Source organism: Seriola aureovittata, chromosome 15 (assembly GCF_021018895.1).
Source record: "Seriola aureovittata isolate HTS-2021-v1 ecotype China chromosome 15, ASM2101889v1, whole genome shotgun sequence".
Taxonomy (NCBI): Eukaryota; Metazoa; Chordata; class Actinopteri; order Carangiformes; family Carangidae; genus Seriola; species Seriola aureovittata.
Genome location: NC_079378.1, coordinates 24,644,404 through 24,697,377, shown reverse-complemented (window position 1 = coordinate 24,697,377; position 52,974 = coordinate 24,644,404). Strand labels below are relative to the sequence as shown.

Here is a 52,974-nt window from a genome sequence, read left to right as displayed (position 1 = left end):
TGTGAATTGTTCACAACTGTTTTATCCCCTGGGGGCTGGTGCGTGTTTCAGGGGCGTCGCCCATCTTCTCCTGTGTTTCCACTTGGAGAAGAGAGTAATTTTCCACTGAACTTTGGAATAATTTAATTCTATAGTTTACCTATAAACTCGCAGATTTGTCTTCCATCATGACCACAAAACATTAAGTTAAATAACATATAAAACTACTTGCACTAATTAGGAGTAATAGGGGTGTTGATTTCATATTACAGCCTTCAAACCTGGAATTAATCATGATACAAGTGGTTAACTGATCAAACAACAATATAAACATTTCCCAAAGATAATAGTTTATAAATGTGGATTACACATCAGTTCTTTGACTGTAATAATAATAATATGAACATTCTGGATGTCATGTAGTGTGTGTTACCTCGTGTGAAGGATGCCGACAGTATGGTCACATGAAGGACCTTGTCTTAAAATCTACATGTTACATTTCAAACATTCTATGGGATAGAAGTTTGAGATTAAACTATTGCATAGGAACATCTCATGAGTTACAGAACAGCTAGATATTTAATTTTACATTCTTCCTTAGATCCTTAGATGGAATGTAGGTCGTAGTTTATGATTCTTATCTAGAGAGGGACAGAGGAAGTGTGTGTGTGTGTGCGCGTGTGTGTGTGTGTGTGTGTGTGTGTGTTCATGCATTGCACAGAGAGGCCAGGATTCACACCTTAGTGTTAATCAGTCCTTTTGTTGTTACTTGTCCTATACAAGAAACAATCAAATATCTTTAGACAAAGTCTTATTGTTACAAACTGGAGATTTTTGCCTATATTCTCCAGTTGTCTGGTGTCCATTGGTTGATCCTCTGGAGCTGACCCTTTGACCTTTGGCCTAGTTCTGTGTCTTGCTAAAAGCACGGTCTGTTTTTGGAAGAGGGGTCCTTTGTCTCTGTTTCCTATTAATCTGATAGTTTGATGGTGGGAAGAGTCGCAAAGTGTCAATTGTGGGTCCGTAACTCTGCATGTCCTTATAATGAACTTCCTTAATGGCTTGTGACTGATGCCAGGCCAGGTATGTACGCTACAGCTACTACTACTACTACTACTGTTACTACTACTACTACTACTGCTACTACTGTTACTACTACTGCTACTACTATTACTACTACTACAACTACTACTGCTACTACTATTACTACTACTACTGTCATGACGTGTAGAAAGTGGCAGACTCGTAGTTTCTTAAATCTTGATGAATTTTGAACAGCAGGTTTTAGCAGCCTATGACATTTACAGTATAAAGGTTTATCAGTGCCTTTAATACTGGGTAGCCCTAATAAATAACTAATCAATGCTTTACAGATCAGAAGTCTAATAAGCCATTAACAACTTTTGGGTTGCCAGGTTGTGGAAAATCCTCTGCTAGCACCTAAATTCAACAGGAGCCCCCTCCATCAAGTCTGTGCCTCTCTCTTCCTACTAGTACATCTTGTATTCAGTCTGAAATGTTAGTTAATAAAAGATAATGAGTTCCTCTGTCATAAGCTAGCAGCCAATGTTCGTTAGTCACCTGCAGTTATAAATAGAGTCATGCTGGAGGAGGTTTTCCCACATTTAACAACCCAACAGTTGTTCTTATTAATGACTTATAACTGATCTGAAGCATTTGTGATTTATTAACCAGTAATAGAGGCAGTAAATACAGCTTATTAACCCTTTAGAGACTGTGCCTTATGCCCATTTAATTAACCCCCTACTGTCTAACGGTCCTGTCACTAGGTGTTTATCTTACACTTGGTGAGATGTTACACCACGATGATGCATTAGAGTCTGTGACCCAAATATTCTGAAAGCTGAAATTATAAATAATATAATCATTTATTTTATCAGTCTGTGCTACATTCTCCATTTAGATAGATGTTACTAAGAACAACGTCCCTGTAGTATTTTAATAAGAGTCATATTCTGATAGCTGTTAACCAAAAAAATGATACAGAGATGATCTCACCATCAAAATACAGTATGTGTGTAAATAATGTTTGCTGTGCAGATATTTCTAATCAGGTCAAAGGTGATGAGTCACAGACGATGGTGTACACATGGCCGCTGTGGCCGCTGTACCCACTGTATCGCTGCATGTAGCCTGAATGAGGTTTAATGCTTCTCTGTGGGATCTGAACTGTTTACACTGTGATGTATACATCCTGCATCCTTCGTATGTAGATGGCACACGCCATTTAAATTAATCTATAGATTTCACTGATGAAACTTTAAATGTCATTGATATCGTGACTTCCAATGCATTATGGTTCTTCATACTCTGAGAGGGGATTATAGTTTTAACAGCAGATGAATAGGATGAAATGCACATAACCCATTGTTTGTAAAAATGAGTAGACTGAAGTGGTGTGTGTGTGTGTGTGTGTGTGTGTGTGTGTGTGTGTGTGTGTGTGTGTGTGTGTGTGTGTGTGTGTTGTGTGTGTGTGTGTGTGTGTGTTACTGACTCTAAACATGACTGTGTGAGGTAACTCTAGACGAATGCATGTCTTGTATGTCTGCAGGTCTCATGCATTTCTGAAACACACTAACATGTAATCAGGATGAATTAAGGAAAGAGGTTTATCTTTGTATTGGTAATAAATTTATGCTTATTCATACAGGTCAGATAAGGTCCCAGAAATGCAGTCAAAATTGCATCTGCCCATTGTTGCACACCCACAAATCACATGAAGCACACACAAAAGTACAAGTTGTCATAGATACTGTTTTTCCAATATACATATATTTCATGATGTTCATCAATATAATAAGACATTGATAGATTTACACTACAATTATTTTATGTACTTTAGTTTGTCACTCAGTCTCCTCTCCTTTACGTTGAGTCAACCTTGTTTAGTTTCTAATCCCATACCAAATGACAGCACAATAAATCTATCAATAAATAAAAGCAAAAGAAAAGAAAGAAAGAAAATAAAACTGAGCACATTGCCCGTGATCCTCCGGCCCTGTCCCTCCAGTGAGGCCAGACGAAAAGGGGCAACATGGACCTCCATCCCAGAAATCCCAGTCCCAAAGAGAAATCAAAAATCTTTCCTCAAAAATAAACAGATTTAAACAAAAAATATATCTTGTAGATACAAACAGCAATCTGATGTAAACTGTAGAATCATTCTAAGCATTCTGGACAATTGAAGGTAAAAATACTTTTTTTCCCCATTAGCTCCCCATTTTCTTTACCTTTACCCTTCAGTGCTTACACACAAACAATTCAGTGACATCTGGAGTTATTACTAAATTGATGCAAAAGAAAAAAAAATACAATATTTGGTTCAAAATAAAACATGTTAACATACATTAAGTTGAATATTGTATGTTTATAGCCATCCAGTGAACATTCAGCGACTCATAAGGTTCCCTCCTGTTGCTGTGCTCATCCCATCTGGGGGCAACAGTAAGCTCTGAACATATCACACCTTGTTTTGTTGAAGGTTTGGATCTTCTGTTGGTCTCTGTCTTTCTGCTTGGCTCCTTCCAAGTTTGAATTACAAGTCCATCAGTTGGAATTCAAACCTGGAAGAGGGTCTGAACACTTTTCCTCCTCGGATCACCCCCAAATGACCTGAACACAGCGTTAAGTTGAGATCACTGAACAATTCCTGAGGTTGACATAAGACAATATTCTCCATCAAATCATGTTCCCATCCCTCCAAAAAAGAAAAAAAATCAAAGAATCACAACAGAAAAAGTGCCACGGTGTTAAAATATATTATACGCACTTCTTTTCATACAGACAATAAAGCAACAGAAAAAGAGAGCACTCACTTCATTTTCACCATTGTGACCAAATTGTTTGAGCACTCACAGGACAACAACTGGATTCATGGATAACACAGACGTCCTACCCCAATCAGTAGTGTTATTTCACTTCAGTCCACTGTGTGGTTAACTCCTGCAGGATGGCTGAAAGGACCACGTTTGAAAGCCTAAAGTGATTTTCTATTGCCAAAAACCCAATTTTTACAGTTTATTAATATAGTTTTTGTCCTCATATATATTTTGGTAAATCGCTAATACCTTAAACCTGAGGATATAGGACCCCCTACCCCCAAAACACCCCCATATTACGACACCGAACAATGCAGATTTTTTATAACATTTTTCTTTATGTCTAATAGCTATAGTTTGTTTCTGTCTTTTTCACTTTCAAACTTGGCAGCACTATGGAGACAGAGAAAAAAGAAGAGTTGTGCTATTATTAGTTACAGGATCATGTGTCTAAAAACTTGTTACAGATTAAAGAAGCTCTTCAGACCTGGATACACGTGGTGGGGAGACTGTATTGGAGATTTGAAGCATGCGGTCCTTATGTTTTGGTTTAATTTGCATATATTAGAAGGGCACACTCACAAGCCAAACTGGCACACCATATAAATAGTGTGTCGTCGTTAAGAGGTCCTGTAATCGTGGATAGATAGGGGAAGGGCATAAGCTATTTAAAACAGACTCGGACGGTTGGAATAACCTGTTTCTCTCTGCTTGTTTTTGATGGCAGTTGGCAGCGTAAGCGTGGGAATCTGGTCTTTGGTAATCTTCTGCAGGTTACTTTTGTTCTATTAAGAGTAAAACACATAAGGGAGCGGAGAGGAAGAGTGGGTTTGTTGAGGTTGGGGTCCTTCCTAATGGAACTGGCCGACAGATCTGTAACCTCTCTGCTTGTGTACTTCAGTGGTCAAGGAAACAACGTGCCCTCACTCTGAGATTTAAGCGGCCTAATCTGTCGGGATAAACTAGGGATATTCCCAAGACAGAGCTATTCTAACACACTCACACACTTACACTGCTGCACCTGCGCACACACACACACACACACACACACACACACACACACGCACACAAACACACACACACACACACACACATACATCCTGTAGGATTCTGAATCAGTGAGTTGAGCAAAAGGGGGGCTGGTTGTTTCTACTCAGCTCGTGGGGAAGATAAAAAGTCATGTTGAAAAGAGAGAAGGCTGCTAAGGCTTTAAACACACTTGATCTGAAATATTGCAGGTGGTTTTGTGGTCTCTATAGCCGTCCAGTGGCTGTAGCTTGCAGCTGAACTTGTTAACATGGCATCAGTGGCAGCAAAGCAGGAGCTGAGTTGCTCCCTGTCAAGCACTTATTAATGCAGGCCTGCACACTTAGAAATCCTCCAGTTCATGAAACACAGATTTGATTAAATAACTGAACTGCAACTATCTCCAAGCTTTGATTGACTACGACCACGAGCAAAACCCTGCAAATAAAAAATGGTTTCAAATCCCTAAAAGTACCTCTCCTGGTTTTAAGGAATTTTCGCTTTGCCTTCTTATAAAGGCCTTTTTTTGACAGAGCATTAAAAACCAAGTGCATCACATTGTCCTGTTCTCCTGCTCAAGTAGCCAAAAAGGTCATATACACAGGAGCAGATGCCAAAAACAGTAAAAGAATAAGTCAAGATCAAACCAGCGAGGGCACCAATGAAAGAAATAATTGCAGTAACAATAGAAGCCTCTCCCTTGTTGTTTGGCAGTGTATAACGCATGGAGCTGAATTACAAAAAACACACCAGACAGAGGTAAAGAGGAGCTTACTGCTGTTGGCAGCAAAGTGGTACTGATCGCACACTTCCTCTTTACCTGTCTGTTTCACACAAAAATATACTATAATAAAAAATATAATCTATTATATTTAGAAAAGAAAAAAGGCCTTAACTACAGGGAGAAACACTGAGACAGAACCACTGCACTAGCAAAACACTCTTCTTAGGAATGCTACCATTTTTTTTTTTTTTTTTTGAACCATTGCTTCTCATGTTTCTTGTCACTAACCTACCCCAAAGTTAGCAGACGGCTGAACTGAAACTCATCTGTGAATTTGACAATTTCCTCATTAGCCTCTGTCCCTGTTCCTGAATTTGCAAATAAGGCTAAATTGTTTTTTTTTTTTTGTTTGTTTTTTTTTGTATGTGCTCTTCATGTGGAGAGGTTTTGCTGCAGGAGAATCTTCTTTGGCCAGGCTATTGACCAGCCAGACAGCGCCATCAAAAACAAGGTCGTTTGTGCATTTTAAACAGATTTTCTGCAGCCAGGCACCCCCCCTACACAAACTACACGTGTGAGGGCGTGTGACTGAAAATATTCTACAGTAACTAACAGAAGTAACTGGAGACTAAGGCTTCTCAGTATCGACGTAGGTAACGGGCCAGTGAGAATTAACCTTTGCTTTATGAAACTTTTTTCCCGTTTATTCCCCTGGCATTTGAATTGTTTTTCAAGCCCATATCCACAGTTTGACATGAATGACATCTCCACAGTATACTGCAAGTGTAATGTTAAGATAACATCACTGATATTAGAGAAAAAAAGAAGTTGGACAGACTGAAAGTCTAATCCCGTCTATCCAAAACGAACCCTTACAGCTATTGACTATAACTTTTTTCTCCTATGGTTTTTATGACCAACGTTTCGACACAAGTTTCATCGCATGTACATTTTTTAAAGATACTTACACTTACATGTGCTACAGTAAGAGCCTTTGCACTAGACTGCAATGAAGGAATGTTTTCGAAATAAGACACTACGTAATCATTAAAAAAAAAAGAAACATCTACAGACATTGGTCCAACTTTACTATGGCAGTTTTTAAATTATTAGAAGAAATAGAGATGATGACGCATGCTGAGACAGAAGAGGAGTGTGGTGTCAAAGACACTCGAAATGAGGTGGACAGACAGATGAGGGTCAGGTGGAAATGAGTGGGATTGATGATTAATGGGGATTAGTTGAACAATTCATGCATTGTTTATGTGGTTGATGGATGTCAGCGAGCACTGACTCTCAGGAAGCCACGAAAGAAGTTAAGACTTGAGTTCTCGATGGCATCAAGTTATAGAAATTTGAAGCTGAAGTAGCAGAAACCTGGGGAAGTTTAAGGGCAGTTTGTCTGTGGAATAGCTCCAATTTCTCTAACTTCATGATTAGTTTTAGTACAAGTTTTAGTCCTCTGGCTTATTGTGAACGGTCACAGTGGACACGAGTGACAGGTGAATTTGAAAATGAATTGGTATTTCATTAGTTAAACGGAGACTAACTCCACTGTGCAAAAATACACCGAAAAGAGAGAGAAAGCCAGGGACAGACAGATGATGAGAACATGCAAGATACACACTTCGATTAATAGGCAGTAGTTAACGCTGAAGCATACGTAAAATTAATACAAAAATTAAAAAATACAAAATGCACACACACACACACGCACACACACCTACAAAACAGTATATATCAGAATAAAACTCTACAAAGAACTATATATATCAGTTATGTAACAATTATCGCCAATCGTTGTTTCCTTTTCTGTTGTTGCATCGTCACAAGTGTTTGGTTCTCAGTATGGCAGGTTAGAAAAGCCAAGAGTACCCAGAAAGGAGACAGGGCCACACACTCACAGGACAAATATTGACAGGGGTCCAGAGGGGAGGTGGTGGAAGTGGGGGAGCCATGGGGCCCTGAAGGGTTTAGGGGTGTTATATCAAGGCTAATCAGGGAGATATATATATATATATATAGATATATATATAATAAACTAATTATCTGTGGTTAATCTTGTCATCAATTTGAGGGTTTTGTTTTTTTGTAGCAAGGAAGTTGGGATCAGACTGGGGTAGGACCAACTCTTCTTAGGTGCTGAAGTACACTGTGGAAATAAACAAGACAAGAGACATATGAAGTCTAATTCATAATGATTTAAAATACAGGATCATCATTTCCTTCCAGAAAAATGTTTGGATTTGTTAAAATGGAAACTATTTTGTTTTCAAATAAAATGTATTGTTTCATTCTGGGACATTCCTCATACTGTATATATGTGTTCAATATGTGAAAGACAATTGATTAATAATAACAATGATTCATTTATGTGTACACAAAATATGAAAGTATTCTTACCAATAATGACGATGAGGACAATCACGCATATCACACCCAGGATAATCATCATCTGTAGTCAGTGGATTTTCAGAAGAAGTTGTTAGAGAAGCAGAAGGATGTAATTTTTGACATACTATTGTATAATCTTATGACATCTAACAAGAGCATATTAGATAGTAAATGTAGATGTGGATGTCTTGTATATCAGAAATCAACAGTTGTGACCGGCCTCATTTTCAGAGGCTTCCCTCTTTGTTCTTCTGTCAGTGGGACGGAGCAAAGCAGCTTTTACACACATGTGTTTGTTATTTGAGTGAGTTCGTCTGCATGTCCTCACCTTGGCGTTCTTCCACCAGTATTTATTCTTCAGTTTTGCAGCGCTGGTCTCAAACTGAGAGGCTCCAGCCTGCAGGGCGTCGGCCCTATCGTCCAGTTCTGACAGCTTCTGATCACGCTCCAGAACCTTATCCACGTTTACACGCATGATATCCACCACCTGGGGAGAGAGACACAAAGCAGTGCAGCGTAATCAGCTGATGACTCTGTGTGAGCGGCTGACAGGATGGAGCTGGACTGGTAACACGGTTTGAATCATTACATAAATGACTAGAGTCAATCACCTTCCCAACAATGAAAGGTTTGTGTTTCTTCTGTTAGAAATGTGTGTACTCTCTGAGCACGGAGCCAGGACTGGACCACCAGTAGGTCCAAACGTCCACGTCCGAGCCTGACAACATGACGTGAAGCGAGGTGTGGACTCACCTCATCCACTTGTGCCTGTGTCTGCTGCAGACGGCGGTTGCTGGTGAGGTTGGGAGGGGCCTGACTCCCTCCCTCTGGTGCAGGGGCTCCAGCGGCTGGGGCAGACCTGTTGATAACAATATACAAATATAAAGTGGTTAAAGGGCCAGATCAAAAAGAAAGAGAATAAGAATGGCTGGGTATTACAGTTAACAGATTTTAAATGAGTGACATTTTGCAATTGTAAGTCTAATTTTACTCAACTGTACATCAGTCAAATGTCTTTAACACAAGATAAACTGTTCAAAAGTGAAATACAGATCAAATATTTCCGACTCATTTCTCATGATCATTAATGACCTTCCTCCCTCTTCCTCTCTGTGGCACGTTTCATATCTGTTATCATACAGTGGGTACCTGAGGAAGAGGTTTGGCACATTAAATTTGGGGGGAGGTCACAAATATTATATTAATAATATTAATATTTATTTGGGTGATTATTTGTCATTTTCAATTCAATAGTTGTTAGTGTGGAGTTTTTGTGTGAATTGACCAGATCTGGCAGATACAGAATAATAACAACACGATGGAGACTGTGGGACAGTGTGTGAATCAAAAGGACGGAAAGGTTCACACATTTACACATGTGTATTGAGAAATAAAAATAAGATCAAATTGGTAGGATTTGTAAGATTCACTGTGGTCCACAGATGAAGAATTCCTTATGTTAGCACTGCAGAGTTGCGATAATTACCGTCTATCACAAAAGATCAGCTGGGCTTTGCAAAAGTCAAGTTGATTTGTCATGTCACGTTGTATTGTGCCCTACATAGTCCTATTCTTTCAGATGCACCAATAATGACCGTGAGCGGCCGAGAGTTTAAGTGAGAGTGTCATTTGACACTGAAAAGTGAAAGCACCACGAAAAGTGCCTCGTCTTCACGTTAACATGTTCTGCTACCTCTGCTCTCTGCAGCAAGGGAAGCAAATGCACCAGAAATATTAAGATGTATACAATTTAATATTTACAAAGTAATAATTGATTTTTATTTGATTTTTTTAAATCTATTTTTCTTTTCTTAAGTAAAATTCTAATCCTCTTCCATCCTGTTGTTGTTGATTGTGTGATCCCTAAATGAATGATGAAGAATGAAATATAAACAGAAACCTGTGTTGAGTGACAGTTTCTACAGTGAGACCTATAGACCAACTGTCATGCAGACAAATCCTAATGATCCAAGACTAATCACAAACACAGAGGCGACATCAAGTAACAGCTGAGCCACAACCAACCCAAAGCAGCAGACCTGACAGAACTGACAGATTCAGCAAATGAGTATCATTCACCAAATTCTCTGACAAGCTGTTTTTAACACTGTAGGAGAAAATGCACTTTTAACTCCCCCCTTTCTTCTGGTACACCATTTTCATTCCAAATAAAATACGTTGCTGAAAGATGAGTGAGATCATCACATGGGAATCAATAATGTTGTATTTATAGCCTTTCCTACACACGTGGGACTGTTTCCAGCACAAGAATCAAGCCTAGTTCTACACTGAGGACATGTTCATAATAATATTTCTCTCTTTTGTTTTAATGTAGAAATGGTTATTGTTGAGGGTGACTGTGTACTCCATTCATCTCATTTCTGACCTACAACCTATCATTGATTTTTTGTAGAAAACAAAGTTGTTTATTTGAAAAGATACAGGTTCCTGTAAAGTGAAAGTTTAACCCCTCCATGTTTTCACTGAAACACAGAATGGACAGCAGGCACAATGTGTTATTGACAGCGTTATTGATTATAACCATGAAAAAACAACACCAACAACCTACTAATATGAGTTAACCTGCAATACTAACATCTGCCCATATCGAAACCAAGTTTTTACATTAAATCTTAAATCCTCTGCTACATGATGCATCAGCAGGTAAATAGAAAGTCTTATGAAAAATGCTTGAAAGGCTTAAGATGAAGGAGGAGCAGCTAAATGTGCTTCATTTAGCATTCTTTATTGCTATCCACCAATCAATCAATGAAATGGAAAATGAAATTGTAACCTTGTACACTGTGATAAAAGGCTGTAGTATGTTGTGACAATAAATGTGAATAAGCTTCTCTAGCAGTGTGAGACAAAACTCTGTATAAAGGTCACCTTTACATGCTCACACATTACTAATCCTCTAACAACAACAAATCCTTGTGAATAGTTGGTGGTGCTGGTGGTCGCTGTCAGCTGCCAACCGGCCCAAACAGAAACTGACCATATAAAAACTCACAGCTTTATTATTATTATTATTATGTGTCATGTTTTATGTCTTCAAACAGCTGTAACAGTATTAAAATTGTACATTGTGGATATTCACATTCATATTCTTTCAACAAAGGTGTAGGAGGTTCACACTATCGTCGCCTCTGAACTGGCACCTCAACCAACCAAGAAGTCTTGTTAGTGCACTGTCAACATTTCTCACCAGCTTGCACACCCTGTGAATAACTGTCGACTTTGAGGGACGAACTGGAAGCGCCACAGAAAGGTGGAGTAACTACTTTTAATCCGCTACTTTGGTGGATAATCTCCACTTTTAATTGAAGGTGATAAATGGAATTGAGACTTTGCATGCTTCCCTAATTAGGGCACATACAACGGTAATATCCCCTCATGTTTATAGATTAATCTCTTGATTTGAGTGATGCAATAAACAGATATTGGTAGTGAATTAAGTCTCAAAATTGCAAGAAGAGAGACTGTTAGCCTTTTGAAAAACTGTACGTACCCTCTAGTGAATTCATGTCTGGCGTTAACTTGCTCCTATGAGCACATATTTCAGTTTCCTCCCATTTTACAGATCAAAATCAGTAAAAACCACAGAACAGAGAGAATAGAAATGAACCTATCAATCAAAAATACAAGTAAGACCCTTATCTGATGCAGGCAGCTAACCTAACATGCTGGGTATGTTAAGGTTTAACAGGTCTCTGTCTACATAAAGCGAGTCCACCAACAATGTCAGATTCTCTATGAAAGCTAAATATATTCAACTCTCTTTATAGACACGGTCTATAAAAACGGTCTCTAAAGAGTGCTGCTGAAACAACTGAGATCTCTGTGCAGTGTTTCCAGGGATCCTCAATATGATTAAGGATAGATAGATAGATAGATAGATAGATAGATAGATAGATAGATAGATAGATAGAAGCTATTTTACACTTGATTTAAAACCATAATAATAAATGAGGTCCCTGGTCTAATGGGTTTCTGTTTGGGTGGTCACTGTCATGGAAAAGCGGCTGCCTGACTTTCAGCACTGGAGAGCGACATTTCAGGACTGGACAGCGCCACAGAAGCTCAGACTTGAAACCGTGTGATCCCAGCCTCAGTGGTCCATTCTGTTTGATGTCACTGAACTGGAAACTAACCCACAACACTTTCATGTCTGACCGTACTCAGACCCAGCAGGCCTACATGATGTGCTGTAGGACATCACGTTTCACGACGAGCACGACGGGCCTGTAAATACACGGAGAGCCCACCCGACCACGTCGAGGGCGGGGAGGTTCCTTTTGGGGGGGGGGGGGGGGGGGGTGTTAAACACTTGGATTATAAGACAATGTCGGTGAAAGATATTACAACCAGTCAACAGGGTGAATGTAATCAGACATGTTTCCACTGTTCAATAACACAGGCTGTTTCTACGTTGTAACTGTCTGCTATGCAAAAACGGACAGACACGGCTGTCACGGCTCTTTCCCCCGCCTGCCTTTCATATATGTGCATCATGTGCAGTCTGAAAACACAAAGGAACAAATAATGGACCGAAACAGAGACATTTTACGGGATTCATTTGGCTACGAAGAAGCAAACAGCCGGGGAATATGGTGAGATATATAGCTGTCCGCCCTCGCACGACAATCGACGACATACAGTAGGAGGCTAGGCTACCCCCACCCCCAGCTGTAGTGCAAATATCACGTAAACTAGGCCTGAGCCTAAGTCAGAGCTAATAATACCACCGTCTATAAGAAGGTCTAAACGGCGTTCGTCGAATAATGTCGAAGCTTTAAATGTTCAACAGGCAGACTGACCAGATCGTTTGGCGCTACTGAAACAGATCATATGGCTTGTCCAACATTATGTCCTTGCTGTTTCTAGAATTAGCCTAATCGTCACCTGCGGCTCAGACACAAACGAATGAAGCCCTGGAAATGTTTCACAAGGAGAAGAAAAGGCTTTATTGTGCGTTTGGTTTGGTTGTGGTAGTTTTTAATTAGCCCGTGGAAACGCGTACACACGGTGTCCTTTTCAAATCAAACCAGTCCAAACTGGAAAAAAAAAAATGCGTGCGTGCTGGCTCGAGTGAAAAGGCACCACACGACAATGTGAAGGAGACAGGCGATAAACACGGAGCTCGTTCACCGTGAAAACGCCCTAAAATCAGGCTAATAAGGAGTTTAATGACGGATAAAAGCCGAAGCCTCCGTCTGCTCCAAGGTTAGGCCGACGTGTTAGCCTCGATACGTTTACGTTTGGGTCACATTATCGGAGGAACACAGCTCTGAAATGAAATCCATCACCAATATATATCGATCATATTCGGATTTACGTGACTCCAGTGAAATAACCTGAACATTTGATGGTAAAGAAACCCGGGACCCATCAGACACTATTCATCCCACAGAGCCTGCCAGCACCAGTCCTGAGGACGGGGTTGGGATTCATTAATAAATCAGGATTTGGGGGGTGAAAAAAAAAAAAAAGGAGCTTTAAAACGGAGCTGAAGTCTACTTACATTTTCCTTGTAGTAGTGGCTGGACAGCTGTGCTGAAATCCGGACTGGAAATGTTAGCGCGGTGTGAGTGGCTGGCAGATGGATGTGGATTGCCTGGTGCGCTCCTCTCTACCCTCTGGCAGCCTTTGGTTGGTTATTGTGGCGTTTCCCTGCCTATATACCCGAGGAGGAGCACTGGCTTGTATCTCCCACTGAGATGTGTCCCCTCGCTACAAAACCCTTTTTTTTCTCTCTCCTCGCTACTTCTACGGCGATGCGGCAGCTGCAGGCTATAACTGGAGCCCGGCGCTGTCAGAGTCCGTGCGGTAATGAAGGTGTAATAAACAGCCGCCTGGATTAGGTGGACAAAGATGGCTCGGTGACGTCAATCGCGGCGAGTTTCATGTTGAGATAGGAGGCCGGGACTTCAAACACACCGCTTTTTAACGCTCGTGACGGCGGAGTTTTCATCTGTGGCTGCTGGTGTTGGGGCTGTACTCGTGTTTGCTTTTCACACAGAACATGTCATGGTCATGTTTGGGCTTACAGCTCCACTAAAGGAGCTTATTTTGATGGCAAGTCTGTGTGTCAACAAAATGGCGTTCCTCGAAAGGGGGTGTGGCGAGTCTCGCAGTAGGTGCCTGGTTATCATTCATAGTAAATATGGATGAGGACGTAGAGAAGAGTAAACCCACCTGAGAGCAGCTTACCAGCCTTTTGTTTGGTACTGATCTGCATCACATTTGGTATGGTACACTGAATTAATGTGAGGACAGGGTCTTTTAATGTGTTCTCAGCCGCGGTGCCCCCCGGGGCCCTGGTGACCCGCTCTGTTTCCTGTGGTGGGGGCTCTACAGTTTCACAAGCAAAGTAACAAATAAACTATGAATCATTAAAAATAAATGGGGGATGGATGTAAACTTTCCTTCTAAATAGATGATTTCATTCTTACTGACTTTTTTTCTTTTTGTAAAGATTCTTTTAAAAAAGTGGATTTTTAAAAATGATCGCGAGAGTATAATGACTGATTTTTGTCCAATCAGAAGTGGACGTCATGGCATCAGACCTACAGCCTTTGGCTAGGTCAACCTAAAACAACACACCAATAAGGAACTATGATGCTCCTCTCTTAATTTGTTGGTATGAATTACTGTAAGTTTCCACTTTACCCTCAAGAGAATTTATTGCCAGAAAGACGGACGTAATCTTTTACATCCGTCTATTGTGGCGTAATCTTTTACATCCGTCTTTCTGGCAATAAATCTGTTAACATTAATAATATTTTTAATAGGTAGAGTTTGTTTATGTAAACCCCAAAAAGGGTGGAAGCAGCTGTTACCTACAGGATCCAATCAGTAATCTGTACATAAATAGGCCTCAGTAGTTTTTATCTTTGACTCAGTTCCTTGTGAAAAATATTCACTAATATGTTTGCAGAAAGAAAGAAGTGAAGCTAGACAGCAATACATACAGATCCTTGTCTAGACTATAGCCCTGAAGGCAGCTTCTTTCTTGTTGGTCTAGACTTTCATAAAATATCTTCAAAAACTCCCAAAACTCTTTATTTTAAAATTACAATCTTGTGTGTTGGGTGAGACTTTATATACTATAACTTTATATCTGTGCAGTGTATACTGTTGGGCAGGTAATTAACACTGGGGAATCCCTAGTCAGATTAAATCCTGTCACACAAGCATCATTGTACATATCAAAGCTACTAAAGCTAACCTGATCCCACCTGACACCTCAATTGGCTTAAAGTAGATGTCCCAGGCTGAAATCTCATGTGAGTTAGTTAGACCTCACTGAACCACCACTGAACTCTTTCTACACCAAACACATGTTCACTACAGCAGCTTCTTGTTTCTTGTTTAGTGGAAAAGAAAAACTACAAATATGTCTGATGCTCATCTGTAATAAATAATGAGAAGAAGAAGAATTTTACATTTCATTTATACAGTGCCTTTCAAAACAAAGTTCCAAGTTGCTTGGTCAGACCAAAATGAAAACATAAAGACTAAAAATACAACAACAGTGTGTGAGTGTGTGTGTGTGTCTGTGTGTGTGTGTGTGTACTCAGTCGTCTGTCTAAACTTGGGCAAATAGCACATTTGTTATCCTCAGGATTTCGCACTGTGTTGTTTGAATAGATGAATCACAGGCTCTTCAGAGCTCTTACATTTAACAAAGACCTAAACACTGTTTTCGACTGTGAAGCCGTATCAGCAGTGAAGCGTAGTGGGTGAATGTGGGCTTATTAAAGGAGGCTTTGCTGCAGTGGCAGCTGGGTAACAGGACTGAATGGAAGTACAGATTTAAAAGTCCTCATTTTTTTTTATAGATCTGTATTTTTCGATTATAAAAAGTTGAGAAACAGACAAAAGGCTTATTTATGAGCCAAGCTCTCCACAAACACACGTGTATATGCCTGCTCTGCATCTGTTCGTTATTTAGATGACCTTTAACGAAGCAGCATTGAATTGCGTAAACATGTTTATGCGTTCACAGAAACAGAGAAACAGAATCATTTAATTGAAATTATTGTGGCTAAAGATAAAGGAACCAGCAGATTTCTATAGGAGGCAGTAATGTGAATGTTACCTTCCTTGATAGATAAGTAAGATAGATAAGAACAAAAATACTCCAAGTTAGACAGATGATCACAACATTTCTGATATGATAGAGTCTGATCTCTCCAGCTTCTGTTGGGCTGCTGATAACTTCTTCAACTGCTGTTCCTTTTATCCCCTTTCTCCTTATTTAACCCCCCGACTTGTTGCTAGGCTAAATATAACCCATACACTGCAGTTATTACTGCGCATGAATCATTTTGCCACAGGATTGATAAACTGTGTTGTGAACACTGTCTGGACCAGCCATGCTTATAACCTGTGGTCCCATGTGATGTAGATTCAGTGTCACAGTTCAGGGTGAATCTAACATGAGGGATATTCTCAGAGCGGCTCTGGTTGTGCAGAAACAACCACATGGTGGCGCCATAACATAGTTTTGTTTCATATCCAAACTCCTTAACCATGTAGTGGATGATGTTTTAGTGGCTGCTTCCCTCACAGCTGTCAACTCAGAGATAATGACAAACCTGTTTTACAGAATCATGGTCAAATCTGTTGTATTTACATACACACTGCTGTTCTTGTTAAGTCTGTCTCTCCATCATTTTTTAACTTGACTCATTCTTTTCATTTCATTTTCATATTTACAGAAATAAAACTCTAATTTGTTGGTTATTGTTCGATGGTTTATGGGAAGAATTATCACACTGTGCTAATACAGATAAGACCTAACACCTACATCACACAGTTGATATTTTTGCCTCCAGCCGGCTGTTTTTTTTTTTATACAACCATCTTATTTTATTACTTCCACATAATAAATCAAACTAACTGAATCATCTCAATATTTGCAAAACTGTGTGTTTGTGTTCTTTCAGTTTGATGGACATAAAAGCTGTCTTTCATAGAAGGATATATTTTGAGTTAATTAGGTGGATTAATCTGGATGGAAGCTGTGAACAAATCCATTGTCATGTATAACCTGTAACTGTTTCTCCCACATCGGGACGAAGGAAGAATTCTAATGTGGGAGACATGGGTGCTTTACTTGTTCTGTTCGGCCCCGATCTATAATTGATCAAAGCTTTGAGCCATGACTTCGTCTGAGAAACCCACAAGCCCCCACAATTCTTCTGCTCCATGCTCCAAATCTAAAATGTTCGTCGAGAGACTTGAAGTACGGAGTATTCTGCCCAGACGTGATGAACCACAAAGACAGAAAACATAATATAAAGTCTGGTCCAGACAAACAGGAACAATGGAAGAGTCTGAACATCAACCTTTATATTTCAGTTACGTCTCCAGGTTTTGCTCCTCGGGTGTTTTCCTGTCTGATGTGGATCTAATGGAAACAGTTTCTCTGCACTTTTCTTGCTGACATAAAACTGCCATAGTTCTCCTTCAGGGCTTCGAGGATCAGGTGAAACAGGGTCAATGAAGCAGTTGCAACAGAGCAGGGAAATTTATTTTCTGTTTAAAAGTGCCTTTACAGTATCCCATGAGGTATACAACTTTGATGAGATGAGACAAGTGAGGCTGTCACTGACTGATTGAAAGGTTTTGTGTGGAGGACATGATCGCTGTGTGGAGTTACACATACACTTAGTGAACACACGATTTCAGAATCTCAATTTCATGGCACAACCTAATGAGAACAGACAAAACAAAGACAATGAATCCAAAATCAATGTTTTTCATGATAAAATCCTGTTATTCAAAGGTAAGGATTTCATTCACAGTTGTGGTCCTATTTTGCATTTTCTCACGTTCCAACAATCACGACGGTGTGCGGCACCAAAACTATCCCTCAGCCCCTCAAAAGCCTGAAGCACAAACGTCTAAACAACCCAATAAAACATCCCTGGTGAGCTCCACTCTCTAAAATACGCCTTTCTACATATTGCTTTTTTTTGGATGCATTTGTGCAAAAAATCTCATTGACGATTAACATGAACCAAAAAGTAAACCCATACACACGTGGGACATCACTAACTGAGAGGTTTCGTGTAAGGAGTGATATTGCACTGCTTTATATCAACCGCAGGGTGTTGCGCTGTTGCCGGACAGCTGTCAGTACACCCATGATACAGGCACCCACTGCGGGGTGGAGGTGGCACGCTCCATGGCCTCCTCCACGCCTTTTACACTTTCATCCACGTCGTTGTTGACGAGAACCACGTCAAAGAAGTGTCCATATGTGGCCAGAATGGCGTCCGACTCTTTCTGGATCATCTGCAGGTTTTCCGTCTAGGAGACACAGACACAGAGGATTAGCAGCTGGAAGCTGATGGAGTTTGGTGTTTGAGGATATTTGAGCATATTCAGATAAAGGTAGAGCACCTGGGGAGCCGTGTTGGTCGGAGCGATGAACACCACAAGAGGCGCAAAATCAGCAGTCCGCAAGACTTTCAGGGTCTGCGATGAAATGTGACAAAGAAGAATTTGTGTTAAACAGCTTCAACAAAAATGTGTTTTTTATGATGAGAATACAGAAGCTTTGAGGCATTGATTTTGGATTGGCCATCATATTGTTGCTTGTGGGTGGATGTCCAGGGATGACAATGACACACGAAGCACACGACGCACACACAGAAGTGTCAACATACAGTATGAGCATGTGAGTGCTGTTGAAAACTGGTGAAACTTCAAACTAAAATGTTTCCTTTTGTCTGATATTTCTAGAAAAACCTGTAAATACCAACCTGTGGTTCAATGTCCAGCACAGCAATCTTTCCCTGCTCGTGGATCTTCTGGATGGTCTCGATTTTGGTGCCAAACATATTTCCCTGGAAGCTGCCGTACTCCAGTAGCTCATTCCCAGAGATGCACTTGGTCATGGCGTCATTGGAGATGAAATAATATTCCTGTCCGTTCTCCTCGTCCTTGCGCTGGGGTCTGGTGGTGTCTGTAAGTTTTAAAAGATTTAGCCCGAGGACATTTTGGCAAAGCTGCTGCTGCTCTGGAAAGAAGAAGATGAAGCGTGTGGTTCTACTTACGTGGTGCAGGGTAGGAAAATTTCTCTGGGTATTTGGTCAGCAGTGCGCTTTTGATGTGGCGCCTTCCTACGCCAGGGGCACCTACAGAGAGCAGAAATGATATTTCCAAGTGCTTTTTAATCAAACATTAACCTTCGTGTCCGGATGAAACTGCCTTTAAATTATTAGAGGTGGTATTAGAGCTTGATATGTTTGAACGATTTGTAACAATTACACTTAAATACATGAGATACAATGAGAACATGTGGATCAGTGTGGATGATCAGAAGTGTCTTACTATTCATTAATGTATTTGATTCCAGTAATAAATCATGTAACAGAGCTAGGACGCTTACCAATGAGCACAAGTGTTTTCCTCTTAAAAGCCGGGAGCTGAACAACTTCCTCATAAGAAATCACATCCAGCTGGTCGAAAACTGCAAAAGAATTTTAATTTCAGAAAAAAAAAAAAAACACATTACAGCACAACTGAGAGGAAGTTCAGGGACTCCAGAGGTTCACTCACTGGAGCTGTGTTTGGCCAGGTACTTGTCTTTGCACTTCTTCTTCTTTCCGAACGGGCTGCAGGACTGACTGCCCTCTCTGGCCTTGCTTTTACTCGCCACCCTCCTGCAGCGGAAACAGAGATTTGGGTTAAGCTGGGAACAGTTTGCTCACGTCTGTGATGTTGATGCTTCGGGGGTTAATCATCAGATAGTGTGACGGAGCTGTTTACCATTCTTGGAGCTCTGGGGAGGGTATCAGTCCAGCGAAGTCAGCGGCGTTGCTCTCCACTCTGCCCTGCCACCAGTTGGGATCCTGCTTGTTGATGATCTGAATGATGTCACCGGTCTGAAACTTCAGACCTGCCTCTTTGCACGGGATGAGGTCATCCTTGGTGGGGTCATAGTCAAACTGGGCCCTCATGTACATCTGCAGGTTAAGAGCACATGTGCTGAGTTTGAAAGTGAGGAAGGAGCTACTAACGTCTGCAGTGTGTATGTTGTGTTTGGATCTGGACTTCACTGATGACGTGTCGTCCTCACCACTGTGGGCAATAACGTCCCATCTGTAGCTCAGCTGTAAACACGGTCTCTGATATCCATGTGTTTGTTGCTGCTGAGCACAAACTTTCATCTAACGGATTCACTTTGAAACTGATAATAAAGGACGACATCTACAGTTTCTCTCTATAAATATATCTCCCTCCCTCTCTCTATAAAGACATTTTCTCCAGTTCTCATTTCATCCGTTCTAAGAAGTTTGCGTACTGCTGTGTCAGATGTTTGTGTGGCTGTGACTGTGCTGCACAAGTACATGGCTAAAACACTGACTATATACTTCAGTCTGAAAGCTTGAACTGAAATATTAAGCATTTGTTTTTTCTTTAATGTTTACGCCGCTGAAAATGAGGAGCATCTTGATTACATGTTTGAAACCTCAACATTCCCCTCATGTGTAGTAACTGACAATCACAGCGTCTGCTGAACACAATATCATTGTAAACGTACACGGATCATCAGATACTGGGCTTCAAAGACCCACAGGACCTGTACAGCATCCTCCAAAATAAATTTTCATAGTGGAAATTCAAACACATATATTCGGATTCTACAAATGTTAATTGGGAAATTCACCCTTCGACAGAATACACGAGTTCATGCTCTGATCTTGGACAGCAAAAATTGTAAAAATGAGCAATTTTCTCCCAGTGAAATCTAATTGTGCTGCCGACTAACTTGGTGTCTTATTAAAGTTAACCTGTTGAGCAGTTGCAGGAGGTATTGTGTACTCATCCCCCGCATCAGACCACCAACTCCCCCAGGGGTTTGTAAGCTACCTTCCCAGAGAGAGATGAGCTCGTGTACACATCCTGAATAAACTGCCAAAGATCACAGCAGGATCATGGGTAAATTCTCCGCAGGGTAAATCATTACTAGTGTTAGTAGAGTTCACGAACATTTGTGGTTTCCCCCGAGTCTCTCCAGCGGTCGTTCTACACAGACTGAATTAATGCACCCACTATGTACTAACAGAGGGTGCACTGGAGTGGTCTGGGTCACCAAAAGTAATGTTCTGTGAGCATTAAAGTAATAACTAAACCTACGTATTAATGGACTACAAGCTTTTAGGTCGGCTGCCATCACTGGCCACAGCAAAGACAGAACTTAATGCAGCGATAAACTGAATTAAAGCAACATCACTAAAGTCATTATATTAGTTTCTATGTGGCCACTGTTTAAAGCTCCTTTAAATTCATGTTTACTATATGTTTCATTTATTACATACCAATGTACAGCATGCTGGTAAATCAATAGCAGTTGATAAGCCAGTAATCATGTTGATGTCACCGGAGGCTCATGACTGGCTGCTGGAGACAGTGATGAGTTGTGGCCAGCAGATGGCAGAATGAAACACACTACCAAAGTGTTTCTTGTCCAACTAGCAAAACTAAAGTGAGTGATGTTTTTCAAATTTAAAACTAATGTCATAGTCACCTGGGTTGTTCATTGACTAACAGAAGATTCACCTAATGAAGAACAAAATGCTTTTAAAAAAGTAGGTAAGAAAAGACGGATAGAAAAGAAATCAAAGCCATCAAGACACCGTCCGGCCTGAGTGGAAAGCGAACGCACCACGAGACCAGAGCCAAGTGCATTTTCATGTGATTACCTCACAGGCTTGGGATCGACTCTGCAGATTGGGGATGATCTTCATTGTGACTACTCCATTGGTTTCTTTCTGTATATAAAGATGAGAAATAAACATTAGCATCAACTTTAGTCCCAAAATCGTTGTTTTGTTAAGAAAGTAAGTTGAAGTTAGAAGGTGTGGACTTACCAGAATCTTTTGTAGCTGGTCTACAGTTTGGTTTGTTACACTCTTCCCATTGATTTCTGCTATTTCATCCCCTTCGTGTAAAGACCCTGGAGAGAAGAGGAAACCACAACAAGTGAAACCTCATCTCGCATGTCTGTATGTTATATATGTTAGTGTCAGTTTACAGCTCAGTTGGCATGCGCCCTGAGATATATAAATGATCTGTTGACTGAAGTACACGTGAGACATTTCATTGATCATCTGATCATACACTGATCACTGATCAGGACATGACGTACACACAGATGCCAAGACAGATTCACTGATACTGGGACAAACTCCTGACCTTTTGGGTGAAGAACTTTGTTTCTAACACACAGCTGTTCAGCTCACTCCACACCAACACTCAAAGAATTAATCAATATGTGATTAATTACCTTGTCTATGGATCATGCCCCCGTGCAATATCCTGGCCACAGTGCACCTTTGCTTGTCGTTGAGCTTCAGAGTGACGCCCTGCAGGAGAACCACACGGACAATGAGGAGGAATCAGCAACACAAATGTGAACATATATAAAGTGTGTGTGTGTGTGTGTGTGTGTGTGTGTGTGTGTGTGTGTGTGTGTGTTTACCATTGGCTCTGAAGCATTCTTTTCAAACGCTACTTCTCTCATCTTGGTCATCTCTGTGCCGTTCATGTGTTTAGCACTGCCATTGGTGTAGACCTCAGCTCCCTTGTTCTCATAGGTTTGCATAGCTGCCTGTTGAAAAGAAGAAAAAAAGATAGAACATTTATTGTTTTATCAAAATGAATTCAACTTTTCTCAAGATGGAAAACCACGCAATTAACGTCAGAACATTGTTCTGAAGAATTACAGCCAGTCGATCGGGGCAGACCGGATCATTATCACACTGGTATTTCCAATAACTGCAGTGAGAGCTCTCTGCTCATGTGTGCCAACAGCTATGTTTCATTTGCAGTTTCAACATATGTTCAAGGTTGAAAATTAACCCAGTGTTATAACACTTCATTAACCTCATTCAGCGATCTGGTCCACCAGGTTCATGTGGTCATGGATACCACCAGTCTTGTCAGGTCAAAGAAAAGCTTTAATGTAAGGAAACTGAGCCTTCTGGGAAAATCTTCTAAATTCATCAAAGTTTGAAAATCAAAGAAAAGTCCAGAGGTTGGTTTTGTGGATTCATACTGAAGCTTTTAGACCTAAATGAAGCTAAAGAAGAGTCTAAAAGCCGGAAATCCACAGTGTCAACAAAGGTGGTCTCCAGTCCAGATCAGCGCCAGTGGTCCTCTGACGGATCATATACTGAACATGTAGCAGCACAAGTTCACATGTCCTACAGTGACTCGTGGGACTTTCTGTGGACAGACCTCGTGTGTGTAAAAGAGAAGTGGAAGCACAGTATCAAAAGGTTTAGGAACTGGTCACATGATTAACCTGCATCAGCACAAAAATCTCTGTATGAAAATGACACATCAGCGCTGCTTCAGCAAAAAATAATATTATCTGTGTTCCAGCATCAGCACTACAATAAACCAATAAATATCATTATCGCCCTCCTCCACCTCCACCTCCACCTGTAACCTCAGCTCTATGATACTGCCCATAACAGCAGTTTGGTAAGATCATCACCACGACTGTGCTTATAAACCTGTGGCTCAATAACCGTCCTCCGCCTATCATGATGATTACATAAAGGTGCTCAGTAGCTGTTGAAGACCGTCTAGTGAAGAACTTTCCTATTTTTGTATTCATACAGATGGTGAGTCAAGACAAGCCTGAACGTGGGAGAGAGAGAGAGAGCCCGCTGCTTTGCTGAGCACGATACTTATCTACCAGCTCTTGTGCCGTTATGTGTCAGGGCTGTTCCAGGAGGGAGGTTTTGGACGAGGTCCCATGGCGAGCAGATGAAATTACATCCTCAGAGGAAAGGAATCCGTACAGCAATGTTCCCACACAAAAAATAAAAAATCCCCACATACACACAGGAAACATCACACACTGATTTTTATCTCTGAAATCAAAAGCTGGTTTTATTTGTTGCTTCTATTCTAAGAGGAAACCATTTCAGTTGAGAGCTGCTCCAAAGACAACAGGAAATGAAATTCATGGATACGAATAATGTCTGTAATCTTATGACTCCTGTAAATGAATGTGATGAGCCACAGAACTGTGTAAAAGAACCAAAAATTGGATCATCTGGGAGATCACATAATGACTCTTTTGTGTGTGTGAAGCCGTTCTGGGCAGGAGTAACTGATAAACCTGTACTCACAGATATTGGGTAACGCTAACGCTGACGACTGAGCAGGAAGGGAAGTGACAAAGGTCAAATCTCACGGTTAAATATGACCCTTTTACATTTGTGTGATTAGATTTGCATCAGCACTAAAAAGGCCTCGTTAATTAAATGCGTCTGATCATGATCCTGACAATGGGCCCATCACTCACACGGCCAGAGTGTAAAGAGATAAACACATAATTAAAAGGCGTTCGTCTGTTTGTCACAATGTGTTCCAATCACTGTTGACAGTCGACACATGCTACTAGAAGCGGGGCCAGGAAACCCCTTCAGAAACCTGAATACCAGTTCTGGGCGTGGAGAAGCAACAGGATAAACAAACAGCTGGTTGAAAGGCAAAATGCATTCAGGAAAGAGCAGAGCACTTCCTGCTCTGGACGTTGGCCCTTTGCTTTATTTGCAGTAGATTCAGAAGATCAGACAGAGTGATTCATTCCCACTGCTCTGCCTGCTTTTGGACATTTAGCTCCGTGATCTAATTTCACCGATTGCGTTATGATGCAGTCTGTCTCTGGCTTTCCTCTCCTTAGCCGTTCAAGTCAAGAAATATTAATTATTAATCCCTTCCTGTAGGATTAAGGGTGGATCTCCTATTGATCTTGTGAGGCAGCACAAAAGGAGATCAATATTTGACCTATATAGGACTCTGAGAGAAACAGTGTGGATTCAGATCCTATCAGACAAAAACTCAAACTGTAACAGCTTCTTTTAACAGAAGCTGAAGCCGAAATAAAAAGTGGGACATTCAGACCTCTGTGTCCTGCCACAGCTCCCTCGCCTGAAGCCGAACTTGTCTGAACCTGTTTGGGTTTTAATAATCACTTCAGGTCTGAGGCAGTGACAGCAGAGGAGTGCAGCTAGAATAACATGTCACGTAGCTGTTCTTGAGTTTAAACGCTACGCAGAGGGAAAGACGTGCATGGGTGACTGTGTATGTAGGGCTGGTGCACAGTTCTTAAGTCTGAGGTATTTGGAGTGGTCTCCAGAGGATCAGAGCAGGCTTAGTCACTTCACTCACTTTAACCAAACAAAAGATGAGGAATCCATAAGATACTGTAAATCACCCATGATATCCATTATACACACCAGCGCCCACTGTGAGGTAATGGACTACGTGACCTCTCTTAAAGACAGTGATTTCACAATCAGCAGCCAGCAGAAGAACACGCTGTAAGACTAAAAAACTGCTGATATCAGGAGAGGAGTTTCCTCCGTTCCCCATTTCCCTCAGTAGCTGTTTGCTGACTATACAAATTCACAGAAGAAGTTCAGCACTAAGATTTCCCTCGGTATCACTGGCTGCCAAATCCCGGCCCAGAGGTCGTCGGGGATTTAAACTATCGCCCTGCCTGTCCCGTTAAAGTTTACACTGCTTTAAAGTTTGTGGTCGCACTGTGAGGTGTTTCCCTCCAGAGGTTTCACAACAAATCCGGCCTCAGTGTGAAAACAAGTATGAACCACTGATGTAGTAAACAACACGTCTGGCCTCCACTCACTCCTCAGCAGCAGCTCCAGCCTGAGCTGCAGGCAGAATTACACAGCCCTGACATGAACTGTGTTTACCATCTTTTATATTGCATAACTCTGACCTAGAAAAAGGCCTATTGATGTTACTGCCACATGTGAACGTGATTATTATGGGATTAACACAATTAATAGAATTTGTATGACTCCACTGTCCTGTTACATGTTGACCTCCCGTCACGTGATACAGCTTCAGGTCACTTCAGTCAGTCATATGATTTCCATAGGCAGCTTTTTTTTGTGTGGGGGGGGGGGGTGCAGAAGTGAAATTGCCAATGCAATGTCTACTGACTCCAGGTCAGGCTGAGGGAGCAGCGCTGAGCGGCGCAGGTTTCAACCCACAGCTGCTGCTTGGAGAAGGAAGGTCTGCATGTTCAGGTCTTTGTCTGATCGATCAACACATTCAGCTGCTGCGAGCAGTTTAACGGAGACAGAACACGCTCCATTTTTAGAGATCTAGCCGATGAACAAACAATCGGTCATGTGTCCCATCTCTGCTTCCCGGAAGCAAACATGTACACCAAAAATGTGGGGGTTCAACAAACACACAACAGAGGTAAAAACAGCTGCATACCTTGTCAGACTTTGGTTTGTTTTGAAGGAGCTGCTCCAGGTACAGATCGGAGAGGGCTGTCCGGACGCTGTTGACAGACTCCAGTATGACAGCAGGTTCGTTTTTATTGGATTTTAACGTCATCTTTCCCTGTTAGCTAGAAAAAAAAAAAACCCTGTGAACCCGACGTGCCCCCGCTCAAGGTCCGCAAGAGGCTGGCCGAAGAAAAACTGCTGCGGGAGAGGAAACTGCTGATAAGGAGCCAGATGACGAGATAAGTCACTGTGCGAGGTAAAAGTCCAAGGTTTTGATCCTCAGCAGGTGAGGTACACGGGATCTGTGCGGCGGGGACACCGCTGACAAAGCAAGTAAACATGTAACTGACTGCTGCTCGGAGGGGCAGGCTCATGCCGCGTTCACGTACCCTCTGTGGGCTCCAACATCTCAGCACTCAAGTTGCACTCAAGTTGTTTACATTACCACACATAGAGTTTTTTTTTCTACGCGTGAAATAAAACACGATAGAACCATGTGGCAGATGTTTGTTTTTAATCTCTCACGGCTTTAACCTCAGTTTCTTACAGGCTACTTATGCTAGCTGCTCCAGTGCTGTGTTTACAGCTGAGCAGACTCACTCATGTACATGTCTATTTAACACTTTCTAACAGTTAGCTGCAGTCTAAGAAAGAGTGGAAGTAAATCACATCAATGTTTGGCTTTGGGTTATCATACTGTTGTTAATCCACATTTTCTCTATTTTTAATGTATGTCTGCAACATTCTCTTCTTTCTGTTTGATTTCATAATTTTTCGTCTACTAAAGAAAGTTTTTTACTCATCTAATTTTCACAGACAAGAAATAATGGAAACAGAATAATTATAGATAACGATTTCCCAACTATGAAACATCACTAAAATCATTATTAAAAGCGCTGCTATGTTGTTTAACCCTTATTTATATATGTATACATTCTGATGAGCAATCCACTTTTATATTTTTCATGTTAAGTTATCCATAGACAACTGACACACTTCCATGTTTTCCGACAGTTCCTGAAGGCAGCATTACCGCAGAGTTCTCAGCAGGGCTGCACCGTCAGGCTACAAGGAAGCAAAATAACGGAGTCATACAGCAGCTCACTAAAGATGTCCGTTACCAACAATGCGCTCAGCTGCAGTGTGGGTGTCTGAGTGCTATTTTTATCAGGAACTCAACAATCACCAATGACAGAACTCCAATAACATGATTTATTTACACTGGGACAAATGGTGGAAACTGATGCCAACAAGAGAGTCCCTATAACAATAACTTAACACATACATGACTATGCAGGTTATGCATTTAAAAAAAAAACAACCTTTTATTTTAAATTGAATACATTGATACGTGTGTAAATGTTTTCAAAATGAATGTTTTCCTAAATGTAAACTCCAGATTAAATATTCATGTTCCTCCCAAGCTGCACTTTTGGCCCCTGAAATAATGTGTGAGAGAGAGAGAGAGAGCGAGAGATTGTTCAGAGCCAGAAAACCCTCGTCATCATGATGATCTATGTTTGACATCTTTACTGTACAAATCACTCAGTGTCTGTATAACCTCATTTTTATATGGATGACAACTTCACAATAAATCAGAGTTTCCTCAGAGAGGTGAGAACAATCACTGAAGAATGATCCTTCCTTGTTGTTAGACACATTTATACTGTTTGGATGCTCTTTCATGTTTTATATATGATGTGCTTTCTTTTACTGAGCGTCATGAACTGTGTTGGAGACTCCAGCGTTCAGTAGCTTACACTGAACAAACAGCTGAGTCCTACTGATCTGCATTATGAAACACTGACACCAAAATAGACTGGTAATCTGGGGACAGGGGAAAAGGTATTCAGCTAGGTCATGAGCGTTAGTGTTTAGATAAGCTGCCGGTTTCCAGAGGAGACTCCAGAGGGAGCCAGTATGCATGTTTGAATCTGAGCTTCTGCTCTGCTGCTCATGCAAACAGCCACCAGATCCAAGAAGCCCTCTTTCCCTCTACAGCCACTCTTCTGGAAAATACACCTGACTTGACTTGAGCGATGAATGTACATGTCATTTAGTTGCCACAGTAGGAAAGTATTTTATGCTGCAGTACACACATTGTCACAGTTTGATCTGATTTACTCTCTCGTTCAGTGGCGGTTCTAGCTGGTATGGTGCCCTGGGCAAATACCCCCTTCAGCCCCCCTGCCCCGGCTACAACTAAAGACACACTATTCTGCACAAACTGTAACTTTTTAAACAAATGATCAACCTTCCTTCAAAAACTATAAATATATATATATATATATATATATATATATATATAATATATATATATATATATATATATATATATATATCACACATCGTATCTTGATGAACAAATTATTAATCTTTACTGATGCACATTGTATAATTTGTTGAGAACAAAATGATGTAACAACGGTGGATGGAAACCAAAATCATCAACCCATTTAGTAAACAATTGAAATCACAGGGTGATCCAACCTGCATGAATTTCTTCATGGCATCTCATAATGTGACTCAGTAGTGTGTATGGCCCCGTGTGCCTGTATACACTCCCAGCAGCGTCTGGGCATGCTCCTGATGAGTCGGCGGGTGGTGTCCTGGGGGAGCTCCTGGACAGTCTGTGGTTGGTACTTGGCGGTGTCAGAAGCACTGGTACATAAGGTCCCATAGGTGCACAATTGGATTTAGGTCAGGTGACCATAAGGTCCAGTCAATGGCATCAATGCCTCTGACATCCAGGAACTGCCTACACACTCTGGCCACATGAGGCTGGGCGTTGTCCTGCACCAGGAGGAGCACAGGGCCCACTGCACCAGCATCAAGTCTGACACCACTGAACTTACTCAGCGCCGCAGCCGACATGAACATTTGTTCACAGGGAGGCAGAATGTGGCCAAGAGTGGATGGGAGTAAGTAACTTCATTTTGCTATGTCTGATGTTTTGCAGGAGCTTAAGTATCCACCAGCTGGGTCAGGAGGTGACTGTGGTGACGTAACCGCAGCCTCCTGGGTCTGGTTTTATTCGATGGATGAGGCCTTAGGTCAGAAGGCATCCATTACTCCCCCAGTGCTGATGGCCTCACTTTTACTGGAGGAATCAACACCCTCCACCAGTGCTGCTGAGACCTCCACGCCAAGCACTCCTGCCCTTCCTGCCCCAACTGTTTCAGCTCCTCCTGTCCCAACCAGTTCATTCATTTATGATTCATTCATTTATGATTCATTCAGCAATTGGTTGGCTAGTTAATAGTTATTGGGACAGATGTATTTGTTTAATATTTAATGTTGTCAATACTGTAAATATGTGATTTAATATACACTGTTGCTCATAAAGTTGGAATAAAATATTCTTTTCCTTTTTCCATTAAATGATTGTGACAATGTGATTTTTCACCTGGGTAATTGGGACACATAATGTAATCATTGCACCTGGTCAAAAGTGATTACTGATGCATTTAAATAGGAATAAACAGAAGATTGTGTCTGAAAACAAAATTATTACAACTTTATGGGCGACAGTATATAAGAAAACGTTTATTAATTATATACTTATATTTCTTAGGAACCTTTTGTAATTTAAACATGCTATTCAACTGTTGAGTTCCGAATTCTGTGTTTTTGATAAACCATTTTGAAAGATATAATAAAAAAACATAAACTGGATATTACTGGGTTATTACTGCAACAGCAGAACAACAACACAACTATATATATTGTTTTTTCCCCCACATGCACCCTGTGTATCACAGTATGTTACACATAATCATGCTCTTGCAGCACGTTGTGCCTCTGCTCAGGAGCTGAAATTGAGTCGACATCCGTGTCTGAGGTGTTTACGTTACTACGTCTGTGTGCGGTGGTGCAGTCACTGCAGTGTGTCTGAAAATATCTGTTAAAGTTCTTAAATATTCTGATAATATTCCTGTAAATCTGCTAAAATATTAGCTACCCTACCCTCGTTGGAAATTGTGGAAATTTGGAAATTCACATGGAGAAATCGAAGCGAATGGACGAGTTTCGGAAGTTTGATTTTTAGCTCAGTTTTTGTTGTTTTATTATTTTGTTACACACACACACACACACACACACACACACACACACACACACACCTGTGTGATATGCCTCAGGTTCAATCCCACGCCTCCCGGTTGAAGGTCGGCGTCCTTCTTCTCTGGACCGGCTTCAGTGCTGAGCGACTCTCAGACTGTAACTCTGACTCACCTGCAGCAGGTGTGCATCAGCTGACAGAGGAGGACACCTGGGGCCTCATGTACCAAAGCCTTGCATAGAATTCACACCGAAACGTTGCGTACGCTGGAAAGATGTGTACGCACCAAAACATTCACATGTATGAAACTGTGCACAGACAATTATTTTTCTTGAATTTTATTCATGTTGTCTTGATTGAAATGAGTCAGAATATTCATAGTAGTATTTTGTTTATTTACATCCATGCTGTTTTCAATCAATTCTCACATGGAATAAAACAACACAAGACCATGAGACTCCAAGTCTTTTCCAACTTTAAGCGGAAGTTAATGACCCACACAGACAAGATAGATAGATACAGAAGACACACAGGTGGTGGTGTGGTGTTTTACTCCTGTGACTAACTTTACTAATTGCATTAGTTCTGCACAGATATAGATGTGTGGTATTTGATAGATCCCCCCTCCCCCTCTCCATCCACCACCTCCTCTGAGAGGGAGAGAGGAGAAAAAACTCCTGTTGTTTAGTTTGTCTCCACTAATACTCATCATGAGACGACACCTGTCAAAACCTGTGTGTCTCTCAAACAGGTCCCCGAGGGAAACGCCGTGGTCACCTGCTGCACCTGTGCAACACCTGCTCTGCAGCTTACAGGTGAACTGGTTTAACCTCTACTGCGTTGTTTCTTTTATAATCTACCAGTGCTAAAGCACAACTTTGACTTCCCAGGGGCATTTATCACACCGATCATTTCTGTTCGCTGTCTTAAGAAACCAACAGTGGCCTCTGAGCGCTCTGAAGTCAGTTTGCTCCTCACATGTGATCTGCATCACTGCATCACATCTCTGTTGCTGCTGCCACAGGCACAACCTTCTTCACACTGATGTTACTGGTTAAAACTGCTGGAGGCGTGCTGACGTCAGCACACATGATATTTTCTTTTACAAGAAGAGATTGAATTTTGATATAAGGGCAAAGAAATGGATTTTTCTTTTTGTATATATTGTTAAATAGGAGCACTATATGGCTAAAAAGGCATTTTTCATTTCTGCTGGATTCTTAATAGTTATAAATGATAAAGTGGTCAAAATATACAGGAGGATGCATGATGAGCCTTTAAATAGAAAAAAGTTGAATCATTAAATATCTTTTTGTAGGAATTTTCAAACAGAAGGAAGAAAACAAAGGAAGGACAAATTATCTGTTGATCTGAAAAATGTCATTTTGATGTCAGAATGTTCTGAAGACGTTTGGCTCGTAAAAACTGGGTCCAATATTTATTTCGGTGACTATGGAGCGAAAGAATCTGTGATAACCTGTGATCTGGTTCACTTCGCCCATCGGAATGAATACACTCAGACCTGCTGCCGGTTTCCTAAAGGGCCGGGGAGGTAAAGAAACTTACGTCACACAGATACAGGAAATAAACAGAAATGAAGCGTCTCGGTTTCTCTGCTGTCTGTCAATAGTATTCCGTGACGTCATAGACATGACCATCCATAGGTTTGTTGTAAGCATCCGGGTACTGGCGTAATGGTAAATATGCCGAGGTCAAACCACTCCAATAGTGTGATGACTCGCAGCGTCTGGCTCTGTGCAACAATAAACCAAATCACAGCAGAAACTATGAAGAGTTTAATTATTAATCTCGGATCTTTATGTTCAAACATTTGATGAGTTTCAGGCTCGTGTGACAGTGAAGCCTCGAGGAAAGGACGCACTACTTTTCCTCCGGGTGGGCTGGACTCTGCGGCTGCTCGGTGAATCGGGGTTAATTTTTTTTAAGTGGCCAAAAAGTGTTTGTATTCGTGATGTTTGGCGCTTTAAAGAGGAGTCTGCAGAGACAGAGACATGTCCAGCTGCTGTCTGGTCTCAGGGACACACAGACACCGTGGAGACACCGCACGCAGGTCCGCGCCTGTGCGGGGACCCCTGCGGCCCAGCGCCTTCAGGACGACTGTCTGGGTGAGTTCACTGACAGTCTTTTCACCCAGTTTATAAGAGCTTCTGAGGCAAACTCTGTGTCAATTAAACAAACAACCCTCCACGTGAAATCACTGTAGTGCTCAACCATGGGGGGACGTCCATGCATTTGAACTACGTGTGGCTGCGGGACCACTGCCGCTCCGCCGCCTCATACAACTCCAAAACTAACCAGAGGAAACTGGACACCGGGAGTATAGACCTCTCCATCCGCCCTGAAAGCAGCACGGTGGAAGATGGTCACCTCGTCCTCACATGTAAGTCACCGACAAGTCCAAAGAAGAGCTGCTCAGGTGGCCCTGCACCTGTCTGCACCATTACTGCATTAGACCATAAAGAAACAATCGCACTGTAACGACACTGGGTTACAACGGGGTTAAGGGTCAGAGATTAGAATAATGAATTGATAATTCAATCAATTATTATTATTACAGCTTATCTTGTTCTCATGTGGTGCATATTCTCAAATAAATTGTGTGTATTTAGCAACACATTTTTATGTTTAACAAATCATTTATTACAACCCTTTATTAATATCTGGATTTGTAAATTTATTCTATGTTACTACAGCATTTATGATAAACTGCATCTCACCTCTGACAGGAGTTAACACTGAGGGACGTCAGAGGAGGTTAAAGTCTCAGGCTGAAATACAGTTTCTGAGGAAAAAAAGTATTTTCAGATGTTACAATCAAAGGTCAGAAGCTCATTCGTGGATATATGATATTTACATACTGTCTGATGTGATGTATTTGAATGGATGTTCTCAGCTCAGTCAGCTGTTCAAATACACAAACTGTGTTACAACAAATTCATTATAAAATGTGACATTTCTTATTATTGCATCAGTCATACACAGAAATAATGCATATCCACTGAGCAGCATTTACACCATGTAACCTGAGGTTAAGAGTCAATAATTTAGTGTAAATCAACCAATCATTTGCATTTAGGAGATATCTCATCTGTCTGTCTGTATAACAAACCAACATGTAATTAATCTGATTTTTAACATTCACTTCCATCTCAGCACAGAACAGACAATGTAGCTGTGAATGACTCCAACACTTTAGCATATAATCATTACACAGGACGGGTGAAGCTCTCCACATAGACACAGGTGAGGTGGACTTTTCCCTCTGCCATGATCCGATTTTATTGTTTAAAGATTCACTCTGTTGTGAGATAATCCTCAGGGTGTTGGCAAGAAATGAAATAAGACTCTGGACTGTTTCAGTTGTAAACCATAAAAAGATATTCACATGTAAAAGCAGCAGCTTTGTGTAATCTGCTTTATATCAATCTTAATCAGCAATCAGTGAATTACAACGTCTTCAAGAGACATTCAAAGAAAACCCTTAGCCACCGATGGACACATAAAAAGATGAGACTGACAAATACAATATGTAATAAAACTGAGAACATGATTCCACATTTTATATTCTTATAATAACAGTGTTATTTGCAAGTTGAAGTGTAGAGTATTTCATTGTTTGTATAATTAATTAGTTAGCCTCCACTGAAAATACAGGGTCCAAAGTGCAACCCTAGTGCACCTTTGATTTCCAGTTAACGCTAACTGCATGAACATGTTGTGTTTAATTCAACATGAGTCATGGCTCCACATGGTGAGGAACTGTCTGAGCGGGAAAGAAGAATGTGAGACTTTAGAAACATGAGAGGGAAGAAGTGCATCAGCAGCTGAAGGACATGAAACACAGCTGCAGCAGTGGTTAGGAGGTTTAGGAGGAGCCATTCCTCCACTAACCAATAACTGAGGGCACAGTGGCCGTCCTTGAAAATTATGGCATGCACAATTCACTCCTGACATCTGCATTGAAAAACAGACAGTAAGTGCATGTGACCTGGCACAAGGATCATCTATAGAGACTCCTGTCGACCTTTATGGATGTTGTTCAAGAATGAAACCACTGCTCACCAAACAGAAAGACTTTGTGAAAGAACATGAAGAGAAGCCTGATGAATGTCGGCAGCACATTCTGTCGTCACATGAAACTGAAATGAATGTTTGGATCAGATGGGGTGCAGTGTGTTTGGTGCTGTAGAAAGCTGACCTGTGAACATGGATGGAGGTGTGCTGATGGGGGGGGGGGGGGGGGGCAGCATGAGTGCAGAGGATGAAGGGCAGATGACATTTACAGATGGGACTCTGAATGCAGTTTTGTTTTTGCAGATATTAAATGAAAAGGATTTTCCATCATGACAATGATACAAACACACAAATCACACAAGAGATTTTAAAGAAGGAAAAAAACTATGATCTGTGTCCCCTGACCTGAATCCAGGATGATGTTCAGGGGGCCACGTTTCCTGAGAGGATAGGTCCCGGGGGGCCAGACATTACCCTGAGCTATTCTCATTATGTCTGTCTCACTAAACACAACATGTCCTCACATTCTCAAAACTTTTATTTTGCCACATTGTAAAAGAAGGGTTAGGGTTAGCTGCGATATTAACAAACGTAAACTCATAGTTTTCTACAACTCGTCATGTCAGCTGACATCTCTGACATCACAGCTTTTTTTTTTCAAAGAGAATGAAGAAGTTCAAGATGAACTGAACTTGTCTGATTTATCTGATGCCACATAAACACAAATTGTGATTGAAAGTTTGGAACATTTTGATGACAGACACTGTGACTGTTCACCCAGACAGCTGCTGCATCATTAGAGCCTCTCCGTGGTTTAGAGGATTTATTGTGGCAAAAATATCAGTATTTCACATGATTTCTTTTCTTTCTTTCTTTTTTAACTTTATTTATTTGTAATTAAACAATTGATCGACGGGCCGGTCAGACTTGATTGACGGGCCAGAGTTGGCCTGTGGGCCTGTTCAGAACATTTCTCCACAGATTTGTGCGGGACTGGTATCATCCATATCTAGGAGGATCGGGGTCTTATTATTTATACTACTTTTGTTACAGCTGTTTTTTTTAATATGGACACTTTAATTATAGTTTAATTAGTCAAAGCTTCATTTTTGGGGCTTTTTAAAACAAATCAAATTGTATTAAATGGGCAGGATTTGCAGCTACTTCACATTTTAGTGATATAGACCAGGGATGTCATTTTTGTTATATACTGTATTACTGTGATGCATCAAAGCTTCCAGCAGCTGGACACAAGGAAAACTCAAATTCTTTCTCGTGCTAAAGCTGGCAGGTTCTCCTCTCACATGATCCCATGCGCTGCACAGAATGCAGCACCTCTCCCTCCTCTTAATCCCCCAGGTGGAGCAGACCTCCGAGCCACCGAGACGTTCCCCTGAGAGGCCCCAGCGCTCAGAGCTGAACTAGCTTAACCAGCACAAAGCCCCGACGAGCTGGAGCCATCCCTGAGTCTGTCTCCATGAGCGGGGAAAAAAAAAAGCCTTGTGGGATTTAGTCGCCTGTTTTTGAGTAAGAGGAATAAATGGTCCCAGAGCAGCCAGGTGTGGAAAAGGAAGCAGGTGCTGCACTTGTGAGAAAGACACTGGCTTCATGTGCACCCACCCAAACACTTCCCCTGCTCTGTTACAACACAGTTTTAACCTCTGTGACCCCTCAACCCACCGTGGGTCAGCCCTGACATGAGCAGGAAGATAATTTTAGGCTGGAGCTTTTTTAAAATGAAGAGCAGAACATGGAGAGGAGAGTAACATCACCACCAGCTTTTAATAGCACATCAGTCCATTCAGAGTCCGTGCCACTCAGGGCTCCTACAGACTGACTGATGCCTCCCTCTGGGCTCCAGCACAAAAGATGGATTGTCACAGTGTTTTTATGTACACACAAGACACAAGAGTGGCAGTGTGTCTTACGCAAACTGACAAATGGACCCGTCAGCCCCAAGACAGCTGATGATGCACATGCTCCTGCAGGCCTGCTGTCAGTTCTGCCTCTCCCTGTTAGCAGCAAGTATTCAAGGTCAGCTGAGTCTGTGTGGATGTTCTGTTCATGAGCACTGGCCCTCTTACTCTTGGTTTAGTAAACGCTCAGTCTCCAAGCTGCCAGGGGCCCCGTGGACACTCAGGCTCCATGCAGATCACTGCCCCATGTGCATGGAAAGAGTTAATGAGTTGTTCTGCAGTCCTTTATAACATGATGCACCATTTGTGTTTCTGTTCATGCACAAAGTGGCAACGTTACATAATTGAGTTAAAACATTACAAAACTGGGGCCAGCTGCACAAAACACCTTAAGTTTTGTACTTAAGTCTGACACTTGAGGTTTAATTTCTCCTTAGCTGAGGGAGTTACTTAAGGGTGTTGCACAGAGTCTCTTCCTTAGCTAAGGAAAAAAGTTAAATCATTTACAGCAGTGAAAGAGATTTTACAGCAGTAAAATTCTACTGTTTCCATGGAGACTGTTTGCTGGCATTAGCTTGTGATGCCTGTTATCACTTGTAGGTAGCAGGTAATATGTAGCTCACTGTTATCTCTTGACGGGAACTTTAGTGTTCAGAAGATAAGAGCGTTTGAACTCTGTCAACACACAGCTGACCAGACTATAACTATAACTGACCAGACTATACCTTTAACTATAACTATAACTGACCAGACTATAACTATAACTGACCAGACTATACCTTTAACTATAACTGACCAGACTATACCTTTAACTATAACTGACCAGACTATACCTTTAACTATAACTATAACTATAACTGACCAGACTATAACTATAACTGACCAGACTATACCTTTAACTATAACTGACCAGACTATACCTTTAACTATAACTATAACTATAACTGACCAGACTATAACTATAACTGACCAGACTATAACTATAACTGACCAGACTATAACTATAACTGACCAGACTATAACTTTAACTATAACTATAACTGACCAGACTATAACTATAACTGACCAGACTATAACTTTAACTATAACTATAACCATAACTGAGCAGAAAGATCCTGTGACATGAACCGTAGAGCTCGTTAAGCTGTGGAAAGTAGAGTGATGCTCCTGTAGACGGTCAGACAGATTATAAACCGACAGCTGTCAAACCTGTGATGTAGAAGCACTTCCTCGTTGTTAATGGTGTCCATTAGTTTCTCCCACTCTTCTTGAGACATGTTCATTTTTGGCTGTTAAGGTCTTTTGTGCAATAATTCAACTGACTTTAAGTGATTCCTTAAGTATAAGACTAAGACCAGGAGAAAACCTTAAATAGTTCAGTGAAGGGGCGTCGTGTGGCGTAGTGGTCTAAGCAGGCGCCCCATGTGTAGAGGCTACAGTCCTCGCTGCAGTCGGCCCCGGTTCGAGTTCTGCATTGGACGGCCCTTTACTGCATGTCATTCCCCCTCTCTCTGCCTCCCCGTTTCCTGTCTCTGTACTGTGTGCTATCAAATAAAGGCATAAACGCCCAAAAAATATACTTTAAAAAAAGATAAAATACTTCAGTAAACATTTTAAGGAGACCTTAACTCAGACTTTAAGGAAAATCTTAAGGTGTTTTGTGCAACTGGCCCCTGGTCTCAGTTCAGCTAAACTCCGTCATTTCACTTGTAATTCAGCAGCTGGATACAGAGGAAGTGGCTGTGGGGAATCCTAGTGGTTAACAGGGTTGGTTTAACTTGCTCGGGGCCCGGAACCAAGATGCACACACTCCTCAAATGTCCTATCATTCAGGTTATTTCAACAAATCTGCAGTTAATAAAATTAGTAAAGAAATATTTGGCAAACAGCGAAGCCTGGAGCCCTTGTGCCCCCGGTGGTCGGGGTCTCCAAGGCGGTTATTAATCCAGCCTTGCTTGATGACCCTGTCAATAATCAATATTTTAGATGTGGTTTGATAATATTGAAAGAAAATAAAATTAGCATTTTGACTCACACTGTGATGCCTCCATGTATGATTTAACATTTACATGCATATAAATAAAACTAATGAAGATCGGTCAAAATCAGGTTCCATTAACCGTACCTAATAACAGTCTTTTCCATGTGTGTATCCCAGGGCCTGGTGGTCATGTGTCAAAGTACAGCCTCAGCTGGCTGGCTGAGAACAGCTACGAGGGAAAGCAGCAGAGCACCATCCAGCCTCGCATCCTGTGGAACTCAGACATCTATCAAAAGGCGAACGTACCATCGGCCCAATGGGACACGTTCATGAGCTGCGATGACGAGCTGAAGAAATTTCTTCAGAACTATCTTCTGTATGGAATCGCTTTTGTGGATGGTGTCCCTGCTACAGTGGAGGCCACAGAGGCAGTCACCCAGAGAGTCAGTCTTATCAGGTGTGAAGTGCTGCTTTTGTCTTTGCTACAGTCAAAACGCACTTGTACATCCACTTGTTCTTAATCCACTTGTGTTTTGTGTGTTACACAAGGGAGACCACATATGGAAGAATGTGGTGCTTCACCTCAGACTTCTCCAGAGGAGACACAGCCTACAGTCAGCTGGCTCTGGATCGTCACACTGACACCTCCTACTTTCAGGAGCCTTGTGGGTAAGTGCAGGAGGGACGGACTGAAACAGCCTCTAGGTGGGAGGATGTGGAAGGAATTTTGTTTGTGAAGCAGTGAAATAACATTTGAAAAAAAGTTTTTCTGTCAAACTTTTCAGTAGCTTTAAAAAAACCTTTATTTTTACTTGATGTGTCTGCTCGTTCTTGCAGGATACAGGTTTTCCACTGTCTGAAGCACGAGGGAACTGGAGGAAGGACGCTGCTTGTGGATGGGTTCTACGCTGCAGAAAAATTACGTCAGCAGTCTCCTGAAAACTTTGAGCTGCTCACCCGTGTGCCCATCAGGCACGAGTACATAGAAAAAACTGACAACCACCGGAACCACATGAACGGCATCGGGCCGGTGCTGAACGTCTATCCCTGGAACAACGAAGTTTACCTGATCCGGTACGTCTGTCCTTCAAAGTGATGTCATTATACTCATGTTTGTGCAGCAGTCACTTATCAGATGTAGAGTTACATGTTCAGTGTTCGTCTTAAAATATGATCTAATTAGCTTCACTGTTAAACATAAAACATGCTTTTTCATTTGGCTTTCTTTTCATTCAGTCCATCATTTCTCTTATACACTGTTTTGTATACATTGGTAGCAAATGTGTTTCACCGTCACATATTATATTTTTATCTTTCCTTACCTCTTGTGGTCTTGGCTCTAGATAATATATGGTGTGGAACAATTTTACCTTTGAGCTTCATACGTCATTACATCATTTACTTATTCATTACCTTCCTGATTAAAATATAAAAAAAGTCCGTATTAAAAGTTGGTTGAGAAACTTTATAGTTACTCAGTTGTTAAAAAAAGTTACTTTCTTGCAATTTAAAGTTCTTTTAAAGGAATATTCAGTAATTTTGATGTTTTTAACTTCAAATCAACAAAAAAAGATTTTCTTTTTATCTTTTTTTTAAAACAGATACAACAACTACGACCGATCAGTGATAAACACAATCCCCCATGATGCTGTTCAGCGATGGTATGTGGCCCATCGAGAGCTGACAACAGAACTGAGGCGACCGGAGAACGAGCTCTGGGTGAAACTGACTCCAGGGAAAGTAAGAACGTTACACTTATTAAAGGGAATGTCGCTAAATGATTCAGCACGCATCAACCAGAAAACAATTCTGTCAGACGCAGACAATACATTTACAGATTTAGGATTATGGAAAGTAAAGATAGAGCTGTAAGTGGAACTCAGTGTAATCTAAGGATTATACCCTCTCTTTTCTCAATGAGGTGATTTTCATAGACAACTGGCGCGTCATGCACGGGAGGGATTCGTTCACCGGCTTGAGGCAACTGTGTGGATGTTATCTGACCAGAGACGACATCCTCAGCGCCGCACGCTGCGTCGGTCTGCAGGCCTGATCCTGCACACGGAGCCTGCTTCACTTCTGTGCCTTATAAGTTTTCTTATAATGTAGGTTTACTTAAATTTGCACTGAAAGTCTTTTTCAATCTCAACAAAGTCTAATTCCTGCAGAATATTGATAGTAAACTAATGTTTGTAGGTTTTGTATCATTTTAGAGTTTTACCTACAATTAGAGAATGTGAATGTCTCCTGAATTACACTTGAAACAATGAAATGTAAAAAGGATAAATGTACAAAATACATAAAGAGCTAATAAAATTACCTTTAAACAGTGTCATTACATTCAGTTACAGTTAATGTTGCTGGACAGTGTTTAGTGATTAACACAGGATTAGTTCATATCTGTGGTCACATTATAAGAAATAACTAAGAAAGAAATAAAAGTTTATGTCGGTGTCTCAGCAAGGCTGTACTTTAGCTTTGGGCTAAATGCTAACATCAACAAGCTAACAGTTTAGTTGAGGGCGTCAGCATGCTAACATTGCTAATTAGCACTAAAGCACAGTTGAGACTGATGAGAATGTCATTAGTTTTAAGTATTTGGACAATGATATTGAGAATCACTGTTAAACACCTGCCTGCTGATGTGATATAGTCATTAGATATAATTATATACGACCTTTTAATTATCAGACGAAGATGAAGATTCACTTCATGTTAAGAGTTTGTCCGTAAAGGAGCCACTTTTACATGTAGACTGAATCAGTTCAGGAAACGTCTCATCTGATTTACATCAGGGATTAAAGTATTCCGGCACCGCGCCGGATCTCCCGCGTAACGATGTGAGAGAAAAAATGAAAAGCTAAGAGTCAATACGCTTGTTGTGGATGCGGTTTATCATGTTCCAGGTAATAAAGTTCACCTACCAATGGTATGAGAGAAACGCAGCGCTCGCTCTCAACCTAACAAACTTTACTAGCCAATCAGAAGCAGAGCGGGGCGGGTCTTGACAACACTGTCATGTAGGATCCAGCGGCTTGAAGGAGACGGTGAGCTCGAAGAAGTCTTCCACCGGCGGGAAAAGAAGTGCTGAACATGCAACCCAAAAGGAATGAAGATATTAAGTGATAGGGCCCTTCCTGATGTCACTTTTAACTCCAGTTCATCAGTTCTTTAAGCACTTCGACGTTACTGTATTTTTTTATCTTCAATATTTATTTATTCTTCATTATTTATTTATTTATTTCCATTATTATCTGTTTTTCAGAAGGAAACTTTAAGCCCTGGTTTACATACACACACGCAAACATATAACTAACTATTACTGAAGTACAGTTATTTTATGAAACCATCACTGAAGCCTGAGCCCAGCCATGTTCATTATTACCTAAATAACATTCTCAGAGTGCTCTCAGATTGTGGACTACACTGATTCCTTGCTGTGAGAAACTGTCCGTAAATTCTGCCAAACCAGTCTCAGCAGCAGCAGCATATTTAAAGCAGACTGAATAAATTTGTTTGGCACCAGCTGCTCTCAGCTGATGTGGAACCTGTATAAAGTGGTGTAAGTAAACTCACCATTTGGCTCCATGAAAAAAAAAAAAAACATTTTCTCTAGGTGAGGACAGCTCAGAAGAAGGAGGCACTGTGCCAAGAGGCTGGGACCAGCCTGTGCACCAACGAAGGGAGAGCTGAGTCTAAACCATGGTTTCTCCCCAACTTTTTCACCAATCAGATAGTTACCAAAATATATACAAAACTCTGTGTAACTGCTAAGATAGACACTCTTCTCTGGGACGTTGGCCACAGCTAACTGCTTGCAGACTGTGGTTTTCAGATCAGAGGAGATCCATGTACATGCTGATTTTGATTCTTTAATAGCATATAAATATAGGTTTAAATGGATAACTTTGAGTGGAGAACTCTTATTGCAAATAAACGAATGCGCTGACAGTAGCCAGGCTGATATGCATTAAATTTATGGGTTTGATTGTGCCACAGAAGGGGCTGTTAAATATTTGCTTTAACTAAGGGGGGAAATAAACAAGGTTGGCACAAAATGTCCATAATTCATCTGCAGCTGTTCATGTAATTTATGATCAAACCAATGAGCCAGTGAATTTTACTTTTTCCCAAGAGTAAAGTGGATCGATCATTTATAAATGAATAAAAATTCAAATGTTTAAAATAATGTGAGGATTATACGTGTGCACAAGAAGGAGCTCTGTCTCATTGAAAAGTTCATCTTCACCTTGAGGGAGAATCTGTGGGAAAAGAGCCTCAGATCTCCACTAGGTTTCCTCCTGTGACACTCCTCCACAGTGGGAGTTTATACAGATAATTCACCGTCAGATGGTTCATGATTGACATGGGACCATCTGAACATGGAGAACCAAGGAGATCAGGTGAGAGAATCCGAACCTGAAGACAAGGTGTCACTGATGCTATATGTGTAAAAATAATCATAAGGCATGATCAGTCATGACTCTACTGAACTCTACAGGGCAGCCCTGGTTTTCTTTTTCAGCCACATGACTGAGTCTTAATTTAAACTTAATGTCATTCTCAAGAACAAAACCCATATGACAAATCTTCACAGAGACCTCAGGGGCGCTGCCCTGACTGTGACTGAGCTCCAGTGTCAGTGTGCTGCCACCTAGATGATAGTTGATTTTATATTGTCGATCACAGTAACTCAGAAAACACAATGTTTTATTTAATCAGGATCTGTGCCTGTTAACGCACAAAATAGTCACACTTCATCCACAGCTGCTTGACAATTTGTATCATCAAAGATCAATGAAAGAGTGATGCGGAGGTTCGCTCATCTTCCCCTTCAGGAATTAGTTTGTAATATTCATTAACTGTAAAAACAAACACAAAAGTTTTATATTGTGGTTCTAATTTAAGATATTTTATCATTTGAAGATTATATTTGAATGTACGTTTTTATTACTGGATTCAGATCCAATTAAAAAAGTTGGCTTAAGAGATAAAAACATGCAACGAGTTTGTTTCCAGTATTATAACTGCAGTTATTATGTTATTATGACAGTGATTGTTTGCATGATGCAGACTCAGTATTATGTGTTATAAAATGTATTTATGTAGTGAATGAGGTAAATTCAAATATAGGTTCAGCTATAACATAACCTAAGAATGAGTCATCAACATGTATTGATTGTCACTATGAAAATGGTAAAACAAACAAGTAAAAGTACAAGAAACATGTTGTAAAAATGCTTCTTTTGTGTGTGTCTACACCGTGTCAGAAGAAGATCTGCATCCAGCAAAGGTCTGAGTGAACATCAAACAAAAATAATAATTAAAAAAAAGCCGTAAAAGACGGAATTTATAGTCAAAAGGACAAAAAGCAAAACATCCCACATGAACATGAGCTTCATCATATTGATTAAAGACTGAAAATCTTGTTGTTCAGACCAGTTGCCTTTTTGTCTTTAGGCTTGTGGCTCATCTGCCTCAGCATGGACATTGCTGGCTGCGGTTGCCACGGGAACGCTGTCTGCTGCTCCCTGGGCCGGGGGAGAGCTCCTCCTAGTGGACGGAGAGAGAGTTGGTGTTACGCCCTGAAAACACAGATCACATGATGGAGCTCGGCACGGAGAAGGTCTCACCTCATCTCGTTGCCCTCTGATGCTTTCACCGCCCTGTATTTGTGCCTCTTCATGGTGTGAGCGATGAACCACACCACCAGGATGATGAGGACACAGCCGAGCAGAGCGCCGATCACTGCTCCAGCAATCACTCCGTCTCCCACCTCTGCACAACCATACACCAGTACACAAGTTTTTATATCCATGAATCAAGCAGTTTTGTACTTTCTCTAAAACAAACAAAAAGAAATGAAACATACCAGGACTCAGATCTACAGTGCAAATTGAAAAGCCCACCACATTGGTAGCATTGCACTGGTATTCCCCAAACTCAAACTGGGAAATGTTTCTGATTTCCAGTATTCCAGTTTTGGTTGCTGAGGAAACAAAGAGCACATACGTTTATAAATGGATGAATGTGATAATATTTACTAGTACATCACAAACACACTTATACATATACAGCACTCACTTCTTCCCAGTACCGGCCTCCTGGTCTTAGTCTGGTCCAGTCGGGTCCAGGTGTACGTAGGTTTCGGGCTTCCATGCTCACTGTGGCAGGTCAGAGTGACCAGGTGACCCGATTCAATGTCACCGTGGACGGCGCAGAAAGGATAGGACGGCCTCTCTGACAGACCAGAGGGAAGATGTGAGGGTTTAGTCTTCTGAATCTATGTGACGTTATTGTGACTCATGTGTTCACTCAGTGGAAATCAATGACATTTTGAATTGATCAGCTCTCCTGAGAGGATTGTCATAGAATCTGTGTCATCAGAGTTTTATTTAAATTATGAGTCAGTTATAAAATATATATATATATATATATATAGTTATATATATATCCTGAACCATGACAGTATGTGATGAGCCTTTGGAACAGATTATATATAACACATTTATTATTATTACTATTATTATTAAACTTTAATACAGTGGTGGGGTAAATAATCATTTAATTAAATGTGCTTAAAGTATCAATAGAAAAGAAAATATGACTGATATTATTACACACTGATGTGTATATACACTATATATGTAAGCAGGATTTTACTGTTGCAGCTGGGTGAGATGGAGCTAGTTTTATACATAGTTAGGTAGCATTGTATTGATTCCAGTGTGATGGTTTACTTCTGTTCAGTGTCTATATCACAGTGATTCTTTTGGACAGCCCCTTCATTTTGTGCTGTTGTCACTGTTGGCTCAGTGCCACACCTGGATGTACAGTAATCACAGTTTGCTATAATGAAAGATAAGATACGTTATACTGAATATCATGACACTTTGTTCATTCCAAAGAGATTATAAAGTCATATCAAACTAAAATAAATATCTGTGTGTGTCTTGTAACAAAGGATATTTGCAGATTTGAGTTTGTGGAAGTGGAAAATCTTTTTCCTATTGTTAAACAAACAGGACGTCACCTGTCTCTCCATTAGTCATCATGAGGCAGGAAGTGTGGGGGGTGCGGCCTCCGCTCCTGCGGTGAGACTGAGTCCTTACCATACGTTTCATGGTGTCTGCCTCCTCATCATCAGGCTTTCAGTGTACTGATCGTACAGTTCAGCTACAACATCTTTTAAATGACATAACTTTATATCTGATATCTATTGCTGCTCTGCTCACACACTTATTATTATCATTATTATAATTTATGATGGCCTCCTCACTCTTATTTAAATATTACCATAATCCTATGTAACTGTTAGTGAGGATGAAAATCATCTTTGATTGGGGGATAATCATATTCATACATATTCATACAGCTCCTCAGGCTGCATCACATTCAGTAAAACTCACCTGTAAACATTTTCATAAAGACCGAGTTTAGACGTGTGGTTAGCATGCAGCAGCTGCTGATATATATTCTGTATGCAGTACAAGGATGCAGTCACAGTCCTAGTCTAATTTCCAACACTGACAATGAGGAGCCTGCTACAGTAACCATGGAAACTAGTGAGGATACCGAGGCCTGCGAGGTTGTCCTGGTAACTCGGTGAATGAGAGGATTCAAACTGAATGTAATTCCCGAATCACACTATTCAGGGACACTTTAATAAATTTGTAAATGTTGCTGCGCTGAAAGTAGATACAGAGCCACTCACACATGCTTGAAATTAAAGGATTCTTTCTTCAGTTCAGTTTTACCTGCTGTAATTCAGACCGTGATTTTATGTTAAACAAATACTCAAGTGGAAGTCAAAGAGCAGCTCACGCAGACCTGACTAATGTGACCCTTCTTTTTCATGCAGAATATGTAAAGATAAATGAGTGAGCCAAATACTAAGGGATGAAATTTGAAATATACAACTTGAGATCATAAATAAAACTCAGTTGTAAGTTATTTTCATTCTCAGAGAGAGTTTTTCGGCGCTCCCTCTTCAGGTGGCCACGCCCGTGCGAGCAGGAGAAAACTCAGCAGCAGCAGGTTAGATCTGTTTTTTTTTTCTCTCTGTTTAATCTCAAACCAGCAGCTCATGTTGGTGGAAACGCCCAGAAGTTTAGAGCAGCTCGCTGACACAAAAACCCTCTCTGCTTTCTATAACGCAAATATTCAACCAATAGAATCACAGGTGTGGTCAGGGACTAAAAAACACGCTCAGTGTGCAAGCTCACAGTGCTTTTGATTCGTTCGCCTTATCTGACCTCCCTTCGAGACCGCGCACAGATCAGTTCATACCGTCTTCACGCTTCACTTTTCATCAGTGTCTAACAACAGAGAGGGTCATGAGAGGTCACGTCACTTACCAAGAACATTCACAATGATGTTGACCTGAGACTGTCCGTCCACATCAGGAAAGTTGTGAACCTCACACGAGTAGACTCCGGCGTCTGATGGCTGCATGTTGCTTATGATTATTGAGGCGTTTCTGGTGGAGCCCGGAGAGGAGGGCGGCTGAATCCTGCCCTCGTAAGGCTTCGCAATCACATCCTTTCCTGACTGAAAGTAATACACCTGAAAGCAAACGGCAACAAATCAGAATATCTGACACGATACACAAACTTTAAGTTGAGTTATTGATTTCTCTACACTGTTCTTTTTACTGTCACACAGCCGGTTTGTTTAGGAGGTCTGACTGTTGTCATAGAAACAAAACCTCCAACATTAGAAAATCACAGTGACGTACAGATACAGATTCAGACACCAGTGATTTTACTGCTTCATAGGTTGTAAAGTACCAAGTATAACTCTTTAATAGCATTTACTCTTAGTTATGTATCAGTACGGCAAGTTAGTTAAATTAGCATCAACAGGATGGAGATTTGTCCCATTCTGAACCATGTAGTTCAGAATGTAAGTTGACTGTGTCAGAAAGTTAGTCAATGGTCATATTATTAATTTAATTTAAAAACAGCCCTTATCTGATCTCTATGTTGTGTCAGCGAGGCGTGTCTCCTGATTGTTAGTGAGGAAAAGTTCATGTGTACGTTGAAGCTTTGTAATAAATCAGACTTTTCCACGAGTAATTAAACTTTGAATATTCTCCAAAATGTCGAATTTCTCTGATGAGATTCCACCCGCTGTAAATCCAGCTGCACTGTTACATTTCAGGAATTAAGTTAAAACAACAATACGTCTCATTTTAGTAAAGAGCAGTAGTGATGTCCTGTATATGTACATTTGAAGTGAACATAAAAGGACTGATGTTTTTAAATCACTCAAAGCCTTGTTCAATCATGAAACAAACTCTGAGCTCATGGACTGTTGAGAGTCACAGCTGCTGTTGTGCTCAAGAAATTTAATTGGAAATATTCTGATACTCACTTTTTATTAATGAAGAAATGAGAGCTAATGCTGCAGTAAAACATCCTTCAACCACAATTAATGTACAAATTCCAGGTACATGAGCACATTAAACCTGTGTATCTACCTGCTCTTGCGTCAAGGAGGATGATGGGACAAAATCCCACTGGATATTGAGGCCGTTGGTCTCTTGGATAGTCACAAACATACACTGGAGTTTGACACTTCCACCCCTTGTAACATTGACATATTTCTGTGGTGTCGTGACTGTGATCAGTTCAACGCATCCTACAAAACAACGAGTTCAGCAAAGTTAATCCACAAGCGAACGTTCTTTACTGAAACCAGCGTGTAATTCAAGAGGAGGGGGAAGCAGGAATGTACTTACCCATGATGCTCGTGAGCACCAACAAGTGCAACATGGAGAACATCTTCTGGAAATGTTGGAGTACACTCACGCAGCTTCTTATGAACCGAACTCTCTGCACGCTCCACCGCTGACTGTCACAAGCAGCACCAGAAGAGAGGACAAAAAGCGTTATAGTATCGGAGCAAGGTTACAGTCTGCTTAGTAATGGACTGACTGATACTGTGCATGTTGATAACACAATGTTTGCATATCCATGTTTGCCAGACTGGGTGTGTATACTCTGTTGTTTTTCAAAAAACTGTCAGTTTGGCCGTTAATAATTTTGGGTGGGGGCAGATGAAAAAGAGAAATGATGAAATGAACTCACCTGTTCATAATTTAAAACAGTTAACACAATAAATACAGTTTACGTTTTAAAGCACAGAAAATGAAACTACAGTCTGTGCAACCTTGTGTGTGTTTGAGGTTGTTGACTTTCTATGGCAGGTGAGGACCACAGGTCTTTGTGACACTGATGGTTAATTCATTTTTCAGTACTTTGGCAGTACTTTCACTGCAGCTCATCACTCCATCCTCCGTCGTCTTGTAAGTCATTCTGGGTCAGGGCTCCTGGCAAAGAAATGAATGTAATTTAATCTCCACCTGGCCTTTATCACCCGCCACAAGAAGGTGTAAGCCAAAGCAGTGCAACATGCCGCTTATCGCCGGGGAGCTCACTCCCTGGTGCTGCGTACTTAATAAAGGCAGTTTCACCTCTGTCATTTTCCTTCACACAGCGTAGAGCACAATGCTGACAGAGGGAGACAGTGAATCACACATGATTAATTGTCTGTAATTACCAGAAGCTGACATAAGTGATTAACAATGTGAAAAATGTTGATCAGGGGTGACTGGAGGGGTGAGGGAGGGAGGCGGGCCGTAATGTGGGAAGTGGAGGGAGGCCTGTAGAGCTCATTATCCTGAAGACACTTACGTGACAGGTGAGGAAGTGAGGAGATCTCAGTGTCTTAAGACTTGGTCTGAACAAAACAACATGTGTTGGCAGCTGTGGACAGAACTGTACAGACTTTAAATACATGCAGTCAACAGCATGACTCATGATGACCAAGTGACATGACTGAGAAACGCTTCTGAAGAATGAAGCTGCCAGTGTGAGTAAATCTGTGACAAGAGGAGGATGAATGAGGGGGATGAATAAAAACATGAACATTTAGTCACAGTTTGGATCTGAGAATTATTTATTCTGATAAAAGTCTGTTGTTCATCTGATCAAAAATACATAAATATGCTCCACTGTTTCATGGCTGCCTTTCTATTTCCTGATCAGGGCACTTCACACTTCTGATCTTGAAACAGTATACTGATATTTATCTATTTCAGTATCATATTCCAAAAATATATAAAGAAAAAGACACTGAACACATGAGTGTTTCATCCTGTTTGCTCTTTGTGGATTAACTGTGACGTTTCTCTACAAAAATCAGCCACTACATCGTTGTCATTTTGTGTGTTTGCTGTTTATGTGCTACTTTTTTTAATGTCACAATTACATGTTTTGTCATGACAGTGTGAAAGAAACTGTGTGGATGAAAGTGGAACATGTGAAATGGACTAACACTGAGACTAAAGCCATAGTATCTCTGTGAGGCAGCACAGTGGTGCTATGAGCTAAATGCTAATGAGTCAGTGTTAACATGCTGATGATCAGGTGTAGTGTAAATCCAGTATATGGCATATATGTATATGTATAAGAGTTGGGCTGCCATATATGTCACCTATAAGGGGATATGTTAATATCACATATATACATCCTCTGGATATATGAAGATATAAGTTTATATGTTAAAATGTTTATATGGTATAACAAGTTTATTATAACAACATACATATAAAACTTCTATATGTTTATATACAGTATGTTTTTCTTATTAATTTTTCTCAGTAATTTTAAACATGTTTATCTTCCCATTCTGGGAACGTCTCAGACTTTTGAACCCTACTGTTTATAACCGTATATTGACAGGCTTTGGGATGGATATATATTTATGTATGTCTACAATATAAGCATACATAAACATACAATGTAGGGGCTAAACATACATGTCAATATACAAAATTGTTCCAATTTCTAATTGGTTTCATATATATTTTTACATTTTTTATGTTTTATTTCATATGTGGAAATTCAACATATGTACATATATTACATTTGCTTATGGGGTTCACCATGTTCACCATTTTAGTTTAATGTGTTTGCATGCTAGTATTTGCTAATTAACACTAAACACAAACAGATTGTGGGATTAGGGACTGTCAGTAGTTTGCAGGTATTCAATCATGACCCAAAGCTTTGAACAAATTTAAACTTTGACCTGATGGTGGCACTAGGTAAAAAGTCAGTAATATTGATTCTCTGGGCACCATGCATAACTGTTCCAAATTTAATGACAGTCTAAGAGGTAGTGAGATATGTCACTGAAAACCAGAAAGGTCGACACCATGGTAACAAAGGAAAAGGAAATCATGAGGATTCATCCTCTGGGGACCAGGAGCGTCTGTATGAAATTTAATGTCGATCCATCTGTACAGTGTACCCGCCTGTTTTACAGTGTATATGACAATAAATAGTCTTGAATCCCTTGAATCTATGGACTACAGTGGGACATCGACCGACTGATGCAGATACACCTACCACGTCGCCAGCGTGGCTAAAAGGTTGTGTAGAATTTCTATAATAACAAATAATCAACTAATTGTTCAGTAGATTGTGTTGCATTCACCGACTGAATCACTTCTCAGCAGGCCACACTCACTCTTAATTATATTCCAATCACATTAATGGCTCTTCAGTTATTACTCTGGATGTGAGTGGAGGGCCGGTGACAAGTCTGACACGTACAAACCTGGAGTGCTGTCTCACACAGTGAAGGAACTGTGTCCCGCTCAAACCTCCGGCAGGTTTCAGTGTAACGCCTCCACACGGACTCATTCATCCACCCACTCCGACCTGTGTTTCCCTCACAGCAGACTGCCAGGTGTGAATCAGAGCTCTGGCTCAGACAGACGAGTTGAGATATGGTATTTCCTTTCTGACAGATCTGTCTGAAGATAGATTTTATGTTACACCAGCAACATATAAACAAGTATTTATCGATTGCTCATTGCAGCAATATTAGTGATTTATTTACTTGGCGTGTTTGGTGGCAGTGTAGTGTTGTTGAGACGCTGAAACTGCTGTTGCTGTTGAAGAAGGCAGGGGTGCAGTTCAGAAATTGGCCAGCAGATGGCAGGCCAGGCTGTTGGATGGTGAGTGTTTCTGTGTGTGTGTGTGTGTGTGTGTGTGTGTGTGTGTGTGTGTGTGTGTGTGTGTGTGTGTGTGTGTGTGTGTGTGTGTGTGTGTGTGTGTGTGTGTGTGTGTGTGTGTGTGTGTGTGTGTGTGTGTGTTGAGGAGAGCTCAAGGCCGCCGATGGCAACAGAGCCAAGAGCACCACACTCCGGCTTCAGCAGGCCTCCCTCCCCCTTTCCCCTCCCCCTCCTCCCTCTCCCCCAACCGCCTTGGAAAAAAAAATATAGGCCAGACATTTAGCATGACTTCACTTACTGTCCCTGCAGCTACCAAGCAACCATAGGCTGCTACTTATAAAAAATACTGATGGTACGAAACCAAATCATATGCAAGAACAAGGACAAACAACCAGGAACAGCAGTGTGAAACATCGTCTGACTGGCACAGACGCAAAGGTCTCCTTTGCATTGCATTTTTTTTCCTTGGCACTAAAAGCCAAACGCAGTGACACTGAACTATCATCTCACATTGGCATCAAATACCAGCATGAAACTGCTTTTACAAAGATTGACACAACTGTACAAATAAACCTAAAAAAAAAAAAGAAGTGGGACACTCGCAGTCAGAGGCAACGTCTCCTGATACTTTTGTCTTCTCTGAAATTCAGAGTCTGTCATTGCAGAAGGTGACCCATCACGAGCTGTCTGAGGAAGAGAGGATGAAACGAGGGACAGAGGAAAGGAGTAAGTTTGCATTTCAGTTGTAAGTTTCATAAAGTGCCGGCAGTAAGAAAAGGATAACATAGTTGACCCGAAGAGAAGACACATTATGTTCCCATATCCGCTTTGACTTAATGGCATTTTTGATCATCTCAGATCTGTCCCTCAGTGACTGACTTCAGTCCAGAGAAAACGCCAGAACAAACTGAGAAGCAGGATGTTGAGATTCACCTGAAAAACACAGTTGTATGTGTTTGACTGATGGATGATCTTCTTCTCCTCACTTGTCTTAAAAGAAAGACGATACTTCCCACGCACAACACCAAGCTAATGATTTAAAGTGATTCTCCCAGAGCTTTCTCCATGTCTAATATAAAATGCTGGAGAGACATTTCCGTGACTTCAAAATTCGATCTTGTGCTCTGATTTGTATTCATTTCATGAGCTAATGCAAATGTTGGAGGGCATTAACAAGCTGAAACACAGCCTCTGTTAGCCATATGCTATCAATTAATAGTGAAAATTGACTTTGACACTGGTGGCATGTGTGCACACCTTCTTAGTTACATTCATCAAACAACGTGCAGTGTTCACACTTTCTCTGGCGCACATGTGTAACTAAAATCTCACCTTTAACTGCTCACCACCGCCGTCCTCTTTGCTACACCCGAGGATTTTAAATGATGACCCTGGGGGGGTTTGGATTTAGTGGTTCAGCTGTGGTCACATTGCACAAAAGAGATGTGTCTTAATATTTTATTAGACACATTATGTTTCCACTCTTCTTCGTCTCTTCGCTCTCTTTTCAAACCCCCAAACAAGAACTCCATGGCAACACAGACGAACATCCTGTGAAGGGAAAATAGATGGACGCACCGAGCTACAGGAGAAGGTGGTTTGACATTTTATCATGTCAAAGAGGATGCTTAAAGGATTTGAGATTCATGTTTGGGGTAAACCACTAACAGACATACAGTAACTGTTTA

General features: G+C 41.0%; 4 protein-coding genes across 4 annotated transcripts; 1 reads left to right on the top strand and 3 right to left on the bottom strand.

Annotated features, from left to right (window-relative positions):
- Positions 1–2,750: 2,750 nt before the first annotated feature.
- vamp2 (vesicle-associated membrane protein 2) lies at positions 2,751–13,837 on the bottom strand. The gene is made up of 5 exons (XM_056397671.1): positions 13,487–13,837; positions 8,716–8,821; positions 8,291–8,449; positions 7,972–8,023; positions 2,751–7,720 (listed from the first exon to the last, which is right to left on the bottom strand). Coding segments are annotated over exons 1-5 (336 nt in total). The 5' UTR covers positions 13,489–13,837; the 3' UTR covers positions 2,751–7,703.
- A 3,648-nt stretch (positions 13,838–17,485) lies between these two features.
- Positions 17,486–26,632, bottom strand: mpp1 (MAGUK p55 scaffold protein 1). Its single transcript, XM_056397630.1, has 12 exons — positions 26,254–26,632; positions 22,466–22,594; positions 22,271–22,349; positions 21,855–21,940; positions 21,687–21,755; positions 19,750–19,946; positions 19,540–19,643; positions 19,370–19,450; positions 19,035–19,115; positions 18,741–18,943; positions 18,379–18,453; positions 17,486–18,285 (listed from the first exon to the last, which is right to left on the bottom strand). The coding sequence occupies exons 1-12, from the start codon at positions 26,374–26,376 to the stop codon at positions 18,109–18,111; spliced, it is 1,404 nt and encodes a 467-aa protein (XP_056253605.1). The 5' UTR covers positions 26,377–26,632; the 3' UTR covers positions 17,486–18,108.
- A 5,379-nt stretch (positions 26,633–32,011) lies between these two features.
- On the top strand, positions 32,012–40,589 carry tmlhe (trimethyllysine hydroxylase, epsilon). Its single transcript, XM_056398343.1, has 7 exons — positions 32,012–32,453; positions 32,552–32,728; positions 38,437–38,716; positions 38,809–38,928; positions 39,097–39,333; positions 39,861–39,999; positions 40,181–40,589. Exons 1-7 carry the CDS (start codon positions 32,300–32,302, stop codon positions 40,310–40,312), a joined length of 1,239 nt encoding a protein of 412 aa, XP_056254318.1. The 5' UTR covers positions 32,012–32,299; the 3' UTR covers positions 40,313–40,589.
- Positions 40,590–42,952: 2,363 nt separating this feature from the next.
- On the bottom strand, positions 42,953–48,157 carry LOC130183035 (V-set and immunoglobulin domain-containing protein 1-like). Its single transcript, XM_056398344.1, has 7 exons — positions 48,002–48,157; positions 47,741–47,901; positions 46,617–46,824; positions 44,344–44,499; positions 44,132–44,248; positions 43,893–44,037; positions 42,953–43,812 (listed from the first exon to the last, which is right to left on the bottom strand). The coding sequence occupies exons 1-7, from the start codon at positions 48,042–48,044 to the stop codon at positions 43,716–43,718; spliced, it is 927 nt and encodes a 308-aa protein (XP_056254319.1). The 5' UTR covers positions 48,045–48,157; the 3' UTR covers positions 42,953–43,715.
- Between the last annotated feature and the right edge of the window lie 4,817 nt (positions 48,158–52,974).

Bases quoted from the DNA above. Each gene is read 5' to 3' on its own strand.
- mpp1 (XM_056397630.1), bottom strand. From the start codon at position 26,376: ATGACGTTAAAATCCAATAAAAACGAACCTGCTGTCATACTGGAGTCT. The intron at 21,756-21,854 runs GTAAGTCCACAC...CTTTATATACAG, and splicing joins ACCAGCTACAAAAGATTCTG to AAAGAAACCAATGGAGTAGT. The intron at 18,454-18,740 runs GTTGGTATTTAC...ATTTCATCGCAG, and splicing joins TGCTGGACATTGAACCACAG to ACCCTGAAAGTCTTGCGGAC.
- vamp2 (XM_056397671.1), bottom strand. The intron at 8,450-8,715 runs GTGAGTCCACAC...CTCTCTCCCCAG, and splicing joins CACAGGCACAAGTGGATGAG to GTGGTGGATATCATGCGTGT. The intron at 8,024-8,290 runs GTGAGGACATGC...CACTGACTACAG, and splicing joins ACTGGTGGAAGAACGCCAAG to ATGATGATTATCCTGGGTGT.
- tmlhe (XM_056398343.1), top strand. From the start codon at position 32,300: ATGTTTGGCGCTTTAAAGAGGAGTCTGCAGAGACAGAGACATGTCCAG. The intron at 32,454-32,551 runs GTGAGTTCACTG...AAATCACTGTAG, and splicing joins CCTTCAGGACGACTGTCTGG to TGCTCAACCATGGGGGGACG. The intron at 38,929-39,096 runs GTAAGTGCAGGA...TCGTTCTTGCAG, and splicing joins TACTTTCAGGAGCCTTGTGG to GATACAGGTTTTCCACTGTC.
- LOC130183035 (XM_056398344.1), bottom strand. From the start codon at position 48,044: ATGTTCTCCATGTTGCACTTGTTGGTGCTCACGAGCATCATGG. The intron at 47,902-48,001 runs GTAAGTACATTC...GTTGTTTTGTAG, and splicing joins GGTGCTCACGAGCATCATGG to GATGCGTTGAACTGATCACA. The intron at 44,500-46,616 runs GTAAGTGACGTG...CTGGTCTGTCAG, and splicing joins CATCATTGTGAATGTTCTTG to AGAGGCCGTCCTATCCTTTC.